The 72,089-nt window shown below is 39.2% G+C and overlaps 1 non-coding gene across 1 annotated transcript; it reads right to left on the bottom strand.

The window, feature by feature from the left end:
• Window positions 1-44,559: 44,559 nt before the first annotated feature.
• LOC127088972 (small nucleolar RNA R71) lies at window positions 44,560-44,666 on the bottom strand. The gene has a single exon (XR_007790758.1). It is a non-coding gene; the product is annotated as a small nucleolar RNA R71 (small nucleolar RNA).
• Window positions 44,667-72,089: the final 27,423 nt, after the last annotated feature.

Here is a 72,089-nt window from a genome sequence, read left to right as displayed (position 1 = left end):
AGCTTTCTCCGTTCTTCAACCCTTGCTCTCTAGCTCTTCCTCTTGCCCTTTCTCCACTTTCTCAATCGCTTCTCTGTTTCACGTGAAAACTTATTTTCCAAAATGAAACTCTTTTTCCTTATTCCAACTTATATATTTCTAAATTATATTATTATTCCAATAATAATAATAATTCAATAATTCCAAAATAATAATAATAATAATCCAATTATCTAATTAAATTAATAAATATATTATTAACTTAATTTAAATAATTACCATATTATTATCGGGGTGTTACAACTCTCCCCCACTAAAAGAGTTTTCGTCCTCGAAAACATACCTCAAGCGAATAACTCTGGGTAAGACTCCTTCATCTTACTCTCAAGTTCCCAAGTTACATTGCCACCTGCTGGTCCTCCCCAAGCTACCTTCACCAAGGCAATCTCTTTACCCCGCAACTGCTTCAACTCTCGATCCTCGATCCTCATAGGTGATATTTCAACAGTCAGGTTATCTCTTACCTGTACATCATCTACTTGGATCACATGCGACGGATCATGAATGTACCTCCTCAACTGAGACACATGAAAAACCTCATGCAAATTCGCAAGTGACGGCGGTAAAGCGATACGATAGGCTACCTCCCCTATCCTCTCCAAAATCTGATAAGGACCAATAAATCGAGGTGTCAACTTCTTCGACTTCAAAGCTCGACCAACACCAGTTATCGGAGTAACACGAAGAAACACATGATCTCCCTCTTGGAACTCAAGTGATTTCCTCCTCTTATCATGATAACTCTTCTGACGACTCTGAGCAATTCTCATCTTCTCCTGAATCATCTTAATCTTTTCTGTAGTCTGTTGCACAATCTCCGGTCCAACCACAGCACTCTCACCGGACTCATACCAACATAACGGTGTCCGACATCTCCTACCATACAAAGCTTCAAACGGCGCCATACCAATGCTCGAATGAAAACTATTGTTGTAGGTAAACTCAATCAAAGGTAAATAACAATCCCAAGCACCTCCCTTTTCCAAAACGCAAGCTCTCAAAAGATCCTCTAATGACTGAATCGTCCTCTCAGTCTGACCATCAGTCTGCGGGTGATATGCAGAGCTCAATCTCAGTTTAGTTCCCAAAGCCTTCTGCAAACCTTCCCAGAATTTCGATGTAAATCTAGGATCTCTGTCCGAAACAATACTCGACGGAATACCATGCAAACTTACAATTTTCTCAATATACAACTCAGCTAATCTCTCTAACGGATAATCCATTCTGATCGGAATGAAATGAGCCGACTTCGTCAATCTATCCACAATTACCCAAATAGCTTCAAAATTCTTAATTGTCCTCGGTAAACCAGAAACAAAACTCATACTGATACTATCCCACTTCCACTCTGGAATAGCCAACGGTTGCATTAGCCCAGACGGCTTCTGATGCTCAATCTTTGACTTCTGACAAGTCAAACAGGAATAAACAAAACTCGCAATTTCTTTCTTCATTCCCGGCCACCAAAATAACTTTTTCAAATCATGATACATCTTCGTAGCTCCAGGATGAATACTCAGGCCACTACGATGTCCTTCTTCAAGGATACTCTTCTTAAGTTCGATAACATCCGGAATACACACCCGATTACCAAATTTCAAAACATCATTCTCATCAACTCTGAATTCGCCACCTTGACCTTGATTCACCAGAGTCAACTTATCAACCAAAAGCACATCGGATTTCTGACCCTCTCTGATCTCATCCAGAATACCACTTGTTAACTTCAACATTCCCAATTTAACACTATTGTGAGTACTCTCACACACCAAACTCAAGTCTCTAAACTGCTCAATTAAATCCAGTTCCTTAACCATTAACATAGACATATGCAACGATTTCCGACTCAATGCATCAGCCACTACGTTTGCTTTACCCGGATGGTAATTCAAACCAAAGTCATAATCCTTCAGAAACTCTAACCATCTTCTCTGTCTCATATTCAGCTCTTTCTGATCAAACAAATACTTTAAACTTTTATGGTCACTGAAAACCTCAAATCTTGACCCGTACAAGTAATGCCTCCATAACTTCAGAACAAACACCACAGCCGCCAACTCTAAATCGTGCGTCGGGTAGTTCCTCTCATGAACCCTCAGCTGTCTTGAAGCATAAGCTATAACCTGCTTATTCTGCATCAACACGCCACCCAAACCCAACAATGAAGCGTCACAGTAAACCTCAAATGGTTCCGACGGACTCGGTAATATCAGAATAGGAGCAATAGTTAACCTTCTCTTTAACTCTTGGAAACCTCCTTCACATTATGAGTCCCAAACAAACGCTTGCCCCTTCCTAGTCAACATCGTCAATGGTAACGCCAACTTAGAAAATCCTTCAATGAACTTCCTATAATAACCAGCCAAACCAAGGAAACTTCGAATCTCAGCAACAGACTTCGGAGCTTCCCACTTAGATACCGCTTCTATCTTAGAAGGATCAACAGCAACGCCACCTCTTGAAATCACATGACCAAGAAAACTCACCTCTCCTAACCAAAATTCACACTTGGACAATTTAGCAAACAACTTCTTTTCTCGTAGAACTTCTAAAGCCACTCTCAAATGCTCAGCATGCTCTTCTTCAGATTTCGAATACACCAAAATATCATCAATAAACACCACAACAAACTTGTCTAGGTACGGATGGAAAATCCTATTCATATACTCCATAAATACTCCAGGCGCATTAGTCACACCAAAAGGCATTACAGAATACTCATAATGTCCATACCTTGTTCTGAAATCAGTCTTCTGAATATCCCCGGTTTTCACACGTATCTGATGATACCCAGATCTCAAATCTATTTTGCTGAACACACTTGCACCAACCAACTGATCCATCAAATCATCAATCCTCGGCAAAGGATACCGATTCTTGATCGTCACTTTATTCAGTTGCCTGTAGTCCACACACAACCTCATAGTACCTTCTTTCTTCTTAACCAATAGCACTGGTGCACCCCACGGTGACACACTCGGACGAATAAATTTCTTATTCAACAGATCTTCCAACTGACTCTTTAATTCAGTTAACTCCACAGCAGACATACGGTACGGAGCCATCGATATCGGCCTAGTACCAGGTACCAAATCAATCGAGAACTCCACTTCACGCTCTGGCGGTAATTCATTCACCTCTTCCGGAAACACATCAGGAAAATCATGCACCACGGCTATATCGCCAATCACCAGTTTACCTTTAGCCTCCAAAGTCGCTAACAGCATAAACAACTCTGCCCCATCAGCTACTTCCTCATTCACTTGCCTTGCTGATAGAAACAAACTCTTTCCCTCCTCAATCTCAGGAAAGACCACCGTCTTATCAAAACAATTGATAGAAACTCGGTTAAACACCAACCAGTTCATACCCAGAATAACATCAATCTGCACTAGTGGAAGACACACTAGGTCCATCCCAAAGTCTCTACCAAAAATACTCAAAGAACAATTTAAACAAACCGAAGTAGTAGTCACTGAACCCTTCGCAGGAGTATCAATTACCATACTACCAAACATCTCAGATATCTCTAACTTAAGTTTCACAGCACAATCCAAAGATATAAAGGAATGAGTCGCACCTGTGTCAATAATAGCTACAAGAGGAAAGCCATTAATATAACACGTACCTCGGATAAGTCTGTCCTCACTGGAGGTTTGAGTTCCGGTCAATGCGAACACCTTCCCAGTCTGAGATTTTTTTGGCTTCTGACACTGACTTCCAATATGCCCTTCTTCGCCACAATTAAAACAAATCATTTCCTTGTGCTTGCAATCAGCTATTGCATGGCCAGTCTTACTACAGCGAAAACATCTCTTTACTTCAGCAGTGCATACATTACTCTTATGACCAGCCTGACCACATTTGAAGCAAACGATACCAGCAGGAGCACCTCCCCCACTAGCTCTCTGAGCCGGAGCAGCTCTTTGCTTCCCTTTTCCAGCTGGAGCATCGTACGGCTTGCCACGGTTTTGATGTTGCTTGCCTCTGCGATCACTGACAACCTTGTAATGAGCATTATTGTCTTCTTCAAATATCCTGCAGCTATGAACCAATTCAGTAAAAATGCGTATCTTCTGATACCCAACAGCCTTCTTAATTTCAGAGCGCAATCCGTTTTCAAACTTGATGCACTTTGAAAATTCAGCACCAGCACCAGTGTAATGAGGATAAAATTTGGACAACTCCACAAATTTTGCAGCATAATCAGTGACAGACATGTTTCCTTGCTTCAGCTCAAGGAACTCAATTTCCTTCTTACCACGGACATCTTCCGGATAATACTTTCTCATGAATTCCCTGCGGAATACATCCCAAGTAATGACTTCACCTGCCACGGTCAACCTCTCGTGAGTCTCTAGCCACCAGTCATCGGCTTCGACTGCTAGCATGTGAGTACCATACCGAACCTTCTGAGCTGGAGTGCAATCCATAACACGGAAGATTCTCTCCATCTCTTTCAACCATCCCAAGGCTGCATCTGGATCATGCTTCCCTTTAAACACCGGCGGATTCTCTCTCTGAAAAGTCGCCAAGCTACGTGATCCAGCATCACCACCAGCATTTGGCAAGTTCTGCACAGCTTGTGCCATTGCTTGCATTGCGGCAGCCATTGCAGCGTCATTCCTTCCAGCCATTTCAACTTATCACTACAACACAACTTAAAAGTTAGACTAGTAACAATTACACAATTGTTAGACAGTAACGACACGACAACTGGCCGGACAGACCGACCTGCTCTGATACCACTAATGTAACACCCTTCTAAAAATACCCAAATATTTAATTAAAATAACAACAAACATATAAATCAGAGTAATTTTTTTTGCAGTTAAGGGTGTCACACAACACTTCACACATTTCACCATAACATCAGTCATGCTCATTATTTAATTCAACATAAACACTTCTTGCAAAATACGCAGCGGATAGAGATCATTCAACATATGTAATACATTACACATAAAATTATTCAACAAGTTAAAACATCCCGTCCCGATGTTACATCTATCAGAGCATGACCCACTAAGGAAACCACACTAGACTCCAAGCACTAGCTTCTACTCACTCACTGCTCGTTACCTGAAAAATAGTTGTAAGGGTGAGTTCCTCAATCGATATAATAAGCATTATAAATCATCATGTAATGCTAAGTAAATTTACACATTAATCACCCTAATCATATCATGCATTCAGTAACGGCACATCAACTCAAACATCATACTCAATAACAACGTAAAATGCAACTCAATAACAACATAAAATGCAACTCAAATGAGACTCGACTCGTCATGCATGTGGTACCAATCGGAGTAAAACTCCCAACTTAAAATCATTGCCATTTTATTGGGCATCAAGGCATAAGCCTTCAACTTTCAACTTAAAATTTGCCAATCCAGGCCAACGTGGTGTGAGCAACGCTCCGACTTAATGCATATGAATGTACATGGCATACACGACTTTACAATTCCGACAACATAATAATAATAGCAACACAACAAGGTTTTCAACATAATCAACTTATAATCAACTTTGGCTCATCTAGCCTACAACTCAGTATTTTCAACAAAATCAACTTATAATCAACTTTGGCTCACCAGCCTACAACTCAGTATTTTCAACAACTTTAACACAACTTATCAACATATTTATATTAACACTTCATAACATAACCCAACAGAATTACTCATCAAAATTAACGATAATAGGCTAATCACCAATTATGATCACAACATTAAAATACCAATTTTTCTGATTTCCAACAGTGTTAACCGGTTAACGCCCTGGGTTAACCGGTTAACGCAGGACAAAATACACTTTCTGGCAAAACGCAACAGTGTTAACCGGTTAACGCCCTGGGTTAACCGGTTAACGCAGGCAAAACAGCACATTTTCATAAATTATAACAGTGTTAACCGGTTAACGCCCTGGGTTAACCGGTTAACGCAGACAAAACAGCAGTTCCTGCGCTAACACAAGGCAGTATGCAGAGTTTTCCGCATTTTCCGCCGTTGGAGGACTTCCGGACCTCCGATTCAACTTCCGTAAAAAGCTACATTATCGGAAAATCACGACACATACAATTATCGGTTCAATTTCAGTTTTTATACAACTTATTCATCACAATATTTCAGCATTCTAAATCCCAATTAGGGTCAATTCAACGGTTTATCACTACCCATTACATGCTATCCCATAATACCCATTAAACGAAGATAAACCCCCCTTACCTGAGATAATCCGGCAACTTTGAGCTTCAAGCTTTCTCCGTTCTTCAACCCTTGCTCTCTAGCTCTTCCTCTTGCCCTTTCTCCACTTTCTCAATCGCTTCTCTGTTTCACATGAAAACTTATTTTCCAAAATGAAACTCTTTTTCCTTATTCCAACTTATATATTTCTAAATTATATTATTATTCCAATAATAATAATAATTCAATAATTCCAAAATAATAATAATAATAATCCAATTATCTAATTAAATTAATAAATATATTATTAACTTAATTTAAATAATTACCATATTATTATCGGGGTGTTACAATAAACATCTTGGTTCCCCTTGCCTTTGGGTAGGACCTCTTGTGAGTGGTTTGGGATCACCAAGCATGCTTGAATTGTATATCATTGCTTTTCTCATTTTGTTTATTAACCAAAAGCACAAAAATATGTCACTAACATCTTTTGTTTATAGCTTGAGCAATCACAAGGTCAAGAGCTTCAAGGAGATCTTTTGTGTAGAGATATGGCCAAGTGAAGATGATATCAAGCATGGTAATGGTTCCCAAATCTCTCATCCATCAAATATTCCTCCCTAGCATCTCAATTCATCATGATTTATCAAAGCAAGTCAAAGGGTTTGAGGTTTGTTCCCCAAGGAAACCCTAGTTCATCTGATCATCCACAATGCCTTGCTCCTGAAGCAACCTCAGCCCATGATCAAATACAATCAAGGAAAGTTATTTAATTCATCATTTCATGCATATTTGAACTTATTTGAGTGTCCTCAATCATCAATTCATCAAGATATGAGTCATGGGCTTGAGAAGTTGATCAGTCAATTCATCTGACTATTCTGAAATGTACTGAGACCTAACTTTTTATGTGTTTGTCAAATGGAGATGATCCCAAAAGAAAAAATGTTCTTAAGGACAATATGAACAACTTTCATGTTCATCAAAAATTGATTTGAAGCTTGGAAGGTCATCTCCCATTCCAAGACATTATAGGTCATTTTGACTGAAGCCCTAATTTTGGGTCAACTTCCCAAGAACATAACTCATTCATTTTTTATGATTTTGAGGTGGGATCAAATGCATTGAAACGCTTAAGATGTCTAATTCAAATGTTATGTTGAAAAAAATTTCAAAATCTCAAAAGAAATACATGTGATAATACAAAACATTATAGGTCACTTTGGACCAAATGCATTGAAAGGCAAAAAAGTCCAACTTCAAGTGCCCATAACTTCTCCATTAAAAATCCAAATGATGCAAAATATTAGTCCATTTTGATTTTCTTGAAAAGATCTACAACTTTGATGTTGAAGGTTTTCCCATTTAGAGCTTGCATCATCAAAATAGAGGGGCTTGAACATTGTCCAAATTTGGAAACTTTGCCTTTGCATGTTTTGCACCTTACACTTTAAACCCAAAATTCACTAATTTCCACACTTCAAATGGATTTTTGCCCAACATAACATTTGTTCCTTACATCAAGACCTTTCCAACCATTACTCACATGCTCATGTTTGGATTTGGCAAATGGCATTTTCGAAGAGGAGAAGTTTTAAGCATAATTGTGCATAACATGTTGAAACTCATTACACAAGCTTGTGCATTGCCAATTACACGTCCATTTCAGCTCAATTATATCTCAGATTGCATTTGACATTGAATTTGGGTCTTTTGAATGATCATGCAAGCCCATGCAAAGAGCATCCATTGGCCATGCACACGGATTTGATCACACTTGCCTTGCCTCTCCATCTATAAATAGAAGCATCATTCCATTCAATTTTCATCCATGAATCAACCTGAAATGCTGCTGAACTGAAAACCAAACCTCTCACCAAAGGAGCTATTTCACTTTTCTTCAAAAAAAATTCAGATCTAAAATTCAACTAAATCTGGTTGAATCTTTAGATCTAAAGCTCCTTGACCTTCATCCTTTAGTCCATTGCTCTTCTGTTTTGCCAAAGGAAGCAAGGAAAAGAGCTCAGATCTTCACAATCCAAGGTTGTTCTTCAACTGGTTTTCTCTTCGAAACTCACTATTCTTTGATCTATTTGCTTGGATATTGTGTTTGCTGAAGTCCTCAATTGAGAGGTAAGCCAGTGGTGGCTTTGATTTTATGTTTTGGTGAACTGTAATTTTTGTACCTGAATCTTCCAGCTCAGATTTCTTATTCTATAGAAAGCTTGAGTACAATTCAAGGTTACAGGGGTGATGTACATCACCCCAACTTCATTTTGATGTATGGATCGTGTCATTTGATTACCTCTTGTTGCTCTGCAATTTTTGAACGTGGCCGGAGTTTGGCCGGAGAAGACGGTGGTGCTAGCCACCGTCTGGTCTCCAGATTCAATCTGGATCGTTCATCCATTTTCCCAGATGCAATCTCCACTGTCCAATGTTATGACTTTTAATAATTGTTTGTGTGACGCATTGACCTGAAGCCTACCATGAGCGCGCGCTTTTGGAGCGTTTGATTAGCCATGTCAATTAATGAGGCTTGACCAGACGCTCCTTGTTTTTTTGAATTTTCTATTTTCTGATTTAATTTCTTTTATTTCCATTATTTTCAAAAATTCATATCTTCTTCATTTTAAATCCAAAAAATATGGGACCAATTGCATTCTTCTCCAAATAATTTCTAGTTTCTAATTTTGATTTTTAATATTTTTTATTTTGTCATTTGATATTTTTTTTGTGAATTTTCTCTTTTCTGGTTATTTTTAATTCATTTTAAATAGTTTTTGATATTCAAAAAATACAAAAATATTTTCCTAACCTATTTGAATGATGATGGATCTATGAAAAATATTCTCATCAATTTTTTAATTGATTTGAAATTTATTTGAGATTTTAATTCAATTAGGTTATTTTTATTCATTTTTAATTGATTAAAAATAGTTTCTGACTTTTAAAAATGCTGAAATTTTTTGTCAAACTTTGTTTGACCTTGTTGAACTTGTGATAAATCACTTGGACCTTTCAAGGTTGATTTGAAGTGATTTTGAAGTTTGACATTTCTTTTATTTTTTAATTCAAGTTTATTTTAATATTAAAAATGCCAAAAATATTTTGCTTATTGTTTGACTTCCAATCTTCATCTCATTTCTGGTTTCTCATTGCTTGACTTTGAGTTTCAATGTCATTTGTTCAACACATATGGATTGGTACATTTTACTTCTAACTTGTGTTGTTGCCTACATTATTATGACCGGCCTCAGATAGTTGTGACTTCTACATAAGTCTAATTACGATTGCTTAACATAGCGCTAAATTTGCCTTATGGCACACTAACTACTAACATTAACTATTAACAATTAACATTTACTTCTTGCTCTTTACTTTATGCAATTTACTATTCTTGCACATATTATTCATTTGCTTTTTCCTTTGCTCACTTGAGTACATGTTTATGTTAATGCCATTTGCCTTTTGCTCACTTGAGCACATAATTGTGTATATCTTTTGTGCTTGTGTTTGTCTGTTTGTTGTGAACCCAATGCAAAGAATTGGACAAAATGGACTTAGATCTTAGGACTTTACCCAAGCTAATGGAGTTTGAAGAGCAACTAGGCCACATGCCTTTAGAATGCTTAAATGTCAAAGAGAAACTAGGCCTCATGCCTTTAGAATGCTTAAAGCTTGAAGATGAACATTGAAAGGACCATATTCTAAACTCCCTCTTGTCCATTCTTTGATTGTTAATAGAACCTTTTGATGTGTGTGTTTCTTTGTGCTAGGGGGTTTCCACTTGAGCCAAATTGAGGAACCATTACCATGAGCTCCTAAGAGAGAGAGATTCAAGATAAATTGAGGAACCTTCCAAGAGTTCATTTGATTTGTTGATTGCTTGAGTTTATGCTTGTGTGATTGCTTATTCCAAAGGATGGGAGCTACTTGGATCATCAATATGATCTCAAGAGAGGAACTCCATTTGTGGTTTTGTTCTCTTATCTCTCATCTCTTGTATGCTTAGGACTTTAGCCTTTCTTCTTCTTCTCTCCACTTTAACCCAAGCCAAAACTTTTGTGCAAACATCTAATACTTGTTTTCAACATTAGAAACCTAAGCCTTATGCTTTTGATTTTCAAACTCTCTTTTCATAACACTTATTTTGAATTGAATCTTTAAGTCATCTTTGACCAAATTTTGTATATACTTTTCATTGGTAAATATAACCCATTCAAATGCTTTTGTGGTTTCAATGGCCACTTTCTTAATCAAATTTTTCATAACCTTTAGCTATTAGATTTGAGTTATCCTTGAGGTAGATGTAATACTCACCTATATCCTTAGTGATGGACAATGAGTCTTCCATGCTTATTATAGGGTTAACCCCTCACTAGCATGTTGAAGTTATCCTCACATGGTGGATTTATGGTTTTAGGTTGAGTTTTCTCCCCTGGATAACAAAAGACCTTAAGGCTTTTGGACCAATCAATTCACCAACTCATTTTTGAGATTTTTACCCCGAACTACGAGGTTTTGATCCTAATCTTTTTAAGATGGTACGTAGGCAATGGGTTTATCCATCCAAACACAAATGTAAATAACTTGTATATTCTCTTCTCATCTCTTCAATCATGTTTGCACAAACAAATTTTTCACAAAAAACAACAACCTTACAACAAGTATGAAAAGGGCTCCCTAGGAGAACCTAGGATGTTTTGGGTGCCTAACACCTTCCCATTGCATAACCAACCCCCTTACCCAGACCTCTGAATCCCTTTTACTAGTTTTTGATTCGATAAAACTTTTAGGTTTTTGTTCGCTTTCTAACCATTCCTTTGGATAAATAGAAGTGCGGTGGAGACTCGACTTGTATGATTTACCTTGGATTTAGTCAATATCTCTAATGGTAATGAATACCCCGCTACAGTGACCTATTCCCTGAGATCCTGGTTTTCCTGTTCAAGTTGTTCCGTCCTTTTCTAACGACTAGCTCGAGTGTTGTACCGGTGAAACAGTTTGTCTATTGGCGTGAAAGACAGAGATAAGTCTTGGGAATGAAAAAAAAATGTAATGTTTTGATGCATGATGTGCAATGCAAATGTATTTTAAGGAACTTTTATAAACACAATTATTGAAAACATCATGGAGAGAAGCATTACTCTTTTGATGGCTAAAAGAATCTCATTTCATTAATATTGGAAATATTACAATTTTTGAAGTACACTTTCAAAAGATACAAGGAAAACAGCTAGAATCCTAAGGAAGTTGTTGAGAAGAAGATCTAATCCCTTTTTGTAGCTTCATATTAAGCTCCTTGATTCGGTCCTTCATCTGAGTCTTTTCAACCACTAGCTTGTCGATAATCATCTTCCAAGCGCCAGAGGTAGGAGGATTATCTAAACCAGGAACTGGAATAATGCTAGAGGAAAATAAATCCTCTTGCACCTTTTTGTTCTTATTAGCAAGCTCTTCATCATTCCTCTGCTTCAAGTGTCTTTGAAGCTCTTTATTCTCTGCGTGGACGATCTGATACTTATTCTTCCAAGCATCCCTTTCTCGTTGCACCCTAGTCAAAGCAATCTTGAGTTTCTCCGCGTCAGTCATGAAAATGAGAGAAGGTTCTTTAACAGTTAAAAACAAAGGCTCTTGTCGAGGATAAGGCAGTTTCAAACTAACGACCCTAACTTGCACCCATTGGAGATAAGGCTCTAAAGAGACGCAATCTAGTTTTCCTAGAACTTCTCTTCTTTTCTTATAGACGTGGCGCCAGGCATGCAAAATCTTTTCTTTGAACGCTATGTTGTCTTCTCCTTCCTTGAAAAAGAAACTCTCTAAGAAGATGGTGTTAGGCTTGTCCTTCATTGGGTATCCAAACTGACGGCGAGCCAAAATTGGGTTGTAGTTAATGCCCCTCTTTGTACCACCCCCTCATAAGCACGATCAAACCAATCAATGTCAGAATGAGTGAGAGACATAATCTTTTGTGACCATAGCAAACCATCCTTAAGGTCCCAAAAGGCAGTAGATCGAGGCAAGTGAGAAATAAACCACTTGTAGAGCAGAGTTACACAACATATGATCATTCCTCCCTTATGAAAATTCCTGAGATGGGCTGAATAGTAAACATCTACAAGCAAGGTAGGAACTTGATTTCCAATTAAGAATATTTTGATAGCATTAATGTCAACAAAGTCATCAATATTAGGGAAGAGGGACAATCCATATATGAGCAAGGAAAGAATAGCCTCAAAAGCATCCATACTATTCATGCTAGAAAAGTAACGAGCTTCCTCTATCAAGAATTTAGCATGCAAGCCAAGAATTCCTCCTTTTGTAGTTAGATTAGCTTTCATCTCAGACATCTCTAAATGAGTAGCTTCTACAATGTCTTGATGCTTTGAAATTTCTTTTAAATTGGAAAGGGAATGCTGGTTCTATGAATTGGCATCAACTTTGGTAAAACTTAGTGTTATCATAAGATGTCACGCTTGTAGTCTTGACATGTGATATTAGCTTTCTGCAGGTTGTTTGATATGGTTATGCATGACTTATTCAAGATGTCAGACCCGATGTTACGACATGTGCATACAGAACATTCAGTCTGAATGTTATGTATTTTGTTGTTGCTCTTTTCATACAAGTCTTTGTGTGCTTATGTGGAGATTGCATGCATTCTTCAAGGAGTAATTCTATTTACAGCCAGAATATTCTGTTTCCCGAAAAGGAATGATTCGCTGCTATTTCTTAGGGAATACGCAATAAATAGAATTAGGGTTTCATGCTGCCCAGGCCCATTTAGAAAGCTTCTATTTAAAGACTATGTAAACCCTGTTTTATACATAGAAATACACGAACGGTGAAGTGAGTGAGTATTAGGGTTTTAGTCTTGTGTGCGTTTGTGAATTGTGAGCCATTCATCCATCTTGTTGATGTGTGAGTTGGACTGAGTTTTTGAGTTGTAATTTGTCCACTCTAAGCTTTGAAGTATGAGTGTATTTGTTTAGTTGATTGAAGCTTTTAAGCAAGATCAAGTGTGTGTCCTTGAAGTGTGTCTTCTTTCTTTTTGGTATTTGTTCTAGTATCATTGTTGTGATTGAGGGGGAGTGAGTAGGGTATCATGTCTAAGAGTTCTTAGATAGAAATCACACTAGTAGAGATTAGGTGAAAAGATTGTAACTTGAAGTTGTTTGTTGAGAGTCTTTGAACTAATTCTGTTTAGTGGATTTTCTTCCTGGCTTGGTAGCCCCCAGACGTAGGTGTGTTTGCACCGAACTGGGTTAACAATTGCTTGTGTCGTTTTTCAATTGTTTCCTAGTTTTTATTCTGTTCATATTTCACTTGTTGTTCAGATATTAGTGTCGTGACATTACCTTCGACATCTCATATCTGATACCAAAATTTCAATTGGTACCAGAGCAGGCATCCTGCTCTGGTTCTAGGTGAGATCTTGGGACGTTACTTTCTGGTACTATGGACAGAGACGGAGGATCTGTAAACAGACCACCAATTCTGGATGGATCTAACTATGATTACTGGAAACCTCTGATGGTAGCCTTCTTGAAATCTTTGGACAATAAGACTTGGAAAGTTATTCTAACAGGCTGGGAACATCCTTTCATTACTAAGGATGGAAAAGTTACAACTGATAAGAAGCCTGAGGAAGAATGGACCAAGGAGGAGGATGAACTAGCTCTTGGAAAATCTAAAGCATTGAATTCTATATTCAATGGGATTGATAAGAACATCTTCAAACTGGTGAACAATTGTGAGGTGGCTAAAGATGCTTGGGATATTCTCAAAACCACTCATGAAGGTACCTCTAGAGTGAAGATGTCTAGATTGCAACTGCTTACTACCAAGTTTGAAACATTGAGGATGAAAGAAGAGGAGAGTATTCATGATTTCCATATAAATACTCTTGAGATTTCTAATTCCTTAGTTGCCCTGGGTAAGAAAATGTCAGATGAAAAGCTTGTGAGGAAAATTCTCAGGTCACTTCCCAAAAGATTTGCCATGAAAGTGACAGCCATAGAAGAATCTCAAGATATCTACAAGATGAGAGTGGATGAGCTAATTGGATCCCTCCAAACATTCGAGTTGGGAATGAGTGATGGATCTGAAAAGAAAGTCAAAAGCATAGCCTTTGTGTCCAACACTGAAGATAAAAAGGAAGAAAGTAGTCAGGATACTGATGAAGGTATGTCAAATGACTTAGTGTTACTTGTAAGACAATTCAACAAAATCCTGAAGAGGATGGATGTGAGGTCAAAGTCTAATGTCAAGAACAACTCATTTGACATCAGTAGGTCCAATGATGCTGGAAGAAGAACAAGATCTGAAGAAAAATCCAAACAGGGCAAAGGAATTAAGTGCCATGAATGTGAAGGGTATGGTCACATTAGAGCTGAATGTGGGACCTATCTCAAGAAACAGAAGAAGAGTCTTGCTGCTACTTGGTCTGATGATGACTCTGAAAGTGAAACAGAAGGAGAATTTGCCAATCTTGTGATTGCCTTGACTGGGAGATGTGATCCTGATGAAGATTCCAGTGATGATGAATTAACCTTTGATGAATTAGCTACTTCTTACAGGAAGTTGTGTCTCAGAAGTGAAGAAGTGTGTCAGCAAGTGGAGAATCAGAAGAAACTGATAACCCAACTAGAGGCTAAGAAGACAGAACACTTAGAAACCATTTCTAATTTGAAGATTGAAGCCTTGTTCCTGAATTCCAAACTGGATGAGATGACTAAGTCTGTCAGAATGCTAAACAGTGGATTTGACACCTTAGAAAAAATCCTCCATGCTGGAAAGATGGCAGGAGACATGACTGGCCTTGGGTTCAATGAATCTTCTCCTGATTGTAGTCCCTCTGATAGCAAACCAAAGATGTCACATCAGGTGTCTCAACATCACAAGGGAAGACAACATAAGCACTCAAAGGAAAATACCAAAGATGGAGATTTCATTATTGTGGGAAATTTGGTCACATAAAACCATTTTGCTTTAGGCTGTATGGTTATCCCAGTCCTACTCATCAACCTAGACCCAAACAACACATATCTTCTAACAGAAAACAGTGGGTTCCTAGGGTTGGTGCTACTAACTTGATAGCTCACACTTCCTTCAGAGTCTCAGCCAAAGAAGATTGGTACTTTGACAGTGGATGCTCCAGACACATGACTGGAAGCAAAAATATGTTGGTTGACCTCCAATCTCATGTCACCAGCTATGTAACTTTTGGTGATGGAGCAAAGGGTGAAATCAAGGGGATTGGAAAGCTAAACTTCTATGGAGTTCCTAACCTTGATAATGTGTTGCTTGTTAAAGGATTGACTGCAAACCTGATCAGCATCAGTCAACTATGTGATCAAGGTCTCAATGTGAACTTCACAAAAACTGAATGCTTGGTTACTAATGCAAAAAATGAAGTGATCATGAGAGGAGTCAGATCTAAGGACAACTGCTACATGTGGATTCCTCAAGAAACTAGCTATTAATCAATATGTGCTCTAGCTAAAGAAGAAGAAGTGAAACCATGACATCAAAAACCGGGTCATCTGCATCTTAAAGGGATGAAGAGGATAATATATGTTGAAGCTGTCAGAGGAATCCCAAAATTAAAGATTGAAGAAGGAAGCGTATATGGTGAATGTCAGATTGGAAAGTAGACAAAGATGTCACATCAGAAGATCAAACATGACACCACATCTAAAGTGCTGGAACTTCTCCACATGGACTTGATGGGGCCTATGCAGGTGGAAAGTCTTGGTGGAAAAAGTTATGCTTATGTTGTGGTGGATGACTTCTCCAGATATACTTGGGTGAGTTTTATAAGGGAAAAATATGATGTGTTTTATGTGTTCAAAGACCTTTGCCAAAGACTTCAAAGAGAAAGAGAGAGTCATGTTATCAGAATCAGAAGTGATCATGGGAAAGAATTTGAAAACAGTAAATTTGCTGATTTCTGTTCATCTGAAGGGATTGGACATGAGTTCCCTTCTCCCATTACCCCTCAGCAAAATGGTGTGGTGGAAAGGAAAAATAGAACTCTCCAAGAATTTGCTAGAGCTATGATTCATGCTAAGAAGTTGCCTTACCACTTTTGGGCTGAAGCTATGAACACTGCTTGTTATGTTCACAACAGAGTAACCTTTAGAAAAGGTGCCTCAACCACTTTATATGAAGTCTGGAAGGGAAGAAGACCTACTGTCAAATACTTCCATGTGTTTGATAGTAAATGCTATATCCTGGTTGATCGTGAACAAAGAAGGAAAATGGACCCCAAGAGTGATGAAGGAATATTTCTGGGCTACTCAACAAACAGCAGAGCCTTTAGAGTCTTTAATTCCAGAACCAAATTTATGATGGAATCTATCAATGTTGTTGTTTATGATCAAGAGACTGATGTCACAGACGATGTTGAAACATTTCTGAATGATGCCCCAGCTGAACCTTCTAATAAAAGTAGTGAGAGTGAGTCAACCCAGGTTGAACCTGAAGCTGATCAAGTAAACAAGGGACCCTCTATCAGAATTCAGAAGGATCATCCTAAAGATCTCATTATAGGAGATCTAAATAAAGGAGTCACCACTAGATCAAATGAAGTGATCTCACATGCCTATTTTGTGTCAAAGATTGAGCCTAAGAATGTTAAAGAAGCTTTAACTGATGAATTCTGGATCAATGTCATGCAGGAAGAGTTAGGCCAATTCAAGAGAAATGAAGTATGGGATTTGGTTCCAAGACCTGAAGGAATAAATGTTATTGGAACAAAGTGGGTATACAAGAATAAATCTGATGAAAAAGGTGTAGTTACTAGGAATAAAGTAAGGTTAGCAGCTCAAGGATACACTTAAGTTGAATGAGTTGACTTTGATGAAACATTTGCACCTGTAGCTCGCCTGGAGTCCATTAGATTATTGCTAGGAGTGGCATGTATTCTGAAGTTTAAATTGTTCCAAATGGATGTCAATGGCACTTGTGACTATGGGATGCTATACACTCATAGATCTGATTTTGTGCTGTCTGGCTATTGTGATGTTGATTGGGCTGGAAGTGCTGATGATAGGAAAAGCACATCAGGAGGATGTTTCTTCTTGGGGAACAATCTAATATCATGGTTTAGTAAGAAGCAAAATTGTGTTTCTCTGTCTATTGCTGAAGCTGAATACATAGCAACTGAAAGTAGTTGTTCTCAACTGGTGTGGATGAAACAAATGCTGACTGAATATAATGTCACACAAGATGTCATGACATTATACTGTGATAACCTGAGTGCTATAAACATCTCAAAGAACCCTATTCAGCACAGCAAGACCAACCATATTGATATCCGTCACCATTCTATTAGAGAACTTGTGGAGGATAAGATTGTAGCCTTAGAGGATATTGCTACTGAGATGCAGTTAGCTGATATTTTTAGAAAGGCCTTGGATGCAAATCAATTTGAATTCCTGAGAAGGAGATTAGGGATTTGCATTTATGAAAATTTGTAGCAATTAATATGGAGTGGAAAAAGTACTCAAATTATAGTCTATTTTCCTAAAATAAAGTGCCCCCATTATGGTAAATCATTACCTTGTATTGGAAATACCATCTAATCCATCTTCACACGCTACTCCCATAACCCCATTACCTACCTCAACTATTCCATCTTCCTTTTCCTTCTCCACAAACCTCTGCTAGGGCAAACTTACTTTTTCCAGAAAAACTCCAAAATGTCACAACATCCAGATACATCTGCTTCTAAAAATACTAAGTCTACTTCTGTCACTAAGTATAAGGAAGGAACACACTATACTGATCGTGTTATAAGAGACATAGTTACTAGAATTCTTAATGAAGGCCACTCTGTGAAGGGGGTTTCTACTCCCCTTGCTCAAATGTATCCCCCTTCTAAGGTTGAAAAACCTAGTGGAGGGTGATGATTCCTCCAGTTCTGAAAAGGCCTTGGTTGTTGAATGGTTGCGCTCTCTAGGGAAAACCGTGTCTGACAAAGAGAAATTTGTGGCCTCTAACATGGATAATGCTTCCCACTCTGAGAAGCATGATGATGCAAATGTTGTGATTGATATAGAGGATGGTAGCTCTGATGATCAAGAGGAAAGCTTGATTCATCACATAAAGCAAAGTGTGGCTAAACGCATGAAGACTCGCAAAGGAAAATATGTGGCTGAACTTATGTCAGCTAGAGAAGCTAAGAAGACTACTGTCATTGGTCCCTCCAAACCATGGAGCAAGGTTGAAATAAATAAGAGGAAGGTCAAATATGATTTTGAGCCTGAAGAGGATGTTGAGGAAGATGTCCCAGACATCTCGCCTACGAAGAAAACTACTGTCAGGAAGTCTCCTGTTAAAGTACCTGTTGTTCATTTGGATAGCATCTCCTTCCATCTTGAGGATGGAGCTGCTAAGTGGAAATTTGTGATTTAGAGAAGGGTAGCTGTGGAAAGGGAATTGGGAAAAGATGTTGCTGATGTCAATGAGGTCGTGGACCTGATACAAGTTGTTGGGCTTTTGAAGACTGTTTCTGGGTTCTCTCAATGCTACGAAGGTTTAGTCAAGGAATTTATTGTTAATATTCCTGAGGATATTTCTGATAAGAATAGCAAGGAGTTCTGCAAGGTTTATGTGAGGGGTAAGTGTATAACATTCTCTCTTACTGTTATTAATAATTTTCTAGGCATAAATAATGAGGGTGCAGGAGAATTAGAGGTTACAAACAATCAAGTTTGCAGGGAGATTACAGCTAAGCAGGTGAAATTTTGGCCTTTTAAAAAGCATCTTCCTGCTGGGAAGTTGACTATCAAGTATGCTATCCTGCATAAAATATGAGCTGCTAACTGGGTTCCTACCAACCATATCTCCACCATTGCTAATACTCTTGGGAGGTTTAGTTTTGCTGTTGGAACAAAAGTGAAATTTAACTATGGTAGATATATGTTTGATCAAATCATCAAGCATGCAACTACTAATGCAGTTAAGCTGCCAATTGCTTTTCCCTCTATGATCCGTGGAATTATCTTAAATCAACATCCTGGTATTTTGTGCTCAAATAATTTACCTAATAGGAGAAAACCAGCTCTGTTTGTGCACTACAAACTCTTTGAAGGCAGTCAGGTCGAGGATATTGTCATGCAATTGTTGAGCTTAAGGAGACATGCAAAGAGCTAGGTGAAGGGATTAGGGTAGCCACAGCTAGAAAACAATCTTTGGAAGCCTTAATTGAAAGCTTGGAGCAGGCTGAGGGTGAAAATGTTGAACATGCTAATGTCAGCCATGAAGAAGAAGCTGGAGCCCACATCTCTAGTGAGAGGTCTGCTAACAATGATGATGCGAGTGACAATTCTGCTTCTGGTGCTGCTGAAGAGGATGCAAACTCAAGCTCTACTAAGTAGCTCTGTTGGCTTTGGTCCCTCTTGTTTTGATGGTTTTCTTGGTTTTTTGGTGGATTTCTTTGTGTTTTTTTGGTTTGTTTCTCAGAATTCTTACAGCTGTGTATGTACTTGGTGATGTAACTCTTTAACTTCTGGTATTTCTGTTAATGACTAGATAGACATTTATTTTGTCACTTTGGTCTCTTTTGGCTAAAAAGGGGGAGAAGTAGTTGTAGATGTAGCTGATTATCTTAGCTTAGCTCTGTAGTAGTATTGTTGCTCTGCTTGTCTGATACATGGGGAGAATTCTGGTGTTTATTTGTTTGGTACAGGGGGAGAATTCTCTGTGTTCTGTTTGTGTGAAGCAGTGTGGTTGTTGCTTGTTGTGGACTGGCTTAAGGGGGAGCTGTTGTGTTCTGGGAAGTTGCATGGACTTGAGGGAGAGTATAAGCACTTGTGTGTCCTGATGTTTTCTAGTTGGTTCTTGCTAGTGTTGTATGTGCAAGTGCTTGTGTGTTTACTAGTTGTTATTTTTTGCTAGTGATGTGTGTATGTTTTCTTCTGATGCTCTGATTGATTTCTTGTGAACGTGTGATCTGTTGTTTGTTTTAGCCAAAATTTGCCAAAGGGGGAGTTTGTTGGTTCTATGAATTGGCATCAATTTTGGTAAAACTTAGTATTATCACAATATGTCACGCTTGTAGTCTTGACATGTGATATCAGCTTTCTGCAGGTTGTTTGATATGGTTGTGCAAGATTTATTCAAGATGTCAGACCCGATGTTACGACATGTGCATACAGAACATTTAGTCTGAATGTTATGTATTTTATTGTTGCGCTTTTCATACAAGTCTTTGGGTGCTTATGTGGAGATTGCATGCATTATTCAAGGAGTAATTCTATTTACAGACAAAATATTTTGTTTCCCGGAAAGGAATGATTCGCTGCTATTTCTTAGGGAATACGCAATAAATAGAATTAGGGTTTCATGCTGCCTAGTCCCATTTAGAAAGCTTATACTTAAAGAGTATGTAAACCCTGTTTTATACATAGAAAAACACGAACGGTGAAGTGAGTGAGTATTAGGGTTTTAGTCATGTGTGCGTTTGTGAATTGTGAGCCATTCATCCATCTTGTTGATGTGTGAATTAGACTGAGTTTTTGAGTTATAATTTGTCCATTCTAAGATTTGAAGTACGGGTGTATTTGTTTACTTGATTGAAGCTTTTAAGCAAGATCAAGTGTGTATCCTTGAAGTGTGTCTTCTTTCTTTTTGGTATTTGTTCTAGTATCACTGCTTTGATTGAGGGGGGGGGGGGTGAGTAGGGTTTCATGTCTAAGAGTTCTTAGATAGAAATCACACGGGTAGAGATTAGGTAAAAGACTGGAACTTGAAGTTGTTTGCTGAGAGTCTTTGAACTAATTATGTTTAGTGGATTTCCTTCCTGGCTTGGTAGCCCCCAGACATAGGTGTGTTTGCACCGAACTGGGTTAACAATTGCTTGTGTCATTTTTCAATTGTTTTCTGGTTTTTATTATGTTCATATTTCACTTGTTGTTTAGATATTAGTGTCGTGACATTACCTTCGACATCTCATATCTGATACCAGAATTTCAGGGAACTTGATCATGGATGGGTAAGCCAATCAAGTGAGAAAACTCCTCCAAGGTAGGCACAAGCTGATAATCTGGAAAGGTAAAGCACTAGTACAATGGATCATAGAATTGAACCAATGTAGCAAGAATCCCCTCCATCATGTTGGGCTTCAAAAGAGGTAGAAGTCTCCCATATCTGCCTTTGAAGTCTTCGGGATTAACCACCAAAGATTCTATCTCTCTTAAATATTCCAATTTTGGACTTTTGAAAGTGTACTTTTGAGTTCTTCTTCTTCCAAAATCCATAGTGAAAGATTCCTATGATTATTGCAACAAATGCTTTTAAGTTCTTTGAAGACTTTAATTTAGATGATGTTAATGAATGCATGAATGTATGAATGCACAAACACATCAAGAACAACAAACATAATCAAGATATAAAATACATATGGTTCATGGGTTTGACTTCACGAGCACGAGGCCATGGGTCTAACTATCCCAACAAATGTAAGTGCTAAGGGTTTATCATCAAGATAGGAACCAAGGTTCTAAGAAAGTTCCTACAATCATAATCCCATCTTTCAGATATTACCAGTTTTGACAATTACTTGTCAACCAATATTATTCTCAAGAGAAACTCATCTGAGTGTAGTATCGTGTATCAACTAATTCAGGTTTGCACCTTCATAGTCACCACACTACGTCCTAACAAGGCTTAGTAGGGTAAAGGGATACTAAAGTCATCAGCTTCTTAGGCTCCCATGTCAAAGATAGAAAACATATTAACGATTGCTTGTTCAACAAATACCATCCCTAAATGGGCTTTCACTGATTGCAGGATTCTCAAGTTAGCTTGTTCGGGATTACTCCACCCAAGCCAACTTGACTATACCACCCTCCCATCTCAATATGCACTCAAGTCTGGGTTAGGACTTATCTTAACACAAAGATCACCCAAGCAAATATAAACAAAAAAATAATAAAACATAGATGAAAACAAAATAGGTATAACCCTCTTGGGAAGTGTCCATAGTGAAGTCGCCACTTCTGTCACGGTGAGAATCGGAGACCAAGATATTGGATTAGCTTGACTCACAAAACATTGATATCACCACCGAACTTTTATTTTTCCAAAGGAAGGGGAAAAGATTCAAAATAAACCCAAAATAAATATGCATAGAAAATAGTAAAACTAGGAGCAAAGCAAGTAGAGATCGAAGGTACGAGGGTTGGTTATGCAAAGGGAAGATATTAGCACCCTAAACATCTATAGTACTCTACAGGAACCTTTTGATTTTATCTATGTTTTTAAGAGTTGTTTGCATTTTTCTGATGGGAGAATAAAAGGGGTTAAAAAAATGTTTTGGAAAGTGTTACTTGACTAAAGGTAAGTCAAAGTTTGAGTTGAGATGCTTCATGTGTACTAAAGCATTTGTAATTGAAAGATCCATTGAATAAAAGTAAGTCAAAGGTTGTGTTTGAAATGTTTCATGTATACTAAAGCATTTTCAAGTGTAGTTGAAAGATCCATGGATTAAAGGTAAGTCAAGATTTGAATGGGTGTTTTAGTTTGAAAAAAGGGTAGGGTTAATGCATGAATAGACAAATAAAGTCAACAAACAAATAGACATTATATGACAAAAAAGTCAATATAAGATCCTTTCCCTTGGATTTAGGTACATAAAGATACATAAATTGGTAAGCCATGAACAAGCTACTTACATGTTTTTGAAGTATGATGATCATAAACAAGACATGACAAAGGTTTACATAACACCACAAGAGATAGCACATGAACAAGTATGAGATACATATTCAATCATCATGGGACTTTAGATGCGTGTTTCTACCACTGGGTTGGCTATACATCCGTTAATTAAAACGCAAACAATTGTATATATTATATAACACGTTTCCTTTGACTTTTTTCAATGCCAACTCAACATCATCTTCAACCTCTCTCTCTCATTTCCGTTTATTTTATTCCATTATTTTTCCAATCTTCCATCAATCATATCTCTCTCATTTATCAATCATTTTTCATGAAATAAAGATCAAAGTTGCTTAGAAAAATGTAAGGAACACAATGGTATGATAGGTTTCAGCTAATACTCAAAGACGAAGATGCACAAAGGCAAAAACCAGAACTGAAACTTTAGGTGTCATGCAACTTAAATTCACATAAATAACAATATAAATGATATGTAAGTTAACGATCCTTCTTAACACAATAAATGTTACATGTTTGCTTCAGAAATCAAAATGAAATGACGTATCTATGATGAGTTTCAAAATGCAAGAATATACATATTAGAGCAAGGTCCAATGCCTCTTTAATACTACTTCGAGCTACTATTTGATGCTTCTCCTAATGCTTATGAGTTCCCATAAGATGATTGGAACCTTTTGTTTTAAGAATGCACGAACCAAATGAGAAAATGGAGGTTAAGGTTGAAAAGCTATAAAGAATGAAGTTTTTATTAGAAAGATTGGTGTGTGGATAGATGAGGATTTTTCCTCTAATTATAGGGATCCTTGAGGGTTCAAGAAGCCTCGGATATCATAAAATAATCATGGCTTGTACTTCATTGCTTTCTTGCTTGGTTCTTGCACAATTCTCCAAGTGGGAAGCATGGAAAAAGAAAGGAGTTCATGAAGTGTTTTGTGTTGTCTTTGGCATAGGGGTTGACTTGAGGCTTGGAGTTGGTATGTATCAGATCCAAGTCCACTTGGGAGCTCAATGGTACTTCTTGTTGGATTAAAGCTACTTTATGCAACAAATGGAATAGTTCATTGTGTATTGGTTGAGTTACTTGGATAATAGCTAAAAAGTGGGTGAAATATTCTGATTATGGGGGATTTAGAAGCAAGAAGTACATGTACCAGTGGATTTGTTTGGATTTGTAATGTACTTTGGCTTGGAATTTGACCTATGAACCATTCCATGAGGATGTCTTCCCAAATTCGATTCTCTTAGCTCAAGCATGGGAATTTCTTTATCTTGGACATTTTGGAAAGATGGAATCATGATATACAACTTTCATGTTGATCACTTTTCTTGAATCAGTTGGTATTATGGTGAAAAATTGGCATAACGTTGGTCACTTGACCAGGTCAGCATGCTGAAAACTTCACTAAGTGTTTTACCACTTGACAAACAAATGAATCATCCAATTCATGGCCCCATATATCCTTATTCGTGCATTTTTTGAGGTTTCATCACATGGGACAAAGTTAAAGTATGGAACAAGGTATTTAATCTGATCATTGGAGCAAAGAAAATGGTGGCTTAGATCACAAGTTATGACCTTGGAAAGTTGGGCACTTGGACATGATTTTTAGGGACTTAGTAAAAATTTCAAATTCTCCATCTTTGCCCTTTTTGCAAGTAACCTTGATTTTCTTGACTAAACTTGATCAAATGAATTCAATGATCATATCTTCATAATCCTTGACTTGAAAAGTCCATAGTTGACCAAAAATCTTAAAAGTCAAACTTTGACTTTAAGCATCTGTTGACTTTTTCATCAATTGTGTTCAAACTTTCACCTGTTTATGAACCTAACCTCTTGAGCCATCTGAATTGTATGAGTGGATTATGAGGACAAATTTGAATACCTTGGATCATGCCTCAAGCCATAGGATCGTGCTTTGGTCAAAGAGCCAACATTAAGCTGACTTTGACCAAAATCCTAATTTGGAGTGTCAGATGAATTGTGGCTTAATGAACTTGAATTGAGGTGAGTACAAACTTTGATTGTTGATGGAGGGATACTCTTGATCACCTTAATATATCTATGATCCCTCTAAGCCTTGATTGATCTATCCCTTTCACTTCTTGATGCGAAAACCCTAACTTGCAAACAAAGCAAAGCAAGACATATATTTTTTTTGTATTTTTGTGGGGTTAGCAAAGCATAAGGATATACACAAAAGTATTTGATGACCTTGATGTTATGCAAATGATACAAATGATAAGGGATCTTAGGGGTGAAATTAGGGTATTACAGAGATTAAGAGCGTTGTATGGGTGAACATATATTTCCTTATGCATTTGGCAGCCTAAGAAAGTGCATAACAAGTCTTCTTAAGCATGGAATACCTACTCTCACAATCAGTAAACTTCTTGCTTAAGTAGTATATTGCGTGCTAGATCCTTCGAGGACTGTTAAGTACATGATCAAAGGTTTGTCAGGCACATGAGGTATCAGAATCAGAGGTTTTCGTAAGTACTCCTTGATCTTTTCAAAAGCGTTTTGGCAATTGTCGTTCCAAATGACAACTTGATCTTTGTGAAGTAGTTTGAAGATCGGCTCAAAAGTGGCCGTGAGATGAGATATGAATCGGGAGATATAATTCAATCTCCTGAGAAATCCTCGGACCTCCTTTTCAGTTTTAGGTGCAAGCATAACTTGTATGGCCTTTATCTTTTCAGGATCCACTTCGATCCCTCGTTGGCTGACAATGAAACCTAGCAGTTTTCTAGATCTTACCCCGAATGTGCATTTACTGGGGTTAAGTCTTAACTTAAACTTTCTCAAGCATTCGAATAGCTTCTCTAAGTTAATCAAATGCTCCTTTTCAGTTTGGGACTTGGCGATCATGTCATCAACGTACACTTCAATCTCTTTATGAATCATATCATGAAAGATTGTCACCATTGCACGTTGGTACGTTGCACTAGCATTCTTTAAGCCAAATGGCATGACCTTGTAGCAAAATGTTGCCCACGGGGTGATGAAAGTAGTTTTCTTCATGTCATCTGGAGCCATTCTGATTTGGTTGTAATCAAAGAAGCCATCCATGCAGGAGAAGACAGAGAATTGAGCGGTATTGTCCACTAGCACATCAATGTGAGGTAGTGGGAAGTCGTCTTTGGTACTTTATCTATTTAAATCTTTGTAATCTACACACATTCATACTTTTCCGTCCTTTTTGGGTATGGGCGCAATATTGGCAATCCACTAAGGGTAGTTGGAAACTGCTAGGAAACCTGCGTTGAGCTGCTTTTGTACTTCCTCCTTTATCTTCATAGCCATATCAGGACGAGTCCTTCTAAGCTTTTGCTTCACGAGAGGATAGTCTTCCTTGAGGGGAAGATGATGGACCACAATGTCAGTATCGAGACCGGGCATGTCTTGGTAAGACCATGTTAACACATCCATGTAGTCTTGTAAGAGTTTGACCAACTTTATCTTCATTTCTTCTTGTAGAGCTGGGCCTACTCTGACCTCTTTAAATTCTTCTTCCGTTCCGAGATTGACCACTTCTCCCGACTCTACGTGTGGTTGAATGACCTTCAACTCTTGCTTGAGTAGTCGTGCTAACTCTTTTGGGAGCCTGCAATCTCCCCCACTGTCTTTGTCGGCGTGATTAATTGGATTGTAGAACTCATATGGAACCATAGTAGAGTCGTTCTTGGTGGAAATCAGGGGGGGGATCTGCATGATTCATGATTCATGCTTTTATTTTTCAAAGGAAAACATGAATGAAAATTTTAAATAAAAGAAGAAAACATTTCCATTTTAAAATTAAGTGAGAAAGTAAAAAATGAAAGATAGTGAGCAAAATTTGAATGTAAAAAGTGGTGTTTCCATTGATTGATTAAAATAGAATATTTGAATGGGACCTACAAATGGTTCCCCTATTCCTTGGGCATATCATGGGTTCTTTTGTTTCTTAAAGGGAAAACATTAAACAAGAGAATTACTTTTCTAACATTATAACCTCCGGTAATTCAAACACAGTCCAGTTTGTCAATTCTTGTCCTTAGTCTTTTGGTAAAACAATCATCCTTCCTCAACTGCTCCATATTCCCCCATAGCATAAATCCAACCATCCACGAGGTGTCCAACACTTGAGAAGAATTCTGACAAGGGAAGTATCTGCCCCTTTGCAGCAATTGGCACTTGCTTCTTCAAGTTTTAGAAGTTGTATCCCAATCCAGCACGGTCCTTGTTTATGGGTATCTCTAACATCCTACCCCAACCTTCAGGGTGTCCATTCTTGATAACAGCCTGAGAGTCTTTCAGAGAGGCCATCGGAAATTCAACAGTTTTAACTTCCCATATAGGGCCAACCATATCAACATTGACAACTTCAAATTATTGAAAAGGGATTTCTTGTACCTCTCCTCCTCCTTCGACATACCGAAAAGATTCTAGATGACTAACCATGTTGTCTTCTTCTCCTTCGATCATCACAAGCTTGTTGCTGACTAAAAACTTCAGTCGTTGATGGATTTTCGATGTGACGGCTCCAACTGAATGTATCCATGGTCATCCAAGAAAACAACTATAAGCGGGATGTATATCCATTACAAAGAAAGTGATAAATAAAGTATGTGGGTCGATCTTTATAGGGAGGTCCACTTCACCAATCACAATTCGTCTAGAACCATCAATCTCTCTCACCACTAGCTCACTAGGCTTCATGACGAGTCCCTTAATAGTCAGTTTGGATAAAGATCTTTTCTTGTACTCTTTTCCCTAGATGTAGATAGTTGAGTCATAAATGCATGAAACTGCTTTTGTATCATCAAAGGGGAATGATGTTAGTACCGTTATAACCATAGGAGTAACTGGGTTGTTGGAGATAGTCATTTATGATAAATCACATGGAATAAGAAGAGATGGGACTTGATTGTATGGTATTTCCAGGGTGGAAACATCTTCAATTGTGGATGGACGATCTATCACCAAGATCCCTTAGTCCATTAATCTTTGTATGGCAGACTTCAAAGCTTCACATTATTGTGGATTGTTCAAACAATGTTCACAAGTTGTACTACAAATATGAAATGCATCATTTTCATCAAAACATTCTTGATCTCTATAAGATGAGTATTTAGCTCATCCAGACAGGACAATAATCTTCTTCCATTATCAAATTCCACCAAATTTACCGTTGGCTTATCATGAGGAGACATTGGGTTATTATTTACATTTGGGCCGTTAGGCGCAAATGTAATAGCCTTAGAATCTATCAGATCTTGCACTTTATATCTTAAGGCTTTGCAGTTCTCGATTGAGTGATCGGGAGTTCCTGAATAGAACTCGCATCGGGCGTTAATATCATAACTAAAAGGAAGGACCGTTGGGGGTGGCCCTAGCTCTCTTAACTGCACCAAAGATCCTTGTAACAAGTAAGGTAGAATATGACTATACGAAATTGGGTCCGAGTCAAATCTCCTATCGGGGTTTCTTTGTCGTTGTTGTTGTTGTTGTTGTTAATAACATGGTTGTTGTTGTTGAGGTTGTTGGTGATAGTGTTGTTGCTATTGTTGTGGTTGTTGAATCAGAATTGTGAAAGGTTGTTGTTGTTGTTGGACGGGCGCTACGACAACCACTTGTTGATACAAGACACATTATGTTGCGGATCTTACTCTGACTACTGCAGTTGCATTCGTCTCTCCTTCCCTATTCTTTCCATACGCGACAAAGGGTGTCTTTACAACACAGGAGGTGTTGGCGGAGTTCTGGATCTTCCCCAATTTTTGAAGGAGAATTGCCATCCAAGGCGCAGCGGAACTTAAAATTTTCTCCATTTAGTGATCCTTACGAATGGGCATGATCAGTGATAGAATCGTTACCTCTTGTGGCGATTCAAACCTTTGGTGCAGATCTCTTGTAACGATCAAAACCTTGGATACAAATCCACGGAGCGATCACGAACGTTGAACAATGACAACGTCTCTACTCAGTCCACACGAACGGGTTCCTTCAATCTCAGTGCTAGCTGGTACGAATGAAGGCTTTGAGTGAGAGAGAGAGAGAGGGAAACGAAATTCCAAGTCTTCACTTGAGTTGAGTCTGAGTGAGTGACAATGCTTCTACCCAAGGGGTTCTATTTATAGAACCACTTGTGTGGGCTTCAAGCTAAAAAGCCCACTTAAGTGTATTTTGGCCCATATCTCATAATATGCCAAAATCACTTAAGTATTTGGTATCTTACCATATTTCGTATTCTACTTAAGTACACCGTACCTTACGATGTTCCTTAGTTACTCTATCTCTCATCAATCCGTCCTTTGTGTGTGACCCTGTAGGTTTTCGCGACGTTGGCAATTATATTAAATCACGCATTTAACATAATAAACAGTGAGCGGTATCTAGCAACACATCACTGCTACCCAAGACACGAAAATGTTATGTGATCTGACAAAACCTCCTGTGATAATAATTATGTGTATAATTACCCCTTTGCCCTTATGTTTATATTGAACACAAGGTATAGACCGTGTCATCCTTGTCCAGTTCAATATTGGGCCCATAGACATTTATCCTGTTACGCAGGATGGGCAAATTCCATCTAGGACACTCATGTCCCTCAGCATGCTTTGTGGAGTACCCATCAACTGTCTTTATGGTTATCCAGTTACGGACAACGTTGGATCAGCAATAAAGCACTCGACTCTACATCTAGGATCCATAGTGGTTTCAGGTCGAAGAGTGGTATACACCATTATCATCATGAGAATAACTTATGACACTTTGCATAACTTTCTATATAGTATTCTCATAGCGGGTCAATCCGGTATAAATATTACTCTTAATATTCATACCTATGTTTAAGACTTGATAACTCTTTATCCATGATCCATGAGATGTGATCATCAGTCTACAAACATAATAGTCTTAATGCTTTAATGTTATCCCACTTCACAATAAAGCTCGACTACGGATACTTTAAGAATAATGTCCTTACGTTTAATGTGATCTCATGATTAAGTCATACTTGATACATTAAACGGACTAGCTATTCTAGGGACTTTATTAAACAACCATAATAAAGAAAAAGCCTTTTATTATTAATAAATAATTCGATACAAGTACCAAAAGTATTGGCCTCTAGGGCTTACACCAACAATTTTATCATATTTTCTATCCTCTCTCCAACCAATACCAAGTAGGAGAAACCAGAGGATGTACTCCCTACCATCCTATCCCGGTATGGACCTTGTAGATTTCCCATGATCATATCCACCAATTCACGTTCTAGCAAAAGAGGTTGTACCCCAGCTGCAAGCTCTCTCCACCTCTGAGTGCATTCCTTAAAAGTCTCCTCGGACTTTTGCATCAGGTTCTACAGTTGTGTGTGATTAAGCGCCATGTCTGTATTATACTGGTAATGCTTAAAGAACACTTCTTCCATCTCTCTCCATGTCCGAATGTATGTACCTTCCAGTTGCATATACTAGTTCAAAGATGCTCCACTCAGTGAATCCTACAATAAATGCATGAGGAGTCAGTCATCATTAAAATAAGCATCCATTTTGTGACAGTATGCTCGAATATGGGTTCTCGGATCACTGGCTTCTTTATATTTCTCAAAGTCAAGGACTTTGAATTTTGCGGGGATAACCACTCCGGGGACTAAGTACATCTTTGCAGCATCGAGACCTAAGACGCCAATTTTCCTCAATGGCTTTAACCTTTTTTTCCACCTCATTGGATGGAGGACCAAAGGCATCATATACGGAGGCAACTCTTGGACTGAAAAAAGCGTCTTGTTGGTCATCCACTTCAACAACAGGAGGATTGAGGATGACTGGAGGGACAACGCAAGGTGCACCTACTGGAATATGGACTGGATTATTTCCATGAGGAGGTATTGAATTTTCCATGATAGGAGGTTTGGCATTAGGGATAGGAGTAGCAGTGTGAGCCCGCTAGTTCATCTCTTCCTACATTTTGGCCTTTTTTTACCTCGAGCGACTGCTTGGATTGTTTCCATCAATTGTCCCATTTGTGATCTTACTTGAGTCACTTCCTCGTGGAGGGGGACATGATTCTGTTCCAGCTTGTCCATTACTGTTTGTTGTTTTGTGGCGAGTGTTGCAATGGTGTCGGGAAGTCATCTTGTACCGTCAGTTTCTGGTCAAGAAAATATGGGATGATGTGTTTTTTTTGTTTGTTTGAAAATGCAAATGATGCATGAATGTTTTTTTTGTTAATGAAAATCTCTTTAGTTATTCGTGTTTATTTTATTACAAGAAATACTTAACGATTTACGGCTGCAATCAAGAATAAAGAAAACACATAGTGAAATCACTGGAGCTTCATTCATCCTTTGAAGGGAAATATTACAAGTACAAGTACAATGGAAATTTCAAAATAAAAGTTGTTGAGACAAATAAAGCAAACTAAATGTCAACCCTAAAGGTGACCCCTTGAGACTTGCGGAGAGCCTCAATATCGGTGATAAGATCTGCCATTGTCTTCTTGCAAAATTTGAAAAAATGATAGACTTCTTCGAGGGTGTTCTCCAGGAACATGATCAAATAAGCCTCTTTCAACTTATCAGGAAAGTCTTGGAGGGCATAATTAGTCAGTACTGCCATGTTTGCATACTTGTCTCTCCACTCATTGTAGAGGGTTTGGAGGTTATGGATGATTTTATATCTTTGAGATATTGAAGCTTCTTCCCCCACGATATATCTCATCCCTGTATCTGCAGTCATTCCGTAATTCCATGTACGCTTGGTCGTAGATTCCCATCTTCAGATTTTTGATCTGATCGTAAGCTCTTCCGAGGTTGAACTACTCGCATAAGAGGCTCTAATGAACCTTCTCCCTATCTAGTTGTTCCTTAGCCAAGAGATCCTTGCACTCCTTGAGAGTACTTCTAAGATCTAGGATTTGGGCTTCATAATCCTATCTAGCTTCTTTCTTCATCGCATTAAACTTCTCAACGGTCTTCTCAAGGTCCCTGATGGTTCGATACGCTTGATCCAACTTGTTGTTACGAGCATCTAGATCATAATTAACTCCTAGTAGAGCACCACCAACCCAAATTCTATGGCCTTCTATTTCCCTTAGTCTCTTCTTGTTGGTTGCGAACTCCTCACAAACTTGCTTACCCTTGTCTTCCAAGGCATAGTTGCGTTCCTTGGTGCGGACCAGTTGGACTCGTAGTTGAAAATTCTCTAACTCTAGCTCTTGTATCTGGTTGGTAAGCTTGTCCATGTCTTCTTGCATAATGGGCTCGGGTTCGGGCTCCAATGAATAAGAGTCGTAAAGGAAAGGCATCTTGGAAATCCTAGCCCTTTTTTTCACCCACACAAAGTAGGGTTCCTTGGCTATGACGTTCTTCTTTCCCCACTATTGGTAGATCCAGATCATGCTTGTCCAAGCTTTTATCACTCTCTTCACAGTTGAACTGAGTGGATCCACAGTGTTGATGACGAAAGGTATGAGGTCTTGGTCTTCTGGAGGACTTAACATGGCGTACCTCATCTGTCTTTTGAGTAGCACAGAGTTATAGTTTACGCAACCATGTGATCCTATTAAAGGGATGTTTAGGAATCCTCCGCATCTTGAAATGACATCATTAATTTCCCATTATCTTTTATACCAAAGGACTGAACTGGCTGAGAGAGATGTAAATTTTTTGGGCCAAGACAAATTGTTGTAGGCGAAGGGTCCTCGTTGAGCATGCAGGTCCTAATCTATAAGTGTAAAAGCCTTTTTTCTTATGCCTTGTATGGAAGGTATGATAGAAGTCCGTGAGTAAGAATGGCACCGGGTTTTTGGTTAGGAAGATTTCCACCGCCAAGTGATATATGAATTTGTCTACATTAGGGAATATAACAATTCCGTAGATTAAGAGTGCTAAAGTTGGGGTGCAGAAATATGGTCTTTCTTCCATAATCATCTTCCGAGCATGGTTTTCAAGGAATTTTTGTGTTAGACCTTTAATAATACCTTTAGATCCCCAGTTGGCCACTAGTTCATTATTGTTGATACCTAGAACTGTAGAGAGTTCGGACAAGCAAAGTCCTTCTTCCAACTTGGGGAAGGAATTATATTCTTTTATCGGTCGATTGAGAAGCCTTTCAATGTCTTCCAGAGTTGGGGAAATTTGAAAGTCAGGGAATGTGAAGCACCTCATATGGACATCATAATATTGAGCCAAAGTGGTGATTGCACCATAGTCAACCTTTTCTGTTAGGAGATCTACGATGTTGCCAAAGGTAGATCTGAATTTGTTATCCTTGAGGGATGTTACCCCATAGCAAAGGACCTTCAAAGTATCAATATCTGGACTCTTGTATCTGAATGAGAAGGTGTTTTTCCTTGTTGTGGGAGCCATGATTGTGTTTGTAGAAAAAGTTTTGTATTTCCTGCATTTTAAATAAACGAAATCCTTAAGAGCTTTGCTTATTGATTAGTGATGTATGAATGTTAATGAAGGCATGAATGGATAGTTTTTATTATTTTTCACGGAACGTAGGCACATGGTTCATAGGTTCAGAATTACTGTGACGAGGAATGGGGTTAATAATGACTGCTTATCACACTAGGGTTCTCACTTTGCATGATCTAGGCTTTTGAGAGATTCAGTGTAAGACACTGCCATTAGAGCCATGGACTTCCTTGACTGTCTGCCTCTTATGTCAATTTACTTGTCAGGCGGCAACTCCATCAAGGAAGTCTACTCTAAGTGAGATCTTCATATCAACCCTCGCAAGGAAAGCTCCCTGGGGACCTATACTACGCGACCATCAGTCTAGGCCGGCCAAGGTTTAATGTTATAAAAATGAGTTCTTAAGGTCACAAACTCTAATGGAGATAAGGGTGTTGACACCGAAAGCTCAACGGTCATCAATACCTCCAAGAAAGTATACCACTAAGTGAGGTTCTCGTACGACCCTTCACGAGGAAAGCTCCCTAGGGACCAATACTACTCAACCTCTCATATCTCAAGTAAGCTCTGAGACTCAGGTGAAGAGTCTTTCACACAAGGTTTTAATTTTCAATCATTATTATAACCATTTTCTTCGTTACAAAGTCAAAGTTTTTGACCAACAAAGGAAGATAAACACAAGTTAGTAATAAAGAATAAAAGAATGCAAAAATAAATTAGCGAATAAATCCCCACATACGTAATAGGAAAAACAACCAAAAATAGGCTAGACTTGCTTAGGGAATCTCGGTCCCCGGTAGAGTCGCCAGCTGTCGCAACCAGGATTTTAACGAAGGCGAGGAACCGGGATTGAACAAAATAATGCACCCTTTCAATCAAAGAGAAGAAATAAAGAAGGCTAAATAGAATAATCGCCATCGAATTTTATTTTGGATTCCTTTATCGAAGAAGAGAGGGGAAATAGTCGATAAAACCTCGAAGGAATAAATGTGTGCATGGGAAGCACAAAGGTACGGATAAAGAATCGGTCTCACAACCGAGACTTGAGTTCGGAATTAGATTACAAAAGGGGAAGATATTAGCACCTCTCATGTCCATGGTACTCCATGGGAACCATTTAGATTGTCTGTGTACGTGGGTATTTATCTCACTTATTTCTATTTATTCTTATTTTCAAAAAGAGTGTGAAAGAAATGGTTTTGGGTTTTTTATTATTGTGCTCGCCAAGAATTGTGGCCATTGTGCCTACGTATCACTCATCAGGTGTTGAGGAATCATAGCTCCGTAGTTCGAAGTAGAAAATGTTTGTGTGTTAGGTTGATTTCACCTTTGAGAACTGGCGGGTACATGTTCTATTCCTCCATGTTTCTGGAACTTTTAACATCATCGAGCAAACTCAATGCAATCCTTCAGCATGGTGGGACAACATACTCCCTATCGATACAACAACCCTTTCATTTTGTGGCCTACTTGGTGAGCGCCACATGATCCGCTTTGAGTGCCAGAAATTTCCAACTAGGCTTCACTCTTACTAATGCACTTGAGCAACACCTCTTGTGGAGTATTTTTGAACCACTTGTTCCCAATAATGACGTAACTTAACACCTTGTATTTTGTTTTTTGATCCGTTGTTCCTGTTGGGTTTCTAAGGAACACAACAACTTCCTTTCGCTAATCATTGTTTGTTATGTTGTCAATGGCAAAAGTTTCAAAATTTCCAAAAAATCCTGGTAACTCCTCTACTCTCACCAGTTTTAGCGTTGATAACTCTGGTCTGATAACGCTAGTTGATACTAGTTTGTCTTTTACTTCAGTTAAGTTCTTTAATTTCTCTTGGCTACTTGGGCCAAATTGTTGGCCTCTTGGTTTTGTATTCATGGTATATGTTCAATATCCACAATTTGAAATCGTTTAAGCATTGAATTTTCCATGACGAGGTATATTAATAGATTATCTTTATTACATTTGTATTCCCTTTTTAACTATTTGATCACGAGTTCAGAGTTACCCTTGATCTCGACTCCGGTTGCCCCCAAGTCTAATAATATTGTAAGACTTATGATCAAGCCTTCGTATTCAGCCTCATTTTTGGAACAATGGTCGTTGATCTTGAACTTATACCTAATGGGAAATCCTCCCAGGGACATGATGAAAACCATTACACTTGTTCCCTAGGAATGAGTGGAACCATTAAAATATAGTTTCCATGCCAGGAACTCGACATAGTTCTACGCTATTTATGTTACTGCTTGATCTACTATGAAATCATCAATAATTTGGCCTTTCAGGGATTTTAAGGGTGCACAAGTTAAAGAGTATTCATTTAGGGCTAATGTCCACTTTCCAACTCTACTATGTAAAATTGGTTTCGATAACATATGTTTAATTATGTCGAAGTATGAATAAACAAACACATTTGAAGATTATAATGCTTGAGTTTGATGCAAGAAAAATATAATGATAGACATAATTTTTCTACCATAGTGTATCTAGTCTCAACATCATTCATGTTCTACTTAATTAATATATGGCTCTTTGGACACCATCATCATCTTCTTGGGATAACATACTCCCAATTGTTGACTCAGATGCAACAATATACAACTTCATAGATTTGTTCCTCATGGGAGGTAACAACGTTGGAGGCTTTGATATGTACCTCTTAATCTCATCAAAGGCTAGTTGATGTTCTGGCCTCCATCTGAAACCTTCTTCTTTCTTTAAATGTAGTAGCGGTAAGAATACTTTTGTCTTACCACTTAGATTCGAAATGAATATCCTTAGAAAGTTGATTTTTCCTAACAAGGACTCAAGTTGTTTTTTGTTGGTTGGAGACTCCGTATTTTGTATGGATTCTGTCTTGTTTGAGTTTATCTATATGTCCTTCTTATAGACAACAAAGTCAAGAAAATCCCCTGCATGAACATAAAAAGAACATTTTAGCGGGTTCATTTTAAGTTCACGTTTCCTCATCCTTTCGAAAAATTGTCGAAGATGGTCAAGGTGGCCATCCTTAGATAAAGATTTGATAACAATGTCATCAATGTACACTTGCATGAATGTTTTAATAAAGTCGTGAAACATCAATTTCATTACTCTCTGGTAAGTAGCACCAACATTTTTCAGGAAAAAAGGCATCATTACCCATTTGTATGTGCCTATGACCCCTGGGCATCAAAATGCCATTTTTGCTACTTCTTCCTCCGCAATGAAAATTTTGGTTGTAACTAGAGTATCCATCGAGGAGACTCAGGTATTCGAATCAAACCGTAAAATCGACCAACATCTCAGCCACTGTCATTTGATATTCTTCTTTAAGAGTATCATCATTAAGATCTCTAAAGTCTATGTAGACTCTAAGGGTTCTGTTTTTCTTAATAACTGGAACAATATTAGAAAGCCACTTGACATACCTGACAGGTCTGATGAACTTGTTTCGGAGTAATCTCTCCATCTCAACTTTGATCTTGGACATGATTTTAGGAGCAAACCTCCTCGGGGTCTGCTTTATTGGCTTCTTATCAGGTCTGATCGATAACACTAATTCTACTAAATCGCGACTAAGTTCGGGAATTTCATCATAGTCCCGGGAAAAGCAATCTTTGAACTCTTTTAGAACCTTGATTACTTAAGCTTTTAAGTGTGGGGAGATTTTGGCACTAATGTATGAAGGTCTTTTCATCGTCCCATCTCCCAAGTATACCTCTTCTAAAGGATCTCGCGCCTGCATTTTCTTGGTCAAGATTGTTGGGTCTTTCTCGAACCGCAAAGGCTCATCATCATATATGCAATCCAAACTTGGGCTTTCTGAAGTTCTTGTTTGGTCGGTAAGGCCAGATTGATTTACCCAAGAGTTCTCAGGATTAATGGCTCCGACAACTAGTATTTTTTGAGATTCGGCCTCCAAGGCCACATGCATTTTATTTTCAGCCACATAGGCCAAAATCCAAGCAAACACACTTGACTCAATCATGGTCTCCATCAGATTAAAACCATCGGTTATACCCTCCGACAATTTCATATTCCCATGTAAACCTGTATTAAGCGTGTAGCTTCACCGGGTAGCATACCTCATGCCCTTCGAAGTTATATCCTCCTCCGCCAGGTTTTTATGGCAAAATATTAGCCAATTGTTTTGTCAAAGTTAAGCTTGCCGATGTGATTGACATTCGCTCTGAAAAAACTTTGATTCGCTTCGATGGTTTTGACAATCCTACCAGGCTTCCGATGTTGATCCTCTAATGCATAAACGAGGGTACACATCCTACTTCATGCAACCATTCTCTACCTAATAGCAGATTGTAGTTTGCTTTAGTCGGCACCACCATAACAATGTTGGCCTTGCAAGAGTTCCCACCACTACGTTAACTTGAATGACCCCTAAAGGTTTGCTGGTTTTGGCCTCATATTTGGACAATACCATGTTGTTACAGGATAAATTTATGGTAAATTTGCCTATTTTTCCAAAATGGATCGAGGCATTACATTGTCACATGCCCCACAGTCGATCAAAACTTTGTTGATCCCCCACGCCGTTTACCTTGGCCCTTATATAACAAAGGCTTATAGTGTTGTTGCTTGGCCATACATTGCCTTTCAAAAATGACATGATCTTTATTAACTGAGTCGTCATTCCTCACATAATAGCACCGAGGTTTGTGGGTAGCTAGTTCTTCCTTGAGACCTTCTTCCTCAATCACTTCTATGATCGTTTCGTACTCGAAGGGCAACACATATATCATATTGCAAATGATATTTAATTCTGCCTCAGACCCTGAATCAAAGTTGTCTGTCTCTATATCGATGTCTTGGACTACTTTATCCTTCGTTGCTTTATCCTCCTTTATGGGTGATAGAGGGGGAAACAACATTTTCCTGATTGGTCGTCGACTAATTCGACCTTTATTGACAGATTAAATGTTATCACTTTTGCTGGAGCTTCCAGCCTCTCGTGCAACTTTCTTGTTTCTCTAGTGTCTCCTCCACGGATTCCAAATCATGGGTTTTTTTCCTATGTAGTTATGAGATGCATGAGAGTGTTTCTTCGAAACTTGAGATTTGTCTTTGTATGAGGAATCAGAATCAACATTCACTAATTTCCATTTGCCCCCACCAATTTCTGATTTCCGAGCAGGGCGTAACCATTCTCTAGGAGATGTATCTGCGGTAGGACATAAGTCCTACCTTGGAACTTTGTTGGGCCTTTTCCTTTGTTGGAGAAAGGTTCCTTGGGTTTACCCTGTCGAACAAATTTTTTGGCTTGATAAGGGTTTGCCCTCTCCAGCTCTTAGGGTGTGCAAAAAAACCGGTTATCCTTAACCAAATTATTTTCCAAATTATTCCACTTTTAAAAATCCAAACAAAATACTAAAATATAAATGTGGATATCTATTTTGTTATCCAAATAAAAACCAGTATCCATGATAATAATGTGATTTAGTTATTGGGTATCCAAAATTCATTATGTGTTAAGTTTATATGTTTGTCTATTTTCATGTTTCATCGTATACATATTCAATTTTATATTTTGAACTCTTTTAAAGTTAATTATTTAAAATTTCATTAAAAAAATTATTCTAAAAAAAGTTCAAGATTCTTTTTCTATTTAAGAAAATAATTAAATTCAGAAAAAAAAATTATTTTTTGTACAAAAGAAGTTTAGAATTTTATGTTAAATAATATTTTTGTTCAGAACTTTTTAAATTTTCGGAAAAAATTATTTTTTCAAATTTTAAGAATAAAAAAAAATATTTCCAGGAAAAAAATAATTTTTGTTTTTAAAAAAAATGACATTTTATATTTCAAAATATAAATTATTTTGAATTTTGAATTTTTTTTAGATTTTTTAAAAATTTTAAAATTTTCCGTTTCTTTTTTATTTCAGAATTTTTTTCTATTTTCAAAATATTTTTTGTTTTTTCATTTTTTTTGAAATATTTTTTATTTTCTTTTTTGAAATTTTTTTTTAAAGAAAAATTATTTTAAAACCTCATAAAATTTATTTAAGTATTTAAGTTTAAAAATTGATATTATTTTAAAGGAAATAAGATTTAAATTTAATTATATAATTGGATTAAAATCAAAACCGATTTAAAACCGGTTCGGAAACAGTTATAAATTTTAAGTTGGTTTTTGTGACAAGTGGTTCGATTTATAAGCCATAACCATAAAAAAATGAGTTGATTCATATTAAATGGTTATCCATGCACACCCTTACCAGCTCTTTAGCAGCTTCTTTGTCATACACAGAGCTCCACCTAGGACACAACATTACCTCTAAATCTTTTAATCCGCAACGATTCAAAAAATCGACTAGTTTTTTTCAACTTTGGGATAGGCCTTTGTTGTTTGATCCTCGCAATTTGGTTTGTTGTCTTCAGCTCGAGCACTGTCGACCGTGTCGACAACCATGATGCCCATTGACTCGACAAAGAGAGCCTTAACTTTAGCTCTAACTTCCTCTTCTGAGCATGATTTCTGCTTGTCAGCAAACTTAAGTCTGCCATCCTTGACAACATTTTGCATCAGGTCCTTGAAAAGTACACATTGAGAAGTTTTATGACCCAAAACATTATGGAATTTACAAAAACCTTTTTTCTTTCTTTGTTATAATTGTGAAACTTTAGCCTATTTAGGTACAACGATTTATACATCAGCAACCAATAGATTAAAGATTTCGGCATACTTAGTAACTTCGAAGGTATATGTTCTAGCAATGAATTTTTCATTTTTGGGCTCTACGTATTTCTTCCCGTTTGAGGGTTTCAGCAGCTTGCATGTGTAAGGAGGCTCTGGATTTAGTTAGGCCACAATAACCTTATTCTTCTCCACATACTCATACTCTGAGCCAGATGAGTTTCCTATGTTGTCGACTTCGACATAAGCTACGTTCTTTTTACTGAACTTGGAAGTTCTAGCCTTCGTAACTTTTAACCGTTTGACTTGTCGAACTCTATTGGCCAACTGAGTCATATCTCTCAAGTATTGGGTGTCTAACTTCTTCCTAATGGAGTAGTCAAGATCCCTTGTTTCCAGTTCAACTAACCCAAGTTCTGACACTTGTGTAAAAAATCTCGCTTTTAAGGTTCTAAAACTATTGAGGTAATCATTGATACATTCAGCCACCTTTCGCCTCACACTGGCTAATTACTTGAGGCTAATCTTACATTTCCCCCATGTAGAATTGCTCGTGAAATGCCCTCTCTAATTTGGCCCATGTAAAAATGGAATTGGGTGGAAGGGTGGTGAACCATGTAAAAGCGTTATTTGTCAATGATTTTAGAAAATAATTAGGTTCTCATTGTTGGCTAAATCACCAGCCTCGGTCTGGTACCGGGCGACGTGTTTGATGGTGGACTCACTAGTGTCGCCAATAAACTTGGTGAATTTTAGGACTTTCCATCCCCTAGGCAATTTGGTTTGCCTTACATACTCAGACAATATGGGTATATAGTTTGGGCCGTGGAAGCCCATGTTGAGGGTATTCAAGACCAAAATGCGTTTAACGACGTTGGTGATATTATCTTGTACCCCCATGTTGTCCTGTCGGGCTTGACTCAGGACTTGTTCGACATCTTGTTTGTATTGCACTAGGATCACGTCGAGGCCTTATGGCCTTTGATTATTTCCGACAACCCTATTTTATGGGGGGGGGGGGGTTAGCCCCTGAGGAATGTTAGGTACTAGAGTCGGCGGCACAAGTGGTGCCCAAAAAAATAGCAATCCTACCCATTTGGTGGTTTAACTGTTGATAACTCATATTCGTGTTTTTTATAAGTGGGCTAAACATGTTGCCTATCTGCTATGTAATCATGTGAACCATATCGTGGTTGCTTTTATCCATTAACTATTCATGACTTGGAGAGAGTTATTGGTTAAGGAAAAATCACTATGGGGAGGAAAATGCCCCCCTTCTGGTGGTTGTCTAAGTTAGCCAAAGTTTCCCATGGTGGACGCTGAAGTCAAATACGAGTTAAAGGGCGATGCCGTTACCATTACGTTTTCATAACAGATTGACGTACTAGGGTGTAGGCTTGTCATCATCGCAGTTTGCATGTCATGCGGTTGTTCCTTCTTAGGTAATGAGAAACCTAGATAAGGAGGCCTTTGGTCTCCTAAATTCTGTAATTCCCTAAAAAACGTTAGAGCATTTGAAGCTTATGGTGACTAAACTCTCACATCTTGTGGTATAGAATACACCACTTCTTGGCTTATGATAGTGGGCATCTCCTCGACTGAGGTTGGAGCCATAGAACTGTCGATGCTAGTAACCGCCCGTTGTCCTCTTGGGTTTGGAGTATTACTCTAGGAAGGAGTTTGTTTTTTTTGAGACATTTCGAAAAGTCTCTTACCACTCCCGAAGTGCATACAACAAGGAAGACCATAAAACGGAAGACACTATAAAAAAAATAATGTAAGACACTTATTTTCTGCAAAAATATTTGCATAAAAGGGTCCAGCTTGTTTACCAATGTTTTTGGTAAACAATCACGAGTTTGAAAGTCTGTGAGATTAACTCGAAAAATCTCCAAAGCAATTTATGCAAATAATTTGTGTCAAGACACGTGCGTGTGAATTGAATGCAGCGTAGAAAAAGACTGTAAATAAAGTCATGTTGTGATAAATGATAAGGTAAAATACAATAAATGACATTAAATAAAATGAAGGTAAAAATATATATTTCATTTAAGGAAGAAAAAAGACTAAAAAAGAGTGGATGCAGGCGCATACATGTTTCTCGCTCAACTATTTCGCTCTTTGGCTCAGGTACTCCAGTGGTATGGAGAGTATGTATGACATTTTGTGGCCCTTGATCCCATGTATGAGTCTACTATTTATTATGTTTACAAAGTAACCATCGATGACATTTATGATTATTGCGGGATTACTGCGTTTACTCTATGTTCAATCTTCAAGTTTCTACTAGTGTACTTACGTGTCTTCCAAGACACTCTATTTAAAACCCACATTGAGTGGTAACTACTTCCCACTTCTTCACGAACCCTCGATAGTAACTGCTCCAATGTGCTATCGACGCTACTTATCAAGGACCCAATACTTATAAATGTACTTCTTTTACATCATGTGGTTTAGTCGGCTGGACCTCTTTAAGGAATAAAGGCATTTGTCGACCACCCTTTTCGAGATTTTGGATATATTTCCCAACAATCTGGGTCTTGGGAATTTATCCTTGAGATTCCTGATAACGCGAAAACGTATCGTATTTTTGGCTCCATATGCATTGCTTTTTACTTGATTAACACTTATTATTACGCAATATTTTATGTTTATTGCAGGTATTTATCGATTAAAAGGTTTACAGCAAGCAAAATGGAAAATAGCAAAAATGAAAGAAAAAGAGAAGAAAATGGAGAAAAATAGAGATAATGGGCCACCAAAGTAAATGGGTTTGTGGCGCCCATAATCTAGGGTGTGTGGCGCCCGCCACATGAACCCAAGGAGGTGGTGGCGCCTGCCACCAAGCATGAGGAAATATGGCGCTCAACCCTATATTTGTGGCGCTCGCCACGGAGTCAAAGATGAGGGTTGTGGCAACCGCCACAACCTAGTCTTCCCTCTTTTTCTCCATGTGTCTAGCCACGATTCCACCCACCTTCGCTACAAATTAGGGATGTGGAAAATATATAAGGACTCTCTCTCAGTCTCGTTGCGGGGGCTCTCTCTTCTTCCAGTTTTCAATCTACGGATTATTTTTAGTCAGAATTATTTTCTTTTAGTTTGCTAGGAAGTTTTCTTACTTTGTAAAAGTAATAGTTCTCCACATCGGAGACTATTGCGATTTCTTATTTATGCATTTGAATTCAATTGTAACGGTTACTCATCACCAAAGCCTGCCGACATTATTTTAATCGAAGAATCAAGATTCAGTTCCAATTCTCAATTCGTAATCCAGGTTTTATTTTGATTGTTGTTTTATTTATTTATGCCTTATTGCATGTTTGATTTTCCAAATACCATGTCTGTTACCGGATCCATGTCCGGCTAAACCTTTAGGTATCGGTATGTAAAGACCGTCGAAACGACGAGATTCATAAATAATTGGTGTTAGTTTTTTATAAAACTTATTATTCCGGTTTTTAGTTTCTTATTTTAATCAAACTATTTTTCGTACGAGAGTACAAAACAAGCTAAGGTTACGGTCAACAAGAACGAGAGTTTGAGATTTTAACCAGATAACTGAAACTAAGCATTAATTCTAAACATAACGAGAGTGCTTTAGGATAAATTGGACTTTATTCATATTCAAAAATTACTTTTAAATTCAAAATGAGACCGTGAGAGCCAAGCATTTTGGTTTAGGAGTATGGTCAGAGTCAATAAAAACGAGAGTGTGAGACTAAGTCCTTTCTATAAATAATTTCTACTAAAGAATATTTTGACCAATAAGATTACACCAACTATCTATCGAATCCCTGAAGTTTGATGTGTTACACACCGATATCCCTTTATCATATATCTTTATTAATCTTCTATTTACGTTATAGTTATTTCTCTTCATCCCTCCAATCTTAGAATGATCATCAGCCTTAGATTTACATAGCAACATTAGACCACGATATGTTCGATTATTAGTCCTTTTGGGTTCGATAATCTTTAAAACTACGCGATAGGACTCTGCACTTGCAGTCACGATTCCCATAGACTTACTAAGTCGCGACCAAGTTTTTGGCGCCGTCGTCGGGGACTAATTTAGTCGATATCGTAACTCCAGTGTTGCCCAGTATAGACTAAGGCAAACAATTATTTTTCCCTTTCTACATTTGTCGAGTGTATGCCAAGTACTCGCCCTCAAGGCGAGAAATTAAAACTACAGTTCGACGAACCAGAGCGTTATCTTAGATTAGAACACCAGATATGAGACTTGATACGGGAACATCGTATCAAGCTAAATCTTCCTGACCTTAACAACCCTACTTCTGAATCAGTTATTCAACCAGAGATGGCCGAAGGAGTGCAAAATCGTCCCCTCTAGTCCCACGGAGGACCCGAACCTACACTTGTCAGTATTTTTGCAATACGCAGACACAGTGAAAGCGAGTGGTGTCAGCCTAGAAGTTATACTACTACGTATTTTCCCATTTTCATTAAGAGATAGAGCTAGAGCTTGGATCCAGTCTCTACCATCCAACTCTGCCACTACGTGGAACGAGTTGAAGAAAGTCTTCTTAGCCCGATATTTCCCACCTAGTAAGACGGTTATGCTAAGAGCCCAAATAAACGGGTTTAAACAAAAGGATAATGAATCACTTTTTGAAGCTTGGGAGAGATACAAAGACATGATGAGGCTTTATCCACATCACGGTCTAGAAGAATGGTTGATCATTCATACCTTTTACAACGGTCTCTTGTACAATATGCTCAAAGACATTCAAGGGCATACTACCCCAGAATGTCAACTTTTGACAGGAACCTCCACAGACCATGTGGACTATGCTCAAGGAAACCCTTACTCAAATACCTATAACGCAGGTTGGAAGAACCATCCTAACTTTTCGTACAAAAACAATAATGCATTGTATGCACCTAAGCAAGCACCTGTTGTACCACCAGGATATCACAAAGCCGCCACAAATACTCAAAATGCTCATAGGAAATCAAACTTAGAAATAATGATGGAAAACTTCATAGCTACCCAAGCCCAAACGAATAAGGATTTCCTAAATCAAAACATACACACTAGTGAGCAAATCAAGCAATTAGCAAACAAGGTAGACGCATTAGCCACCCACAACAAAATGTTGGAAACATAAATCTCGCAAGTGGCTCAATAACAAGCACCTACTGCTGCTCCTGCAGGCACATTTCCTGGACAACCGCAACCAAACCCGAAAGGTCATGCAAATGCTATTATACTACGAAGTGGGACAGGACTAGACGGACCGACCGATCCTAGAACTCAAAACCCATCCATGCATAAAGACCAAGGTAAGGTAACTGAGAAGGAAGAAGAACAAGAGGAAGATAAAAAAGAAGAGGCCGTAGAGAAATAAGAACCTTATGTGCCTCCACCATCGTATAAACCCCCTATCCCTTATCCTCAAAGACTTGTTAAATCTAAAAGTGTAGGACAATTTAAAAAACTCGTAGAGCTTCTAAAATAATTGAATATCACAATACCCTTCACAGAAGTCGTCACTTAAATGCCCTCATATGCTAATTTTCTCAAAGAAATCTTATCTAACAAAAAGAAGATAGAGGATAACGAAGTCGTTACACTTACTAGTGAGTGTAGCGCCATAATACAAAACAATATGCCTATTAAGCTGAAAGACCCAGGTAGTTTCTCCATACCCTGTGTAATCGGAAAGTTTGTCATCGACAAAGAACTATGCGACTTAGGAGCCAGTATTAGTTTAATGCCCTTGTCCATATGCGAAAGGCTAAAAATGGGAGAACTAAGACCTACGAGGATGTCTGTACAACTTGCAGATCGTTCTGTTAAATTTCCCGTAGGTATGATAGAAAATGTTCTGGTGCGCATAGGAAAATTATATATTCCTACTGGTTTTATAATCATGGATATAAAAGAGGATTCCAACATCCCTATCATATTAGGAAGACCATTCCTAGCTATAGTCGGAGCTATTATAGATGTTAAGAAAGGAAAGCTAACCTTTGAAGTTGGTGAGGAAAAAGTTGAATTCATTTTGACGCAATTCCTAAAGGCACCAGCAATAGATGATACCTGTTGTCTACTAGATGTCATCGACGAATGCATAAAAGAGATGGAGAATGAACAAACATCATACTTCGAAAAACTAAAAATTCCAAGGCCTCCTACTTTTGAAGATGAAAATTTAAGTAAGGAATACCAAGATGACAACCTAAGCGAATGCCTAGCACTAACGCTCGATCATATGCCTTGCCCAAAGAAACCATCCCTAGAACTTAAGACGTTACCCAAAAATCTAAGGTACGAATTCCTAGACACTGAACTTGAGCGACCTGTAATAGTAAATGCAGACTTAGGGCAAATAGAGATTGAAAAGCTTCTACACGTTTTTAGAAAATACCCAATTGCTTTCGGCTACAATATCTCAGATCTAAAAGGAATAAGCCCTTCCATATGCATGCATCGCATAATGCTAGAGGAAGACAGTAAGACCTCTAGAGAACATCAAAGAAGGATAAATCCCATTTTGAGTGATGTAGTAAAGAAAGAAGTGCAAAAGCTGTTAGAAGCAGATATTATCTACCCGATATCCGATAGTCAATGGGTCAGCCCAGTACATGTCGTACCAAAGAAGGGAGGCGTCACAGTTGTGAATAATGAAAAAGGAGAATCTATAGCATAAAGAGTGGTTACTGGAAGTAGAATGTGTATTGATTATAGAAAATTAAACAAAGCCACTCGGAAGGATCATTTTCCTTTACCGTTTATCGATCAAATGCTTGAAAGATTGGCTAAGCATTCTCACTTCTGCTACCTAGACGGTTATTCGGGATTTTTCCAAATTCCTATTCATCCCGACGAACAAGAGAAAATGACCTTCACATGCCCCTATGGTACATTCGCCTACCGAAGAATGCCATTCGGACTGTGTAACGCTCCCGCAACATTCCAAAGATGCATGATGTCAATCTTTGTTGATTTCATAGATGACATCATGGAAGTCTTCATGGATGATTTCTCTGTATGCGGATAGAGCTTTGAAGGATGCTTATCGAATCTTGAAATGGTACTAAAAAGATGCGTAAAAATGAACCTTGTGCTAAATTGGGAAAAATTCCATTTCATGGTCCGACAAGGAATTGTACTCAGACACATAGTATCCAACAAGGGGATTGAAGTCAACAAGGCCAAAATAGAAGTTATAGAAAACCTCCAGCCTCCGAAAACCGTAAGAGAAATACGAAGCTTCTTAGGACACGCCGATTTTTATCGGCGATTCATTAAAGATTTCTCAAAAATCACCGAACCACCGACTAGCTTATGGATGAAAGACGCCGAATTCATCTTTGACGATAAATGCCTAACGGCGTTTGAACAATTGAAAACAACTCTTATTACCGCACCTATCATGCAACCGCCCGATTGGAGATTACCCTTTGAAATCATGTGTGATGCTAGTGACTATGTTGTAGGCGCAGTCTTAGGACAAAGAAGGGATAAGAAACTTCATGCATTATACTATGCAAGTAGAACCCTAGACCCTGCACAGGTGAACTATGCCACCACAGAAAAGGAACTTTTAACCATAGTGTTCGCTCTGGATAAATTTCGTTCCTACCTAGTGTAGCACCTCAAATTTGCACCTACCTTGTGTACATACATTTTCATCATCAGGTCATTAACATAACATGGTCCATGGCATAACATGGCATGGCCTTTTGCCCAAGTGCAAGTCCTCAGACAGATTAGGTCAAATTGATCAGGAGAATCAGTCAATCAAGCAAGCATGTGCAATTTCCATTGAGACAAAGCCCTAGGGTTGATTTATCAAGTTCATATGGTCTAAGGATCATTTTGAAGAGATTTGGCCAAAGATTGGTTGCTCAGAAGTCATCAGTCAAGCTGGATTTCAGCTGAAGCCATAAAAAGTCAATTGTGGTCAACTGTGCCTGATGTTATGGATTTGAAGGTGGGAGATGGTTTGAAAGGCTTCATTCATGTCCATACAAGTCTCATTTGACATATCAAAGATCAAGGTTGAAGAAAATAAAGTCAGATCAAAACTTTCCAAAAATGGCAGGTGACCTGTAATTTCAACTGCCCAAAATGGAAAGTTTTTCTCCTCAAATTTACTTCATCATACAAGCTTCAAATGGAATTTTTCCCAACATGAAAGTTGAAGATCTTGCTCTCACCTTTCCAAAAAGTCCAAGAACACTCATTTCTCATTTGTGGTTGGCAAGTTATGATCAAATCATTTTCAGAAAATGTTGAACTTCAAAAGGCCATAACTCATGAACCATTTGGCCAAATTGGGTGATTCTTTTTTGAGCAAGTCACATTTGACCTGTACTATCATATTGCATCATCACATTTCATCAAAAATCATCATAGCAAAAGGTCATTTTTCAAGTGAACCATTTAAAAATTGGTGGGAAAAATAGTGATTTTCAAAAATACAAGGCATTTGCACTTGAAACCTTTTTCTACACATCATAAACATCAAATATGACTTGCTCCAACTGGTTTTGTACTGATGCATTGGCTACAATTGAAAAGGGCATTTTGGCCACTTTGCTTAACATGTGCATTACACTAATCATTTCCAATTTGCCTAATTGTGGTTAACAAGTGGACTAGTGTATGGTATAAAGGCCTAATTGTAACAGAAAATCATAATGACAAATCATTCTTTCAAATCTAAACAGAAAATCATCAAATTCTCTCCAATTTTCTTCACACTTTCACACACTTTTTTTCACAATTTCCATTGAAATCATCATCTATTGTGCTGGTTCTTGCATTGATTCTTCTCTACAGGTAATCTTGAGGAACTGTTTCAACAAATCCTGGCCAAAACACGTAGCAATTGTGACTGTTGAATCAAGCTTCTTCACATGGCAAATTGAGAATTCTTCTACCTGGTGCGTACTGGAGCTGCAAGAGCTACTTCATTCATCTCCTACATCATCAAGCATAATCTGTTTCATCATTTCACACCTGGAAACGCGCGAATCCAACAACTGCTCACTCATAAGGTTGGATTTCAATCTTCACCATTGCTGGAATTGAGATGTGGTTCTTGTAGATTGTAGATTGTAGAGTACGATGCAATTTATAGAATTGAAATTCATTAAGATTTGAGAGAGAAATCTGGAATTTAAGTTTGGATGTGAAACCTTCTTTTGCTCGATCTGATTAGTATGAGTAGAGTTATGATGAATGCTTGCTGTTTTAGTGATCTACATGATTTGCTGATTCGAATGGTATATGGCATGATTACTTTGGTGAGAATTTGTTCTTGAGGATTGTTGAACATGATGAACGCGGTTGATTTCATTTTCCAAAAAATTTTAGATCCTTCTGTTGCTTGCTTTGCATGATGTTCGCGTTTCCATGCCATGAACCAATCCTATGCCGCCATGTGTTCTAATTGAAACGGGGCGTTTCGCCCCTAGCTCAGTATTTACAAGTTTGCCATTCGTTTCACATAATTTCATTTTAATTCTTAGATGTTTATTTCATTTTTAGATCAAACTTCAAAAAAATCATAGAATATTCATCCTTGATCCAAATTGAGTGAGGATTTTTGCATTCATCTCCAAATTCTCTCTAGTTTTTTTAGGCATGATAGTAAAAGTTGTGCCTGGCTGATTTTTTGACTTTGCCTAATGCCTTTGGTCATGTATGCTTCATGTGTATGTTTTACCATTTCCTTTATGAAATCTTGATTCCTTATCCAAAGTGTGTGAAATTTTACATGCATATTCTTGACTCTTTCTTGGTGATTTTGGTATATAGTTTGCTAATTTTGAGTCCCTGGTTAGAGAGATATGATGTGGTCAAGTTGAGTGTGACAATGTGTGTCACACTATGTTATGCCATGTTCTTGAATTTTGTTTCCATGCTTCTGCTTTGCCATTTGCTCTCAATTTTTGCATGTGATTACTTGTGTATGTCTAGTTTAACCAAGATTTTTTGTAGGATTTGTTGATCAATTTCCTATTTGATTGGTATTTTTGTTTGCTGTTTACCATTTTGTGAACTTTTCTTGAGTGATCAACTTACATGACTTGTAAATTTCTCATTCCTTATCATATGAAGATGAAATTTGGTGGATTGGTCCTTAACATGCTTAACTTCATCTTGGCTTTGGTCCCATTCATTTATCATTTGTTTCCACTGTTTGGCATTCATTTGAAGTTGGCACATGATTTGTGGTCTTGTTTGAAGTAGTATTTGCATACCATGACTTCCTGATTTTAATTTCCTTACTTCCACTTGTCCAAATATCATGAAATTTGATATGCTTCTCATTCAATGTGTTCTGTTTAGGCTGGAATTTTTGTGGAATTTATTGAGCTGTTTTGGTATTGATTTGATTGTGATCATTCTGTTTGCTCCAATGTGATTCCAAATTGCATAGTTTGACATGTTTAACTTATGAAATGGATTTGGTGCATAGTTTTGATGTGATACCAATTAGATTCTATTCTTGTTTGATTAATCTTGGTTTTGATCAATTTTTACTTGATGTTTTGAATTTTTCATCTCCTTTTGACCCTAGGCTTGCCCTAGTGGTCTTGTATCTCATGTTTGAATGTGATTTTCAGGTTGAAGAAGCATTTGCTTTAAGGAGAGTAATTCAAGTTGATTGAGTTTGGTTTATGTACTTGTTATGGATTAACTTGGTTTATTTTGTAGGATGCTTGGCTCACTTGAGTTGATTGTGCTTTGCACATTGCATTGTTTGATTGTACATTGTTGATTCTTATCTTGTTGGTTTAGACTTTGTGATTGGGATGCTGATTATATTTGATTGATTTCAGGTACCCTTAGTTGCTCAGTTCTTTTAAGAACTGGCATTGCTTTGCTTGCTAAGCATTAGCATTGAGGTAGAATTTCTTGTCTCCATGTAGTCTGGAAGACCTGGCCTGTTACTTGGCCAGGCACCTGTCTGAAGTCCTCCTTAAGAGGCGATGTTTGTGCTTGTTTACTTTTGTCCCCAAGCAGGTAAAGACCTCTATGAGGCAATTGGCGGATAAAAGAGATATGCAATCTATCTCCCGCTATTTTGTTGAGTCGTCCCTCTGCTCACACTACTGTGTTGATGCATTGAGGACACTAACCCAAGATCTTGTACAGTTGTACAGTTGTGTCAGTGTCTTGAGTGTAGAAGGGTTCCCACTTTCTGGACCCACACTTCATTGTCTGAAGCTCTCCTTGACCAGGGATAAGAGCTGTGAAGTCTAATCTTCACTCACCTTTCATCAGCTTTACCTTGACTCTCAATGTCAAGGTTAAGAGCTAACCTCACCTTGATACAGAGGCTTGTTTGTCGAGGTTGACATGACCCCTCGACTAAAGCCTAGCCTTGATGTTTGAGCCCCTTATTGGTGTGTTTATTTCATGCTGTATATGTTTGTGTGGTGTGATTGTATCCCCTAGGTTTGCTAGACTCCGCGTAGTCTCGTTTGCATGACAATTAAGGTAGCACGGTTCCTTCGTATAGGACTTCCTTTCTTGCTTGAGCTTTCCTAAAACACAAACAAACATTATCCCCTCTTGAGGATACGTCAACTCCTTCTACTACATGTGAGTAAGTCTCCAAAGGTTGAGCATCCGGTAGATTGCGTAGTGACGTTATTCACTTAAAAAACACAAACCAACAGGAATAGTTTAGCCGAACTACGGCAACTCTGATTCTCATGTCCAGATGAGATACGTAGGCACGAGATGCGATGTCTTGTCGAGTTTGACTAACGACTAACACTAATTCTTTTCTCTCGCCCTCGTTGCGATTGAGACCTTCCCTTTCTCTTGCCCTAGTTGCAATCGAGACCCTTCTTCTTCTTGTGTGTGTCAGGAGACGGATGTAAGCCCAGCGATTGGCATTCCGTATCCTCTTGTTGTGTGCTTGGAGTCCGGTATAAGTCCATCAAGTGGCATCTGGTTTCCAGTGTGGGTGCGTTCTGGTTCGGAAGCCGATATAAGTCCAGCGATTGGCATTCGGGTTCCACGTTTGCCTGTGTCTATTGTGTTTGTGTGCGCGAGCCGAGCTACGAATGCTCTGATTCTTCGTCCAAGAAGATACGTATGCATAGGATGCGATATCCTAGCGAGCATGTGTCGTTCCCCAGTTCGAACTACTTTGACTCTGATGTCTATGCTTGATAGACTAAGTAGGCCCAGGATGCGATATCCTGCCGAGTCAGTTTCAGTTTGTTTTCGTGTGTCTCTTTCAGCCAGTGTGTTTGTGAGCAGTGTTTTAGCAACCATTTTCCTTCCTATTGTGCGTGGATCCCGTCGAGTACGACGGATGCGTAGGGGTGCTAATACCTTCCCTTCGCATAACCGACTCCCGATCCCATTCTCTTTGGTCGCGAGACCATGCTTTTTCCAGGTTTACTCTGAGCATTTCCTTTCCCTCTTTTGGGATAAATAACGCACGGTGGCGGCTCTGTTGTCTTGTTTTCCCGCCAGTTTTTCGCGTAATGCGACAGCTGGCGAATCTGCTGGGGATAAGAAGAGGTTGACCTGTGCTGGTCCATCTTCCCTAAGCGAGTCTCTCCTAGCGTTCTCTAGGTTAGGGCTTTGGTTGCTTTTTGCTGTGTTATTTATTGCATTCATTGTTTATTGTTTGCATTTATTGTTTGCATTAATGTTTGCATTCATTCATATTCATCTGCTGTGCTAGCTGTATTTCTCTGTTTGGGGAGGGAGTTACTCGAGGTAAAAGGCCCAATACCCAGGTTATGAGTGCAATCTAGGAAACCTAGGAATAGAGTGATTCATGGGAAGCGGGTGGTATGCGCCACTTAGCGGAACATTGATATCACGAGCAGTTCAGACTCTGATGGGGTATTATCGGTGCATACATCGGGTGTGCACAGGATGATATTCTTGAAAGGGTTGTTTATTCTGCGTTTCTCTCGATCTTACCCTGGCCTAGATGACACCCGTGAGTGGGGAGGGAATCATCATTACAGGTACAGTTGCTGACTTGTTGGTGACTTGTTGGTGACTCTGGTACTGATAGTGACTGTGAATTATGGACATTTATTTTAGGGACGCCGGAGTTCTGTCCGTGGTTTATCAGCGGGTTCCGTTTATTTCGGATCCCCGGGTTGAATTTGAGAGTACCTGTTCAGAGGATCTGGCTGTCATCCGTTCGGTGGATGTTCTTGTGATGATAGTGATGTAATCTCCAGTTCCGTTTATTTCGGAACTCCCCAAGTCGGATTTATGGTGACTCGGTTCTCCAGATTTGGGTTCAGATGATAGTTTATCAGTTGACTTTGGGTTTCAGATGAATGGTGGTTCCGAGTTCAAGCCGAAGCTTCGACCTTGTGCCTTGAGATGCACAGTCTGACCAGTCATGTTTGCATCATTTGCATCATAACATGTTTATTTTTCAAAAAAATAATAATAATGCATGAACAAACAGAAAAAAGTTAACCCGCATGTGCATATCCTTTATCAGGATCATTCATGATAAAATATAGTACCCATATCATGCATATCATGCACATAGCATCCTGGCATCACAGACATGTTCGGAGAGACTTCTCACTTTGGTTCCTGACTGAAACAGGATTGCTGACCGTCGTCCGCATCGTTACTCAACCAGACTCAATCATCAGAGGAGTATGGATCAGGTTCAGATCGAGTTGGCTGAGATGAGGGCAAATATGGCCCAGTTTATGATGATGATGCAAGGGGTTGCGCAAGGTCAGGAGGAGCTTAGAGCCCTGGTCCAGAGACAGGAGACTGTGATTCAGACGTCCAACCGTGCTTCGCCTGCTGGTATCCCTGCTCATGAGAATATCAATGTTGCTGCTCCCACTAACGACTATGCCGTCGGGGATGAGTTGAGAGGAATAAGAATCAATGGACAACCTCTTGCTACAGAGACTGTCAATGCCAGAGCTACCCGGGCTCCGGTTCGTCATCCAGCTCCTATTGTCGACAGACAAGAGGACATGTTCACGCTGCTGAGCGAAAACGATGATGTGGTCAGAGTTGAGGATAGGGATCGGAAAGTGGATGCCCTTGCTGAGAAAGTCCGTGCCATGGAGTGTCAGAACTCTCTGGGGTTCGATGTGACCGATATGGGTTTGGTTGATGGGTTGAGGATCCCCTACAAATTCAAGGCGCCGACCTTTGACAAATACAACGGTATTTCCTGTCCTCGTACCCATGTGCAGGCTTACTTCAGGAAAATCTCTGCTTACACTGACGACGAAAAGATGTGGATGTACTTTTTCCAAGACAGTCTGTCTGGAGCGTCTTTGGACTGGTACATGGATCTGAAAAGAGAATCAGTTAGAAGCTGGAAAGATCTGGGTGAAGCCTTTCTGAGGCAGTACAAGCACAACATGGACATGGCGCCGAGCCGAACCCAACTGCAGAGCTTGTGTCAGAAGACTGGTGAAAGCTTCAAAGAATATGCCCAGAGGTGGTGGGAGCTAGCCGCGAGAGTGCAACCTCTGATGTTGGAGAGAGAATTGACTGACATGTTCATCGGGACCTTGCAAGGTGTGTTCATGGACCGCATGGGAAGTTGCCCGTTCAGTAGCTTTTCTGATGTTGTTGTCTGTGGGGAAAGGACCGAGAGCCTTATAAAAGTGGGAAAGATACAAGATCCTGGCTCTTCAAGTTCTTCGAATTCTAAGAAGCCATTCTCTGGGGCACCCAAAAGGGGAGAGAGTGAAACAAATGCTGTGCACCGTCGAAGGAGTGCAAACAGAGGACCATATCATCAGGTCGCTGCTGTGACTATCCCAGCAACTCAAACTCCACAGCAACAGAGAAGACCAACTCAGCAGTATCAACATCAGCAACATCGTCCGCAACAGCAGGCTTACCAGCCTCCCAATGATAATCAAGCCAATACGGGTAATGAGAGGAAGAGGATCATTTTTGACCCGATCCCTATGTCATACTCAGAGTTGTATCCCTCTTTGATAGAGCGGAACTTGATTACTCCCAGAGACCCGCCGACCGTACCCGTCAACCCTCGGTGGTGGTATAGGCCTGAGCAGCAGTGTGTGTACCATTCGGGTGCTCCTGGTCATGATGTGGATAGTTGCTTTCAGTTGAAGATGAAGGTTCAAGACCTCGTGAGGTCAGGTATTCTGAATTTTGAAGACTTGGGTCCCCGTGTTAATCAAGCTTGAAGATAACAAGTCCTGGGTCGGCGCCGACTTTTCAACAAAGAGAGCTGTTCAAAAGCAAAAGCTGCTGATGCAAAGGATTCTGACATTTGTCATCCCTGGTGGGATCTATCACAATTGGGTCACTGTGGACGTTCCTACAGTTGTTCATAAGTCAGAGTAATAATCACTTTGTTTAAAAACCCTTCTCCCATGCCAAAAGGAGAAGTGATGACATTGTTGGCAACATTTTGTGCAATGATATTTTCATTCAAATAAAAGCATGTTAAAACATTTGTTCTTCCATTTGTTTTCCCTTTTTGCTTTTTACATGAAATCGGTGATCACAAAAAAGCTTAAAAACAAGAATAAAAGCAATCTTTTCATCTGCATAACGATTGTCTTGTTTGATTTTCAAAAGCTTTTCATATCAAAATCATTATGCAGGTTGTTTCTTAAACCCATTGAACATAATGATCAGACGTCATCTCCCAATTTTGAATTCCCTGTATTTGAAGCGGAAGAAGATGATGTTGAAGGGATTCCTGACGGTATTTCCCGATTTCTTGAGCAAGAAAAGAAGATCACTCAGCTGCATCTCGAGAATCAGCATAACAGCCAACTAGGGCATTAACAAAAAACAAAAATGGAAAGAGGAGGGTAAAAAAAAATCAATCAAAAGAAAAAAAAAGAATCAAAAAGAAAGAAAAGTCAAAAGAAAGAAACAAAAGAATAATAGCACCCTCGAAGTCCCAAGTTGACTGATGCTGAATGGATTCAGAGTCGTCACGACCAAATGAATCTGATAAAAAAGAAGAGATTAACTGCCAGGTGTCATGGTCAGTTATATTAGCAGAGAGTGGAGAAAACACTCGACAAGAAGGTCAAGCCTCGTGTGTTACAGGGAGGTGACCTTGTGCTCAAGAAAGTCTTGTCTTTCGCGCTCGATTCCAGGGGCAAGTGAACCCCAAGCTATGAATGTCCATATGTTGTCAAGAGAGCCTTTTTAGGCGGTGCTTTGACACTTACAACAATGGATGAAGAAGTTCACTCGTCCTGTGAATTCCGATGCAGTCAAGAAATACTCCGCCTAAAATAAAAAGAAGCAAAACAGCTCGCTAAGTTGAACACCCCAAAGGGCAACTTAGGCAAAAAGGAGCGTCTCGGTGGATTGAAAACCCGAAAGGGCGATCCAGGCAAAAGTTAGAGACATTGAATAAGAATTTGCATCCCGCTAGATTGAGCACCTCACACTGGGGTAATCTAGGCAAAAATTAGGGATTTGGCAAGTAACTGCATCTTGACAAGACTGTGCTCTACATCTGTTATCCGTCAGGGATTCTCAATGCGTCGTCGACCGAAGCTCCGAATACATCGAAATTCAGAATGGTAGAGGAAAGGTCATTATGTTCAATGTAGCCCTCTCCAATATATATCACCGATTTCAAACTTGTACAGATCTATGGAGTCTCGCCCTTTGCAGACTACCATTCCATCACATCGATTTGAGCTTTTATCCCATTATTTGCACTCTTATTTGTTTCAACTCAACAAATGTTTTGCATGTTTTAATTAATAAAGTATCATTATTTTCAAAATAAACAAATTTTTCACAAAAAAATTGTTCTTAAACAAAGTGAACATGCACAATGATGGAAGGATACTTAGGGGACCCGCAGTGCTCTCCCAAGGGTGGTATGATTGCCAACAGGTAAGACATTTGTTCGTATCCCGAGCATAACTGTATCTCTTCCCTGTAGAACCTCTTGTGGTTTCTCCTCAGCAAGGATGCTTAGTGCAGTGTTGGTTGAAGTTGTTCATCTTCATGACCCCTGCAGTGCAACATGCTTCCTCCAGGTTCTTGTTAGCTCTATGGTGGGGCATCCCCAGTAGAGTGCTGTTTGAGCCCTATTGTGGTGCATCCCTAGCAGGTTACTGTGTTGAACATTATTGGGGGCAGTTCCCCTAGCAGAGTGTTTACTGAAGACTTTAGCTTTCGTCTCTCCAGCAGAGCAGTCTTCTCTTCTCCCCGGCATGGGTGTTTTTCTGTGAAGATTCGGTACTTGGTGGATTGACATCCCAGTACTCCGACATTCCTTCGGATAGATTCCTCAACAGAGTGGTTGACATGAGGAACTTTATCAATGCCTATCTATCCTCACCAGAGATCTGGTTGATTCTTGGTATCTCTGTTCTCCAGCATGAGTGAGAAGTCGGTGCTCTCCCTGCAGAGTTTTCCTCAAGCAGATTTCTTCAAGCAGAGTCTCCCACAGAGTTGGAGTATCTGATCTTTGGGCTCCCCAGCGGAGTTTTCATCATTTTGCATTTGGCATATAGTAATCATTGCATCCTCAAATTGCGTAGCATTTCCATTCAATATGGAGCATTACGCCATAGAAAAATTCAAACATATGCATTCATGTGTTCGAAACCCATCAGACCGTATCCCCGGCAGAGGCGGATTCTCGTTCAACATCTGTATGGCACGTTTGCTACAGTTGCTCCTGACAGCATTCAGGATTGATACCCCCAGAGAGGTTTATTTCCTCATCCGTTGGTGAAAGGAGAACGGATCTCTCCAGTGGATCTTCCCCTAGCAGATGTGGGTGTGTCTGATCTCTCCATATAGAGTCTACCCCTTAAGCAGAAAGTGTCTACCATTTCCTTCTGCGCTCCCCACCGAGTTGTATCCTCGTGGATGACGGTTGTTTCCGTTCCCTCCCTACATACCTAACGGGATGGGTTTTCCCTATTAAGTTCTTTCCTCATTAGGATGAGTCTTGATTCAGTCTGCCTTTTTGGATCGATCCTAAACTGGCTTCCTTGTGGCTGTCTCTTGTGCTTCCCTGTGGTATAAATGAATAGTTGCTCACTAACCGGCACTCATTCATCTTATCCTCAGTAGATTTTGGTGGCCTCTACCTACAAACCGGTAGTTGTAAGTCCTATCTTTGTGGTTTTCTACCTACTAACTGGTAGTTGTAAAATCCCACTTTCATCCCCTAGCAGAGGTAATCTTTGTGGTTTATTCTGATTGTTGGCGGATTTTTGCGGTCTTCTACCTATTACCCGGTAGTTGTAAATCCTTTTTTCTCACTCTGTCTCTCAGCAGACTGTTTGTTGGCTTCTACCTACTATCCGGTAGTTGTAAGTCCTATCTTTGTGGTCTTCTACCTACTAACCGGTAGATGTAAACTCCATGTTCTCCCCTTGGTGGAGTTAACCCTTTGTGCTCATCCTATCGATGACCGGTTACTTTTCCGTGGTTTTCTACCTACGAACCGGTAGATGTAATCCCCTCTTTGTGGTTATCATTATCCAGTTTCAGTATTGATATTCCTTTCTCCTTTTGGATGTTTGCTCCGAGTAAGCAATTTTATCCCCAGTGGGTCCTTTTTCATTCACCGTTTGCTGGTAATGTTTGTGGTTTCCCCTTTTGATTGGCCATCTTTGCATACCTAGTCCTGGTATCCCGATGCCTCTCTATTTCGGTTGATTTATCCATTTAACAACCTGCAACCCGGTTATGGATAATCTTCCATGCGAGTGTATTATCTACGTTTCGACGGCTATAGATAATGTATCTCATGCGCTCTTTGGTCAATCTTTTGATTGTTTTCACCATCAGAGTAAGATTCGTATTCCTTTGTTCGGAATCGAATGTCCCTCCTTTAACAAGTTTGCTTTCGCTCTCTTCAGGATGATTTCGGTTGATTTATCCATTTAACAACCTGCAACCCGGTTATGGATAATCCTCCATGCGAGTATATTATCTACGTTTTGACGGCTATAGATAATATGTCTCATGCGCTCTTGGGTCGAAGTCGTCCTCCCCAGTCGAGTAAGATTCGTATTCCTTGTGGAATCGAATGTCCATCCTCTAACAAGATTGCTTTTCTAGCCCTCTTCAGGATGATGAGTGTTTTGGAAGTACAAACCAATTCACGTTTTGGTCGATCACCTTTTTCATGCCTACAACCCGGTATCCTTGGTGTTCCTTCCTGTTTGCTCGCTGTCGTGACCTTGATCCCCAGTGAGATCCCCTGCAAGTGTGTAGCCTTGCCCTGACACGTAGATGTCAGTATCCTGTCAGCACCCGCGTGTGTTGTTTCTTTGGTGTCGGTAAACACCATCTTTCGGTGGTTTCCCAGTCATGCGTAAGTGTCTGGTCTTCTTTTGATGTCGGTAAACATCATCTTTCGATGTTCGTAATGTCGTCCTTCTTCCCTATTGAAGATTCCTCCTCTCCGTTGGTGTCGATAAACGTCGAGTTTTTCCTATTCGTCCGATGACGTCTAGTTGTACCCTTCCCCATGCGGATTTACCTCTCCGATGGTGTCGATAAACGTCGAGTTTTTCCTATGCGTCCGTTGGCGTATAGTTGATATCTTTCCCCACAGGGACGTCCTCAGAAGATTTCTCCTTCTCCGTTGGTGTCGATAAACGTCGAGTTTTTCCTAGTCGTCCGATGACGTCTAGTTGCTTATTCCCTACAGATCCTTTGGTAATACCATATGGTTCCCCTTAGAAGATTCCTCCTCTCCGTTGGTGTCGATAAACGTCGAGTTTTTCCTATTCGTCCGATGACGTCTAGTTGTGTCCTTCCCCATGCGGATTTACCTCTCCGTTGGTTTCGATAAACGTTGAGTTTTTCTCATTCGTTCGTTGACGTTTGGTTGTACATCCTATTCTCCAGTCATTCATTAATGTCTGGTTGATTCCCATCCAGAATCCCCAGTAGACGTCCTATTCGGTTTCTGATTGTGGTGCCTTTCCCTCGTGAAGTGGCTTTCTCCTTCTCCGTTGGTGGCGATAAACGTCGAGCTTCTCCCTTTCGTCCTATGACGTCTGGTCGAGTCTTCCCAGTTCATCCGTCGTCCGTTGATGTCTGGTCTCCTTCTCCGTTGGTGTCGATAAACGTCGAGCTTCTCCCTTTCGTCCTATGACGTCTGGTCGAGTCTTCCCAGTTCATCCGTCGTCCGTTGATGTCTGGTCTCCTTCTCCGTTGGTGTCGATAAACGTCGAGCTTCTCCCTTTTGTCCTATGACGTCTGGTCGAGTCTTCCCAGTTCATCCGCCGTCCGTTGATGTCTGGTCTCCTTCTCCGTTGGTGTCGATAAACGTCGAGCTTCTCCCTTTCCTCCTATGACGTCTGGTCGAGTCTTCCCAGTTCATCCGTCGTCCGTTGATGTCTGGTCTCCTTCTCCGTTGGTGTCGATAAACGTCGAGCTTCTCCCTTTCGTCCTATGACGTCTGGTCGAGTCTTCCCAGTGCATCCGTCGTCCGTTGATGTCTGGTTACCTCTCCGTTGGTCTTGGTAAACGTCGAGTTTTTCCTGGTCGTCCTCCAGTAGAGTTACCCCTCTGTTGGTTTTGGTAAACGTTGAGTTTTTCCCATGTCGTCCATTGACGTATGGTTGTATCCCTTCCCAGTCATTCACTAATGCCTGGCTACCTCTCCGTTGGTCTTGGTAAACGTCGAGTTTTTCCTAGTTGTCCGTTGGCATCTAGTTGTGATTTCTGTTCCCATTCATCGTTTTGAGATGTCTGGAGGTGGTTGTGCCTTTGAGAAGAAGAAACAGAAAAATCAAAATTTCCAGTAATAAGTATCAGATCCCAATGGACGTTTCCGTTGATGGATCCCCGCAGTGTGCAAATTTCTACGGTTCTTGGTATTCAATCCCTGTTTACCCTGAAAGTCTAACAGCCACTGCTCTCATCCATTCGGGTTCCCAGTTGATTGAATAGGGGCAGCTGTAGCACCTCAAATTTGCACCTACCTTGTGTACATACATTTTCATCATCAGGTCATTAACATAACATGGTCCATTGCATAACATGGCATGGCCTTTTGCCCAAGTGCAAGTCCTCAGACAGATTAGGTCAAATTGATCAGGAGAATCAGTCAATCAAGCAAGCATGTGCAATTTCCATTGAGACAAATCCCTAGGGTTGATTTATCAAGTTCATATGGTCTAAGGATCATTTTGAAGAGATTTGGCCAAAGATTGGTTGCTCAGAAGTCATCAGTCAAGCTGGATTTCAACTGAAGCCATAAAAAGTCAATTGTGGTCAACTGTGCCTGATTTTATGGATTTGAAGGTGGGAGATAGTTTGAAAGGCTTCATTCATGTCCATACAAGTCTCATTTGACATATCAAAGATCAAGGTTGAAGAAAATAAAGTCAGATCAAAACTTTCCAAAAATGGCAGGTGACCTGTAATTTCAACTGCCCAAAATGGAAAGTTTTTCTCCTCAAATTTACTTCATCATACAAGCTTCAAATGGAATTTTGCCCAACATGAAAGTTGAAGATCTTGCTCTCACCTTTCCAAAAAGTCCAAGAACACTCATTTCTCATTTGTGGTTGGCAAGTTATGATCAAATCATTTTCAGAAAATGTTGAACTTCAAAAGGCCATAACTCATGAACCATTTGGCCAAATTGGGTGATTCTTTTTTGAGCAAGTCACATTTGACCTGTACTATCATATTGCATCATCACATTTCATCAAAAATCATCATAGCAAAAGGTCATTTTTCAAGTGAACCATTTAAAAATTGGTGGGAAAAATAGTGATTTTCAAAAATACAAGGCATTTGCACTTGAAACCTTTTTCTACACATCATAAACATCAAATATGACTTGCTCCAACTGGTTTTGTACTGATGCATTGGCTACAATTGAAAAGGGCATTTTGGCCACTTTGCTTAACATGTGCATTACACTAATCATTTCCAATTTGCCTAATTGTGGTTAACAAGTGGATTAGTGTATGGTATAAAGGCCTAATTGTAACAGAAAATCATAATGACAAATCATTCTTTCAAATCTAAACAGAAAATCATCAAATTCTCTCCAATTTTCTTCACACTTTCACACACTTTTTTTCACAATTTCCATTGAAATCATCATCTATTGTGCTGGTTCTTGCATTGATTCTTCTCTACAGGTAATCTTGAGGAACTGTTTCAACAAATCCTGGCCAAAACACGTAGCAATTGTGACTGTTGAATCAAGCTTCTTCACATGGCAAATTGAGAATTCTTCTACCTGGTGCGTACTGGAGCTGCAAGAGCTACTTCATTCATCTCCTACATCATCAAGCATAATCTGTTTCATCATTTCACACCTGGAAACGCGCGAATCCAACAGCTGCTCACTCATAAGGTTGGATTTCAATCTTCACCATTGCTGGAATTGAGATGTGGTTCTTGTAGATTGTAGATTGTAGAGTACGATGCAATTTATAGAATTGAAATTCATTAAGATTTGAGAGAGAAATCTGGAATTTAAGTTTGGATGTGAAACCTTCTTTTGCTCGATCTGATTAGTATGAGTAGAGTTATGATGAATGCTTGCTGTTTTAGTGATCTACATGATTTGCTGATTCGAATGGTATATGGCATGATTACTTTGGTGAGAATTTGTTCTTGAGGATTGTTGAACATGATGAACGCGGTTGATTTCATTTTCCAGAAAATTTTAGATCCTTCTGTTGCTTGCTTTGCATGATGTTCGCGTTTCCATGCCATGAACCAATCCTATGCCGCCATGTGTTCTAATTGAAACGGGGCGTTTCGCCCCTAGCTCAGTATTTACAAGTTTGCCATTCGTTTCACATAATTTCATTTTAATTCTTAGATGTTTATTTCATTTTTAGATCAAACTTCAAAAAAATCATAGAATATTCATCCTTGATCCAAATTGAGTGAGGATTTTTGCATTCATCTCCAAATTCTCTCTAGTTTTTTTAGGCATGATAGTAAAAGTTGTGCCTGGCTGATTTTTTGACTTTGCCTAATGCCTTTGGTCATGTATGCTTCATGTGTATGTTTTACCATTTCCTTCATGAAATCTTGATGCCTTATCCAAAGTGTGTGAAATTTTACATGCATATTCTTGACTCTTTCCTGGTGATTTTGGTATATAGTTTGCTAATTTTGAGTCCCTGGTTAGAGAGATATGATGTGGTCAAGTTGAGTGTGACAATGTGTGTCACACTATGTTATGCCATGTTCTTGAATTTTGTTTCCATGCTTCTGCTTTGCCATTTGCTCTTAATTTTTGCATGTGATTAGTGTATGTCTAGTTTAACCATGATTTTTTGTAGGATTTGTTAATCAATTTCCTATTTGATTGGTATTTTTGTTTGCTGTTTACCATTTTGTGAACTTTTCTTGAGTGATCAACTTACATGACTTGTAAAATTCTCATTCCTTATCATATGAAGATGAAATTTGGTGGATTGGTCCTTAACATGCTTAACTTCATCTTGGCTTTAGTCCCATTCATTTATCATTTGTTTCCACTATTTGGCATTCATTTGAAGTTGGCACATGATTTGTGGTCTTGTTTGAAATAGTATTTGCATACCATGACTTCCTGATTTTAATTTCCTTACTTCCACTTGTCCAAATATCATGAAATTTGATATGCTGCTCATTCAATGTGTTCTGTTTAGGCTGGAATGTTTGTGGAATTTATTGAGCTGTTTTGGTATTGATTTGATTGTGATCATTCTGTTTGCTCCAATGTGATTCCAAATTGCATAGTTTGACATGTTTAGCTTATGAAATGGATTTGGTGCATAGTTTTGATGTGAGACCAATTAGATTCTATTCTTGTTTGATTAATCTTGGTTTTGATCAATTTTTACTTGCTGTTTTGAATTTTTCATCTCCTTTTGACCCTAGGCTTGCCCTAGTGGTCTTGTATCTCATGTTTGAATGTGATTTTCAGGTTGAAGAAGCATTTGCTTTAAGGAGAGTAATTCAAGTTGATTGAGTTTGGTTTATGTACTTGTTATGGATTAACTTGGTTTATTTTGTAGGATGCTTGGATCACTTGAGTTGATTGTGCTTTGCACATTGCATTGTTTGATTGTACATTGTTGATTCTTATCTTGTTGGTTTAGACTTTATGATTGGGATGCTGATTATATTTGATTGATTTCAGGTACCCTTAGTTGCTCAGTTCTTTTAAGAACTGGCATTGCTTTGCTTGGTAAGCATTAGCATTGAGGTAGAATTTCTTGTCTCCATGTAGTCTGGAAGACCTGGCCTGTTACTTGGCCAGGCACCTGTCTGAAGTCCTCCTTAAGAGGCGATGTTTGTGCTTGTTTACTTTTGTCCCCAAGCAGGTAAAGACCTCTATGAGGCAATTGGCGGATAAAAGAGATATGCAATCTATCTCCCGCTATTCTGTTGAGTCGTCCCTCTGCTCACACTACTGTGTTGATGCATTGAGGACACTAACCCAAGATCTTGTACAGTTGTACAGTTGTGTCAGTGTCTTGAGTGTAGAAGGGTTCCCACTTTCTGGACCCACACTTCATTGTCTGAAGCTCTCCCTGACCAGGGATAAGAGCTGTGAAGTCTAATCTTCACTCACCTTTCATCAGCTTCACCTTGACTCTCAATGTCAAGGTTAAGAGCTAACCTCACCTTGATACAGAGGCTTGTTTGTCGAGGTTGACATGACCCCTCGACTAAAGCCTAGCCTTGATATTTGAGCCCCTTGTTGGTGTGTTTATTTCATGCTGTATATGTTTGTGTGGTGTGATTGTATCCCCTAGGTTTGCTAGACTCCGCGTAGTCTCGTTTGCATGACAATTAAGGTAGCACGGTTCCTTCGTATAGGACTTCCTTTCTTGCTTGAGCTTTCCTAAAACACAAACAAACATTATCCCCTTTTGAGGATACGTCAACTCCTTCTACTACAGGTGAGCAAGTCTCCAAAGGTCGAGCATCCGGTAGATTGCGTAGTGATGTTATTCACTTAAAAAACACAAACCAACAGGAATAGTTTAGCCGAACTACGGCAACTCTGATTCTCATGTCCAGATGAGATACGTAGGCACGAGATGCGATGTCTTGTCGAGTTTGACTAACGACTAACACTAATTCTTTTCTCTCGCCCTCGTTGCGATTGAGACCTTCCCTTTCTCTTGCCCTAGTTGCAATCGAGACCCTTCTTCTTCTTGTGTGTGTCAGGAGACGGATGTAAGCCCAGCGATTGGCATTCCGTATCCTCTTGTTGTGTGCTTGGAGTCCGGTATAAGTCTATCAAGTGGCATCTGGTTTCCAGTGTGGGTGCGTTCTGGTTCGGAAGCCGATATAAGTCCAGCGATTGGCATTCGGGTTCCACGTTTGCCTGTGTCTATTGTGTTTGTGTGCGCGAGCCGAGCTACGAATGCTCTGATTCTTCGTCCAAGAAGATACGTATGCATAGGATGCGATATCCTAGCGAGCATGTGTCGTTCCCCAGTTCGAACTACTTTGACTCTGATGTCTATGCTTGATAGACTAAGTAGGCCCAGGATGCGATATCCTGCCGAGTCAGTTTCAGTTTGTTTTCGTGTGTCTCTTTCAGCCAGTGTGTTTGTGAGCAGTGTTTTAGCAACCATTTTCCTTCCTATTGTGCGTGGATCCCGTCGAGTACGACGGATGCGTAGGGGTGCTAATACCTTCCCTTCGCATAACCGACTCCCGATCCCATTCTCTTTGGTCGCGAGACCATGCTTTTTCCAGGTTTACTCTGAGCGTTTCCTTTCCCTCTTTTGGGATAAATAACGCACGGTGGCGGCTCTGTTGTCTTGTTTTCCCGCCGGTTTTTCGCGTAATGCGACACCTAGTAGGAGCAAAGATAATTATCTATACCGATCATGCTGCAATTAGGTACCTGTTAAACAAAAAAGACGCCAAACCAAGACTTCTAAGGTGGATCTTACTATTACAAGAGTTTGACCTAGAAATCAAGGATAAAAGGGGCACTGAAAATGTCGTGGCCGATCACTTGTCAAGAATGGAAGGTATTGAACCTGAACGAGTGCCTATAAGCGATGATTTTCCATACGAACGACTCATAGCCCAACTGGAAAGAAATACAACTAAAGATGCATTAACCCATAAGGATACCAAAACAAATGAGGTAATGGAAGCAATTTACATCAAAACCACACTACCATGGTACGCTGACTTCGTCAACTACTTAGCAGCTAGGGTGGTTCCGCCAGACTTCACCTACCAATAAAAGAAAAAATTATTCCACGATATTAAACACTACTATTGGGATGAGCCTCTACTTTTCAAGAGAGGCGCCGACGGTATTTTCCGTCGATGTGTCTCCGAGGATGAGGTAGAAAATGTAATCTCCCACTGTCATTTTGATCCCTATGGAGGACATGAAAGCACCTCGGAGACTTGCGATAAGATTTTGCAAGTCGGCCTCTTTTGGCCCACTCTATGGAAATATGTCCACATCGCGATCACAAATTGCGACCGGTGTCAACGCACTGGCAACATATCTAGATGCGACAAAATGCTGCTTAAAGGAATTTTAGAAGTAGAAGTCTTCGATGTTTGGGGAATCGATTTTATGGGACCTTTCCCATCTTCTTTTGGTAACAAGTATATCCTTGTTGCGGTTGATTACGTATCAAAATGGATTGAGGCCATAACCTCTCCAACGAATGAGACACGGGTGGTAATTAGACTCTTTAAGTGTATAATCTTCCCTAGATTCGGAGTGCCGAGACTTGTCATCAGTGATGGTGGCTCCCACTTTATTTCAAGAATTTTTGAAAATCTATTACTAAAATATGGAGTCCGGCACTGCGTAGCAACACCCTATCACCCACAGACGAGTGGGCAAGTAGAAGTCTCAAACCGAGAAATTAAACAAATCTTAGAAAAGACGGTTTCCACCTCTATGAAAGATTGGTCCTCAAAATTACCAGAAGCCCTATGGGCATATATGACAGCTTATAAGACCCCAATAGGAACCACACATTTTAAGCTAGTTTATGGAAAATCGTGTCATCTGCCGGTAGAATTAGAACATAAATCATATTGGGCCACTAAGACCCTTATTCTCAATTATACTGTCGCAGGTGAAAAAAGAATATTAGATATCCACGAAGTAGGAGAACTTAGACTAGATGCGTATGAGAATGCCCGAATCTATAAAGAAATAACAAAAAAATGGCACGGCAATCGCATATCAAGGAAAGAGTTTAAGGAAGGCGACAAAGTACTTCTGTTTAACTCTTGCCTTAGACTCTTTCCCAAAAAACTTCGTTCTAGATGGTCCGGTCCCTTCGAAATTACCGATATCTTTCTGAATGGAGCAATAAAGATAAAAGGAAAAACGAGCGAACCATTCATAGTAAATGGTCAATGTTTGAAACATTACAACAACATTGATAACAATGATTTCATTGCAAATCTAAAGCTTGCAGAGCTCCGCGCTCATTCAAAAGAATAACACGTATCCTATTTCTATCGAGCTTACGACAATAAACAAAGCGCTTGGTGGGAGATAACCCACACTCTGTCTTTAACTATTTAATTTCATTACCCAAATTTATAATTATTACTACTGCTTAATTTTCATTTATTTTTTTTCTTTCTTATTTCTCATAAAGTTAATCGGTACCTTTCTGTATTATTGACCATTACTAACTTAATGCTATTATCTACTTGATTTTATCTAGCTACTGACTATCACAATGCAACAAGTAGATTACATGGATATAGTCTTCAGAGGCAGAGCTCAAATGAGACGTTTTAAGGCTCTAGCTCAGAGAGAAATGACACTAACCTTGTACCCAGATGGACGCACCATGACCAAATTAGGTATAAGAGACAATGTTATGTTCCTAATTAACCAACTAGGCTGGGACACCTTTGCTATCAAAAGAAAATTCACTTCCTACAATAGGTTGACTTTAGAATTCCTAAGCTCCCTAGTGTACCTTCCAAACCATGGTATGATATTTAACAAAGGCCTAATCACCTTTAGGTTGTTTGATAATGATTACCACTACATCCATAGAGAAATGGCTGAACTCCAGGATGCCCTAATGGTCATGATACCTTTACCATTACCCAGGAAGACAGGCTAGTAGACCATTAATTAGATCTCTTTTGGGGTAGCATCACAGGAAACGACCATCTAGAGCCAGACCTTATGCATTCAAAGAACATCCATAACCCTACGATTCGTTACTTTCATAAGATCATAGCTCACACCTTATTTGGAAAGGAACAGAACAGAACCTTTTGTCCAAAGACAAACTCTTTATGATGTACTGTGCATCACAGGCCCGACCTATTAACACTACTACATTCATGATAGCTAATTTGTAACGTATAGCACAGGAAGACCATGGACCAATCTTAGTGGGAGGCTTAGTGACCATGATAGCAAATGCCATGGGACTGAAATACCCACTTGTCAGAGTTATACGATCTATGAACATTCGATTTTGTGTCAACACTGGTATCATTAGGAACCTAGGTCCGGATGTGTTTGAATTCCTAATTAACAGCCAAGTAGTACACCTGTTTACCCTGCCAGACCCTAGGATGAGTGTACATGATAGGAACAACTGGCTCTATGATTTGGGTGGACCACCAGATGCACCACCTTCTCCTCCAGAGACACCCCAAATCTATGATCACTATGACAATTATCTCTCTGATGCTGAATCACATGCCCTAGTTATACCTGTTGCACCTCTCACCGATCATGCTGCTGCCATCGAAGCTGTTCAGACAGACGTCGCCAATCTGAGAGGTGAACTGAGTACCCTGCGCATGGAATTCTGTGGCTTTATGGATGTAGTGACAGAGAACCTGAATCACATTTACAAGCACTTCTACTCGTTCGCTCCTCCCACCAGCAGCCGCTGTAATGGGTAATTTATTAGAGTATTACCGATTTACCGACTTTTATTTTATTTTCTTGTTTGGAATTTTCTTGTTATTTACTTTTAAACATTCAGATTCATTTAATTACTTCATTTCTTTTTATTCCAGTAGACAAATTATTTCATATTTTCCCGTCTACTCCATTCTTTTATTCGTCAATTTTGCAATTTAATTTCATTTAACTATATCATGTTTATTATTCCTATATACTATATATTATGTTGGTTCTCTTCTAACAAGTTATTATTCCATGTCGGTAAACTAAAACTCAATTGAAAATTATGGTCAAAGCAACTATAAAGGCACACACATGGGGAAGACCACACTGCATGTGGCGCCTGCCACACACAGTTGTGCCGCCCATGTGAGGGTTGTGGCGCCCGCCACAGAGCCCATAGTGGCGCCCGCCCACGAACATCAAAAGTGGTGCCAACCACTACACAAGCTTTCACGCGCAAGCTGTGTAATATTGACACATCAGATCACTTAATGGTTTTGTCCCTTGCATGCTTGATAATGCCTTAAAGTCATTCAACCATTTTCAAAAAAAAAAATTGACCAAGGCATTGAATACCGTAAATGAAATTTATTTCATCAATAAATTTCCAACCACCATCATCTATATATAAACCACCAACATAACCTCAACAAACCACACCTCTCATAAGCATATTCCTCTTCTCTCTTGCTCTATTCTCACTACATTACACAACGAGTGTGAAATTCATCATGGCACAGATGAGGGAATACGAAATAGTGTTCAAGAACGGCGAGCCAGGCGAATTACAAGAAGAGACGCACATGTCTCTAAGCGCAAGAAAGATAGAATCAACAAGGTACGCCGATGAACCCTGTTTATTTTCCTTAGGAATTCTAGATAGTGTTAACTTTATGCTAGACACTTTAAATTTAAATAATTTTCTATCTCTTAAGGACCCTGTCTATGCTCAATTAACACTAGAATTCCTAAGCTCGTTCACTTTTAGTCCCACACCCAACACAAACTGCTCCAGTGGGACTGTCCAGTTTCGTTTATTCAACGTCGAATATGCCTTTACATTTTCCCAACTAGCGGACCTGCTACATTTCCCCCACGGGGATGGCGTAGTGAGTGAGGTCCTAGATACTGAGGGTTGGCAACGCGCCTTCCAACCATTTTGGAGGGCAATAACCGGTACAGTCACCCATAGTTTTGAGGGAAACATAGCCACTTTAATTCACAACCCGACTATTCGATATTTCCGCCAAATATTGGCGTCCACCATTTTTGGTCGAGCAAATTCTAACAAGGTGAACGAAAAAGAACTCTTTTATTTATTCTCCACATTTTTGCCACAAAAGGTGAATACCGTCCCTTTTATGCTATCTCACATGCAGGTCATTGTCAATGCGAAGCGAGGGCCGATTATTTTTGGAGGTTTAATAACCTCCATAGCCAGAGTCCTAAGACTCGAAGAAAATTTCCCCAGGCTAACCCCACTCTCGCTTCATGCCATTGACATTGACATGGCAAGGAGCATGAAACTAGTAAAACGAAAAAGTGACGGTAAATTTAGTTTAATAATTGCAAATAATGTGTTACAAGATTTTATCCTCCCAGATCCAAACTGCACAGATGTGCGTAACCCGGATAATTATCATTATATTAATGATCTGGTGCATAACCAAGTCCCCGTGCACATTCCTAAGAATGTAGCTGCTAGCGGGGATACCGATGAGGATCACATTCCGAAGCAAACTGCTCCCGCTACTGACCCACACACTACACACATGTCATTTGAAAATGTTGCAGGTACATCCTCTAGTCAAAGACCAAGAAGAAATGTGGCACCAACCACTCTTGATGAGATCTATGCTGAACTGCTGCGGCGTAGCGAATTAGACGCTCAGCGCGACCTACAAATCCAAAACATGGAAGCTCAACAAACTGAAATGATGCAAATCCTTCACCAAATGCAGCATGATCAACACGACTCGCTTTCAGAACCGAACATATCTGGCTTGATCGATGAAATGGTAATATTGACAATGCGTGTGGAAGATCTCCAAAACTACACGCCACCTCACCAACCAGGAAACGGTGGACGTGCACGTACACATGGTAGAAGGCGCCAGTAGCAGGATACCCAGGTTCTACCTTTCTTTCCTATCTTATGTCGTTGCATTAAGGACAATGCAAGGTTTAAGTATGGGGGAGGAAGCTTTACCGCTTTTATTATCGCTTTCTAGGTAGATTTAAATTATTGTTATTGTTATTTCCTTTTGTTATCTTTGTTAAAGTGTCAGTCGAGTTAAATATCAATGTGTTGTCGAGTCTTTATGTGTGGTTTCCGTTATTTACTAATTCTCCTATTTGCTCAAGTCATACAAAAAAATTCGCAAAAATCTAGACTTAGAGATACAGTACATCTTTTGAAAATTCTAAGCTATAAATAAAACTAAGGTTGAATTGTAGAGATTTGGAAAAACTTTATAAGATCGGTATCGTTTTAACACCTTAAATCTCCCAAGTATAAGATTGACTTGAGTACTTGTCATGTCATAGCCTTAAATTCTATCTTTTAATATTTCCTTAAGTAGTTTATCTAGCAGTCAGCACCATCCTAAGCACACACTACGCAAGAAGTCGATGCAAATAAGTGTATGATTTTAGGCTTAAAAGAAGAAAAGATTACGAAATATATGAAAAATGTTGTTCCCTCTAAGTTAGGTGATCCTCACCCGGTCATTTAGCCCAACGGTATAACCATCTTCAACTGTTATTTGAGCCAAAGTGCGAAAAAGAAAGAAAGAAATAAGGATGAGATCATAGTCACTAACAAATTATCTTGCTATGAATGTGAAAGGATAACGAGCTTAATGTGATTGCGCCAGAATGAAAAAGGATAAAAAGAAGGTTTAGTAAGGTAGGCTTAGGCATGACAACATGATTCGGATTAGTTTGTATAGGAGGGAGACTTACGGTTGCAATATTGCGACTATGTGTTCCAACGATACCCTTAGTATGGAAGTGAATACCTGTTAATACAATTTTGAACCAAAGTAAAGTTTATAGACTAGAATGAGTATCCGAATGCAACTGTGTCTTATACGAGTCTTGATAATGTATGCTGCAAATATTTTACAAAACTTTTTTTCATATACGCGGCATTTGCTTGAGGACAAGCAAATGTTTAAGTATAAGGGAGTTTGATAACGCAAAAATGCATTGTATTTTTGGCTCCATATGCATTGCTTTTTACTTGA

The sequence above is a fragment of the Lathyrus oleraceus genome, chromosome 5 (genome assembly GCF_024323335.1).
Source record: "Lathyrus oleraceus cultivar Zhongwan6 chromosome 5, CAAS_Psat_ZW6_1.0, whole genome shotgun sequence".
Lineage (NCBI taxonomy): Eukaryota > Viridiplantae > Streptophyta > Magnoliopsida > Fabales > Fabaceae > Lathyrus > Lathyrus oleraceus.
Note: the sequence above shows the minus strand (reverse complement) of the source record. Positions and strands in the feature narration are given on the sequence as shown.